Here is a 71609-nt window from a genome sequence, read left to right as displayed (position 1 = left end):
GTTTGTTGAGCTTTGGGCAGTGCTAGCTAGAGAATTCTCTTACAATGGCTGGAATATTGTTAAAATAATATTTTAGTCAGTGGCAAATCCTTGATTTTCCTTCCTTATATATCTGCCATCAGATATATCCCTCCATCTTTAACTGGCTTGCGGCAGTGCAATGTAAGCCATGCAAAGCAAGGGAAGAGTGCTACTTTCAGGAGCTGGAAGAAAAGATGCACAAAAGAGCTAAATACAAGAAAGTCTCTCAGGGCAAAAAAGGTCAAGAAGACAAAGGGATAGACTGGGGGGAATATTGACCACGTCACTCGTTAAATGAAGGGTAGATGGGTATCTCAAAGTCATCGCTGTTGAAGTTGGCCGGCTGGTCCAGCATAGACAGCACATCCTGAATCAGATTAAAGAGACAAAGAGATTTACTTTAAGTGACAGAGAGAGGGAGGAAAAAAATTGCTTGAGATAATGCTGGTTTTACTCACGGGAAACAAGTCCTGCTGGTTGCCCTGAGCATGAGGATGCTGCACTGCATTACCCTGCACGTGCTGCTGGCCTTGCCACTGGGGCCACACTGCCTCTGCTGCTCGAGAAGGGAACTGTGCCCCAGACTGAGAGCCATCTGGAGAAGAAGCACAGAAGGGTGAAAGGATGCAAAAGTATAATATAGAGACACGGATTGACACATATGTGAAGGCAACCTACCATAGCCATTGGTATTGAGGCTGGCTCGCGCATTAATGGGTGGGTAGTTTGCACCGCTGGTTGGGGTGGGAGCAGCACCTGTCGGCATCTGGCCAAAAGAGTTGGAGGAGCTACCTGCAAAACCTCCCATAGAAGCAAACTGCGGAGACATGGTCTTTGCTGCCTGGGGAGCCACCTGCTGGTTGGAATAAGAAGAGTATTTACTGACTAATAGATAGGTGGGGGTTAATGCTAAATAAGAAACATGAGATCAATAACTGGGCTTACCTGGTTATTAAACTGTTGTCTTACTCCAGGTCCAGCTCCAGGCCATCCTCCAGCTGGTCCTCTATGGAGGGGGCTGCCAGCGCTGGAGGGTGTAAGCGAGTGCGGGCCTCCGTTCTGACGAGAAATCTGAGCGAGCATCTGGCCCGCTGAGTGGGCTGGCTGTGCCATCTGTGGAGTCATATTCACTTGCCTGCGAACAAACGTGAAAGGACGGAGAGCTCTGTTACCTGGCTGTCTATATGCTGTGAGAAAATAACACTAAAAACGGATGCCCTTATGAACAATGGAAGAGTCACTTGAGATAAAGATGGAAACCACTTATTTTCAATTCAGCAGAAAATAAACCTGCTAAACATGCTCTGAGAGACTTTTTAAATTCTCATTACAAATAGGGCCAGCGTGGCCGTTCATATAACGTACCAATCAATTAGGGCCCGACCGATATATCGGCCGATTATAGCACACATTTAGTCTGAGATGCTGATGTTTGGAGGGAGGGAGTTCCAGATGGTTGGGTGCAGTTACATAAAATGCTTAATGTCTGAGTTTAAAAATGCGTCATGTCACTTTAGACGTATTTGTAACACTTTATTTTTTTTAGATAATGCATATTTCAATAAATAAAAAGTTCCTGTACACCTATTGACAGTAACAAGTATTTATATATATTTAATGGTTCAAAAAAGTAAATGTTTTCAATATATATTTATGGGATTAAAAAAAAAAGAAATATCGGCCGATTTAATCGTTATCGTAATTTTTCTCAGAAAATTATCGGCATCGGCACCCAAAAATCCATATCGGTCGGGCCCTACAATCAATAACACCTATTATCTTGAAATCTTAACTAAAGTACATTACTAATGATGGTAAGAACAACTTAATAGTAAAACCAAATTAAGTCAGATTGGTCAGTCAGACAAGACAGGACAAGAGATAAGCAATACAGGCATGCTTCTTGTTCTGTGCTGTGCCTTATAACATACATGACTACGGTGTTAGTCTCTGTTAACTGGCATTAACTCTCTGGCAGAGCTCTAACACATTGTTTGGATGAAGTGCTGCCTCCAGCTTCTTACCGGTAAGCATCATTGGGACGACTAGCAGTGAAGTTGTTGGCTGGAGGGTAGAGCTGTGTGGACGGAGCGGGGGTGGAGGGCAGGACCTTGGTCTGATCTGGGCCTTGAAAAAGGGAGGGGTAAAGCTCTGGCTTCTCAAGGCTCTTGCTGTGGTCTGGTCCAGCCACGGTCACTGGCTGCACCGGCATCTGAGGACCAGCAATAACAATCAATCATGGGTCACGCTCCACATCTTTAAGTGTTTCAGTGAAGAAGACTTGTGACTAGGGCTGCAACTAACGATTATTTTGATTATCGATTAATCTGTCGATTATTTTTTCGATTAATCGATTAGTGTTTTGGACCGTAAAATTTCAGAAAATGGTGAAAAATGTTGATACATTTTCCAAAGCCCATGTTGACTTCCTCAAATGTATTTTTATGTCCAAAACACACTGATATTTCAGTTTACTGTCATAATAGGATAAAAGAAACCAGAAAATATTCACATTTGAGAAGCTGAAATCAGAGAATTGAGATTTTTTATTAAAAAATTACTCAAAACGATTAATCAATTATCAAAATAGTTGGCGATTATTTTAATAATCGATTAATAATCGATTTGTCGATTAATCGTTGCAGCTCTACTTGTGACCATTTACCATTTCACCAAAAAGGTTAAATTGCCTGACATCAATCATTCTTTAATAATACTCCAGTACATTTGAATTTCCCCTAAAGGTTAAATTAAGAATTCTTCATTTACTGAGGTGGTCAAATAATAGCACCATATTAAAATGCTTGCATGTGCAAACAATAAACTTAACAAAGTTTTGCCTCACACAATGAGTTTTGTCTGATGTGAGAACAGTGGCACAGCGTTCACGGCACTGTGAATTGTTTTGGTTATTTTACATGAATTTGTTCCTGTGAGGAAGTACAGCTTTCCTTGCTTGGGTCTGCCCTTATTTATGATCTATCATTTGTTGTTATTTATCCATTTTTCAGATGTTAACAATCACTTCCTGTAAAAACAAAGAATTTAAGTCAAGATTGTGATCTAATATGGCACATTTGATGAATCAATCATAAATCAGTTAAACAAATCTAATTATGTTAGCAATACTCTCAGGCTGAAAACATCTTTAGAAACTAGTTCCACTTAATTCAGGCATGAAGAGAAGGTAGGCAAAAATGCGTGATCAGTCACTACTTATGACATCTATTGCAGTATGTCCGTCCTGGGAGAGGGATCCCCTAATTTGTCGACTCTCCCTAAGATTTCTTTAAAAATAAATTAATCCCGGTAAAGGGTTTTTTTTTTACTGGGAGTTTTGGGACGAGCTAAGGGTGTAAGGGCAGGGTGTCATATTGTATGGAATGTAAAGCCCACTGAGGCAAATGTCTATTTGTGATTTGGGGCTATACAAATAAAACTGATTTGATTTGACTATAGCAAGGGACCAAAGAGTATAAGGACACATTTAAATCAATCAATCCGGACATCACTTCTGTCTCTTCATGTGTGTGGTTTTACCTGTGAGAGGGTGATTGGTCCAGCTTCATACAGACCATCTCTGGTTCCCTCTAGCTCCGCCTGCTGCTGCTGCTGTAACTGCCTGAAAAGGGAAACAGAGAGACCGCAACTGTTTAGGTCTAAAATAGCCTAATTTTCATGTCCATGCCCACCAAAGTTGATTGACAAAATCCCAAACACCTGCTGAACATGTAGCTCTCAACCCACCACCAGTCACCATGGCAACACAAAAGAGATACAAGGACAGAAGAGGAAGACAGTCAGTGCGTTTCTATGGGACAGCTAGATAGGATTAAGCCATATACCCATTTTGCCACTCGAACGGACCGCGTCACTTGTCTGAGTATACACGGCCTTTCAGAGAATCGGATAAATGGCCGGAGCATGGCTGACTACGCTATGCTAGGTGGCGCTGTAGCCCTTTCAACAAGTGTTTATAGAGCCACGTCCGGTTCCTTTCCGGCAACAACACTACCATATATTAAGTTGTCTCCTTCCACTTCCTTGTGAAATCCCTGACAGGGATTCTCGAGCAAGCACAGAACGCAAACTCCGATATGCGATCCTGTATACATGCAGGTAGAATGCCGATTATGAACAAGTTATCCAGGTGTTCTTATCTGACTTCGCTTGTCCGTTAATGTGTCGATTTGTGCGCGAAGTAGATCATATAAAAAGGTGTTTACATGCATTTTACAAGTCCTGTTGAAGTCTTATTTGTTTATTTACCCGATTATGAGTCTGCATGTAAACGCACTGACTGACACACTTCAGCAGAGAAAGATCGGTTATAAAGTTAAATATCATGCTAAACTACCTGTGTTAAAAGTTGATCCCTTTAAACCATATTAAATACTTACTAAAAGAAAACCACTATAAGACATGCTTCATGGTGGGCAACAGCAATATTTTTCTGAACTCTACAGGAGAACATAGACAAATACAATGGAGAGAAGAATCCCAAAAAAGTGGGAAAGTAAAAAAGAAGTCATTGCCGAAAAAGCAATAGTCTCCCATGAAGAAGCAGCCCCTGTTCTCCCATGCGGGGGGAGGATATTCAGGCCAGGCCTGGTCTCACCTGGTGCCCACCTGCACAGGGCTGAGCACTACAGGAGGGCAGTTTGGGCTGCTCTGGCCCAGGGAGGGGGGCAGCGAGCCCCCTGGGGAGGAGATGGGAGTGAGGGGGTCCTGAGTCGAGGTTCTGCTGACCCACATTCAGTGATGGGTGCAGAGGAGAGGTGTAGGGAGAGAGTGATCAGTGTGTGGTTGATTAAAAGGGTTTGTGCTAAGGCTGTAAGAGGCACTGGGGATTGAGGGTGATAGGTAAACATTCAGACAGAGGGATCTTTCACAACAGTCAAATTTGAAGACGTCAATAGTTTCATTAGGGGCTGTATTTGATTGTGAAATCATGTTACCCAACCACCGGTATTGGTAGAATTAGTGTAGGGTGTGTGACTCACTTGACATTGACGTTGGTACAGATGATATATTCTATCTCCTCTGAAAACGGGTTCTGGAAGGTGAAGGAGCTGGTTCTCATCCAGATCCATTCTCTTGATTTAGATCGAAAGCGAAACATCACCGACAGGACCTGCCCCTTTAGCTTCACCACCTGTGGACAAAAGTCCAGCATGCAGTCTGGTCAATTTATAAAGTCAACTTTTCAGCTATGTTAATTGTTAGTTTGTGTCAGTTTTAGTCTAACTTTTATTTATTTTATTTAAAATGCAATGCATACATGTAGCCATATTTTCTTTTATCCTGCCACACTGCTGTCACAGCGATACTTTTATCCATTGCAAGTCTTTGTCTTCAGTGTAAAGAAGAAATCTTTTATCACCGGAAAGCTCTATTACTCTACACAGAGTACTAAAACACATATTCAGACAGTTCTACCTGTTGGAAGCTGTCTCTCAGTAAACCCTGGTCTTCAGCATGGGAGAGTTCGAGAATATTCTTGCCCAGTAATTCCTGCAACACACAGCAGATAATAAACCACTGTAAGCCCGAAAGACATCAACCCCAAAGTCTGGCCCAAAGGTTGAGGACACCTTTCAAAAACAGTCCACATCTCTTCTCTACAAGCTGTGAGTCTTACCTGGGGCTGGTAGCCAATAGCAGCCATGCAGCGGTGGTCTACAAAGGTGAAAACGCCCTGACAGTTATGCCGTGATATGAACTCCACTGGAACGCTGATACTGTTGATGTCTGTGTCACCTGGACAACAAGTGACCTAAAGGAGAAAAACATTTTTTATTTTATTTTTTTGTATAATTAGAAGGATACAATATTATTGTAGTTTGTGTGCAATTAATATGTTAATATCATCCATAATTTCACAACTTGTATCCTTGTATCAACTATAGACTTAATAATAATAAAATTACACCGCAGAATAAAAATTATTGTCGTAACCTGCTCCAGCACAAAAGACAAATGATCATATATCTACACATGAAGAATCACCATACCTGTAATCTGCCAATGGCAACTAGACAGTAGCGACTTCCCTGAGTGTTGTCTGCTTCATCGTCTGTTAATGATACTCCTAAATCACCAACATACAAAAAAAGCTGTTAATTTAGGCCGCACAGAATAAAATAATAAGATCCTTTACAGGCACTAGCCAAATTATGAAGCAAGCTGATGGCTTAACATGTCAACCCTTACAAAGTCAAAGTTTACCTGCAGGAGGCCAGGACTTGATGTATCCTGTACAGTGGACCACTACATACTGGGGCTCCCCTTCCTTAGGTGCACCCAAACCATTCCTGGAGGTGAAGATTTTAATTTTATTTCTACTGGAATAATTCAGGTGTGCTTATGCTCTGCACAATAATCAGAATTACAAAAAAAAAAAAAAGAAAAAGAAAAAGAGTTTGGCTTTTGTCACCTGTTTCTATTCCTGAGGAAGTTCAGTCTGTTCATGGACAACGGCTCCACCGGACAAGTGCCACACCTACAAACCACCACATGGAACATTTATGCATCCAGGCGCACATGGAAATATAAACAAAGAACTGAAAGATTAACTGTAGTATGAGTCATACCTCATTCTGCAGATGAACGACCGACGGGCTCCCATGCTCATTCTGGCTGTCGACTGCTGGCCTTCCTTCTTCACTGTGCCCGTCTTCAAGTCCAGCATCCTCCCTTTTAAAAAGGCAAGCAAGAGACAGAATGGACTCGATTGGTTTAATAAAGGGTCATGTGCAAACATTTTTTCATCAATTTTCCAAAGCACAAAGAAGAGAAATCAACCACTGTCTGCTTCTTTAGTATCTGTATGTGCATGGTACCTGTGCTGTTATTCTCTGCAGTAGAGAGCTGCTCCCTGAGCTTCTCTGTGTCATCTGGGTGGAGCTGATCATAAAGGGAGGAGCCCAGCCATTCAGGCTGCGACTGGTTGAGGACGGGTGTCAGAGAGTCAGAGACATAAACAATGCGGCCCGTCTCACATGACACGACGAACAGGAAGCCATCAGCTGCTTCTAGTATAAGGTGCTTCAGTTCCTATGGACAGATGACATCAGAGATTGTCATTGCTGTCTACACTGTTGACCTGGGGAGAATGTATACAAACAAATGCTACCGCCATCATAATAAAAGCAGTTACTTCTTTTCACCTATAAGCAAGGAGCCTAACTAGTATGATGGAAGGCAGAGGAGACTCACTTAATAGTCTGCATCTAAAGGGCTGGTGAAATGTGGGTTGGAATCAATATCAGTTTAGAAATTTCAAATGTAGCTTATACCAGCAACCTTGAAGGTAGTTGTTGAAAATAGGAACTCCCCTTCAGCTTATATGTGAGAAAGTTATCTTACGGCTTTTCGAGGTGTTACTTTCACTCCTCCTTCACTCTATTTCCATTGAACTCAGAGAAAATTAGTGCGAACTATATTAAGGCTGTGATATCAGCATCTTAAATTCTAAGAATTTCACACTTTAACCATTTAATGGAAAAATGTATATTTCACATCTGACGACCCTTTGCCAAATACCTGGTCAGTAAGAAAGGAAGGTTTGTATGACCCATCCGCGTTGGTGTTGCCACTTCCTCTCAGAGACTTCATATGGGACACAGCCATTCGTAGGATGGTTAATTTGTCAGGTTTCCGTGCTAGTGCACTGCAGGTGGGCACCATGTCTGATAATTCAGTGATGTAGGCAGTCATTTTGTTACGCCTCCGACGCTCGATCTCACTGTGGTTCTCCCTGGAGCCAGGAAACGAGGGAAGGAGGCAAAGGTAGAGAGGATAGGAGGGATTGAGATGGGGGAAACAGACGGGTAGGTGGACAACATGGAGTAGAGTTTAGAGTTAATGCTGCAATGTAAGTATCCCATTGGGTAGAAGAGAACGGAATGAGAGGCGAGTGAAATAATGGACGCACAAAAGAAAAATGAAGACGGTGAGAAAGCAAGAGTATCTGGTCTTTCAAAGCCAATAAGTGTGACAAAAGAGAGCAAGAGCAGAGAGAGAAAGACGCTTCAGATGTCCTGAGAGGGGGGAGAGAAAAGAGACGGAACATTGCTCAAGAGGAAGGGATTACCAAAGTCATAAGAGTCTCTGGGTCATACACAGCAGCATAGGGGGTTAGTGACACATAACTCAATGGCGGGTTCAGAGTCAGAAAGACAACAGCTGCCCTGGGAAAAAGAAGCATAACATTCTAACAAGCATCAAATTGGATGCATATCATGGCAGCGAAATATACCGCTAATTGTATGCTGGACAGGTTAGTATTTGATCAGTGCATTCACTTTTGATGAGGATACAAGCAGGAGAGGTAGCCTTCCACAGTGGTACAGGCCATACCTGGCAAGCGTTTCCTTGTCTGCAAAACACTTTTTCCAAAAACCTGCAAAATGAAACCAACTAAACCGAAACCCACTAAAACACAGACCCCCCCAAAAAAGTCACTACCAAAATAAAAAGTGTAAAAAAAATATATATATAAATATATAAAAAGAGTGAGAGAAGAAGTAGAAGAGCAGCAGCACAGAGGTAACTTCCCTACAAGCCCTCTCTGCACACTTTTATTTTGCCTAATTCATCCTCTTACCTGGCAAAGCGCTCTTTGTCATTGCCAGAGCCTCCTGTATCATCGTCACACCTGAGGAAAAACAGAGAGAAAACATCACTTGTCATCTCAGCAGCCAGGTTGATATCCCACATCAATGTGCTTTATGACTGAACTAACTGAGATCTTTTTTTTTTACCTGAACAACTTGCTGCCATCATCATCATCGTCATCATCAAAGTCTGGCCTGTTAAATAAAGGAGTAGACAGCCACGTGAGAGACTTCACACAATTTCTCATGAGTTTTCACCACAACTGTCAAACAAAAGCAAGCCAGTCAGCAAATACGCACGATTGACACAGGCAAATCAAAACGAAAAGTACCACTAAAAACACACTTACGCAGCTCTTCTTTTATTGGTCCCTTTTGGTACAACTGCCCCGGCGCCTGATTGGGCCCCACTTGCCCCCATACCCAGATTGGGGTCTGGTAACTCTATTAATAACACAGAGACAGGTGATTTCCTATTGTACCTCAAAGCACTGAAAATAAACTGAAGCACACACTTGAGCCCACATTCAGAGACAAATAAGCATTAAAACACACACACTTGACATTGGTTTTATATCACATTCTGTGTATTTAGCAGTAAATCAGCATCAGCTCCACATCAACTGTTTTAAATCGGTGTGTGTGTGTGTGTGTGTGTGTGTGGTTGTAGAGAGCCAACACAACCACGACACTGGCTAGCGTTAAAACTACATATAGCATCCAAATATCAATCATGTGAGCAACATTGCCTCAAAACGGAAACATGTGAAGAACCGAGCTAGACAACCGCAGCTTGTCAGTCAGCTAACTTGGATTTGGTTTCTCACCTGGCCTCAATTTAGCCTCGCCAAAATAACACAACAGAGCTATCTTTACAGCTAGCTAGGTCGCTAATCTATCCACTATAAGCAGGCTAGCATGCCAGCGAGCCACCACTTATGCAATAGCTTGCTGTGGCATTAGCTCTGCTACTGAGCTAACATAGCTTCGCTGCTGTCACGCTATCTTTGGGAAGGTGTCCGCTTCAGTTGTGAGCGAGAAAACGCCCAGAAACCGACTAACAGCTGCACAATATTACGTGACTAAACTGTCGCTTTGACTTTTAGTGAACTTTACCTGGGTTTGAAGAGGACATGTCCGTGTGGAATAACATAAACAAACAACTTCGGCTACAGGGTAGAAAAAAACCCTTAAACCCCCCCCTCGCCCCTCCTCCTTGCTAGCAGGCTACAGGCTCACAAGCGTCCTGCAGATTTCCTCACGTACGCGCCTTTATTTTTTGGAATAACCGCCGTAAGCCATTTCTAGTACTGCTCCAGGGTCAGCCGAGGATTTCAGGCGAAGGAGAAAATACTGTTGTAATTCCTTTAGTACCACCTTTAGCTGTTTTATCCCGGTTTAAAGTCCCTTTCTGTTTAAGATGGCGTTTCGGGCTAGCGGCGCTCAACTGTCTACTTTTTTTCTCTCCTCTTTCTATTGGACGAAGCACGAGCCAGATACAAATGACGTGAAATGTTGGGAAATCCGTGAATTGCTCCGCCCCGCTGCCATTGCAGGGACCATGGACATAAAAAGGTTAGGCTGGGACCCTATCATGACTGGGACAAAATAAAACACATACACAGGTCTGCGAAGCTCAAACGTCGGAAAATATACTCCTCAAAACACAAACACACGGGACTGTTTACTATTGAACCATTTAGAGACAGGTAGAGGCAAACTGTTGTCTAGCTATGTAGGGCCGCCTAGGGGCCTGTATAGCTCGGCAACACATTAGCTCCACTGGAAGGGCACCCCATGGGAACCTGCACCAAATATTTCCTCCTCGAAATGCACCCCAGAAAGACCTGCATCCTGTTTTCTCCATTAGAATGGCACATCAGGGGGCACTATATCAGTCATCATTAAGGGCACCCCATAGAGGGCACTTTTAGATATCATAGATTTAGGGCCGGTTTCACAGACATGGATTAAGCCTAGTCTAAGCCTAGGACTAAATGGAATTTTGAATGGAGATTGTCCATTGAAAGTACAATTTAGTCCAGAACTAGGCTTAATCCATGTCTGTGAAACCGGCCCATAATTTATTGCTGTATTGTAGATTAAAGTTAAATATATAAAGTGGTTAAATCATTGCAGGGAACCCTAGCCAAGTACAGCTGTAAAAATACAACACACTGTATAGTTATATTAATGCAAAAAACATCATATAGTTATGGACAAAAGTGTTGGATCCGAGAATTAAGTCAGATAATGCACTGCTTCTCCCAGAAAATGTTTGCAAGTACAAATGTTTTGGCATTAATATGTTTATGTAATTTGTTTGAAATGAAAAAACAAAACAAAAGCGAATAGACAAAAAGCCAAATTGGATATAATTTATTTGGTAAAAGACATCAATGTGTTTACAGAAAATGAAATGAGGCCTTCAAAGAGAAGAACCCTACAGTTGAACATGGTCGAGGTTCAAAGATGTTTTGGGGTTGCTTTGCTGCCTCTGGCACAGGAGTCCTTGACTGTGTGCATGAAATTGGAGGACTATCAAGGAATTTTGGAGCACAATGTACGGCCCAGTGTCAGAAAGATGGGTCTCCGTTAGAGGTCATGGGTCTCCCAGCAGGACAATGACCCAAAGCATACTTAAAAAGCACTCAGAAATGGTTTGAGAGAAAGTGCTGGAGAGTTCTGAAGTGGCCACCGATGAGTCCAGATCTGAATCCCATAGAACACCTGTGGGGAGATCTGAAAACAGCTGTTCGGAGAAGGCACCCTTCAAACCTGAGCAACCTCGAGCAGATGGCAAAGTATGAATGGTCCAAAATTCCAGTGGAGAGGTTTAGAAAACGTATTGATGGATACAGGAAGCCATTGTTTTCACTTATTTTTTCTAAAGGTTGTGCAACCAAGTATTAAGTTCAGGGTGTCAACACTTTTGTCCGGCACATTTCTTGAGTTTTCTGTAAAATTGTATCCGATTTGGCATTTTCTTATTGGTGTTTTTCAGTTGGAAACAAATGTAATAAAAAAATATTAATGCCAAAGCAGTCGTTATTGCAATCATTTTCTGGGTGAGACAGTACATTATCTGACAGAGTTCTAGGGGTCCCAACACTTTTGTCCATGACTGGATAATTTAATTAAACCAACAGGGATTAATTTTACTTTTTAATTGCCGATTATAGGCTACATACTGTAAATAAGGTTTTGAATGCTGTGGTGTGTGTTATTAATACTTTTATGCAAGTAAAACGTTCTGATGTCAGATTGCATTTCAAGGCATAATTATGTTTAGTGATCTAATATTTACAGACGCATGGCATATATAAATAAAAACAACTTCAAAGTACTTTTATTGTGATTCATGATCTTTGCTTTTATTATTAATAACAATACTTCGTTCTCATTCAACACATAAAAAATAAAAATAACACTGTTATTAGGACACGGCTGTTTCTTCTGTATTATCGGTGAAGAGGATGTTGCTGGTTGCTCTGTGTTAGTAAAACTTGAAAGTTTGGTGGAATGAGGGTGAATTTGGTAGGAAGGTTTACAGAGAAGACGAGAGGAGGCAGTGATGGATGAGACAGTGGAGTGAGGAGACACTTAGATAGTCTTAAGAGCTGGAATCTGTGAAGTGAGGTGGAGACAGAAAAGAAAAGGAGGACATGAAGACAGGACACAGAGAGCTTCCCAGACGTTACGGATAAGGCACTTGGCATATAGAAAAACTTTAAAGCAAGAGGACAAAAAACTGAAACACTCATTAACTCCTCATTGGCCTAAAACCTCAAACACTAGAATGCTAAAAAAAAAGGGGGAAAATATAATTTACCTCCTTAACATCAAATAGCAAAACCTGTAAACCCGTTTCATACACAGAATCATATCTAAAATCATTCATTTAAATCAAAAATGTCATTCTAACCTGAGTTAACAAACATAACCCAGGCTACTAGGCAGTGAAGTGGAGAAATCTGGTTCATGTTTGTAAAATCTGGAAATAGTTCACCTTCCCCATTTTATTAAATTTAGCAAAGCTCACATATTTCAACACAGCAACCACCTTCACAATGATTGTATAGAGTCATCAGGATTGCAGTGGGTGGCATCAGTGTGATCAAACAGCTTTGGCCAGACCAGAGAGGAACAACATTCAGCTCAGTCAACGCGAGGAGGATGCTGTGATTTCTATTGCTAATTTCTGGGAATTCCTGACTTCTCAAACAGCAAGGCTTAACCCTTTGCAGGTCAGACATCTCTTTTGGAGGCAGAAAGTGTACATAATGAGCCATGCTGGATTTAGAATTGGAACTGAAATTAAAATATGTGTATTTACAAAACTGATACCAAATTTACTCCATAAACCGTTCCAAGGCAGACTACTTCAAGAATGGCACAGGCCGCATTGGAGAACAGAGGCACGCATGCCCTACTGCAAGTTATTACAGTATGTAAGAGACACTGTATGTTTGTGCAAAGACTTTGCAATAGCCGGACTTTTATGTAATTGCATAGATAAAAAAAATCAGGGAAATAAATGCCCTATCGTCACACTTTCACTTTTGTTCTTTTTGTAGAAAACAAAAAAGATGCAACGAAATCAAGCAACCCAAGATTAAAGCAGAAAGGTTTAAAATGGCATTTCAACGGCCATCAGCTGGCTCTCTAAGGCACACAGAACAAGGAAAGCTAAAGAAGAAGTAGCATCACCCCCCCCCCCCCCCACTCCTCCTGTGTCCTCTCCGTACTTTGCTCCTCTCCATTTTCTACCCTGTCTCTTTTAAATTTGGGGGAAAGACATCACACACTGAAGACAATACATTTTGTTCTGATGACAAAGCAAGAAAGCCATGCCACTTCATGTAGTGTACATATCCTCTGTGCCCTCTAAAGGTACGAATTAATGTGTGTGTGAGTGTGTGTATTTGTGCTGTGCAAAAGCAACAGTGTCAAATTTCCTCAAGAAACCTGTGCTGGTCTTGGTTTTTCTGGGAATGAATCATCCCACCCCCTCCCTCCCTAACCCAAGTCCCCTCTTATTTCTCTCTCTTTCATCCCTTCCTCCTGATATCCTACAGAGGGATATGAGTCCACATTCTTTCGTCTTGACACTTGTTTGCTTTCACTCTGTCTTGCTGTGGTTGTTGTTGTGGACAGTGTGACCGTTCAGCACTGGTCCATTTTTCTTTATGTCCTTCTTATCCCCCTCTGCTTCCCCCTCCTCTTCTGATTCATCTGGTTCCTCTTTGTCACTCCTTTCATCGTCCACTTTTTCCTGGGGAAAAAAATAGATATTTTTTTTAAAGTTTAGAAACACTTCATCAATCAATGTGAACTTCCGCTCAAACTATACCAGAGCTCTGGCCAGTGTCAGAACAAACTCAAACTGTCCAGCTGCATATATGAAAAAAATGTAATATGTTCCCCTGTCATATGTATTTATAGTTCCTTATGTGTTATATTTTATCTCATGGGTATTTATACTTTCCTTGTAATCAAGCGCCATGATTTCATGGATGAATAAAAAATGACGATTCAGCTGCTTTCAGTATTTAAACATCAGCTGACCATTGCTTTCATTTCTCATTCTTTCAAGGGGAACTCCACACATTTTACACATTCAAATCTGTTTACGGGTCTTGGGGAGTATGCTACCAAATATGTGAAAAAGATTGATAGAGGTTAATAAATGGCTAGGTTACCAGACCTATGTAGCCCGCTCCTCACATCTGCTTGAGGGTTGCAGCTTGCGCCTAATTTAGCTGCTACTTGCAAATTTAACAAATCTCAAGATTGAACTGTGAGCAATCGAGTTACATTGTGGATATTGCAAGCACAAGGTTTTGGTTCTAATCATTTTAATAAACTGTTCGATGTGAGTCTGATAATCTTAGAAGGGAAATGCTTAATCTGTGGAATATTCTAGCATTTTAGACGTCATTTCTATTGACACGGTTTTTCAGTTTAAACAATTTGCACCAGGCACTACTTTATCTCAAGAACGCCACTTCAACTGAATCTCCCAACTCAATTTTAGACTTTTCAACACCTGTCAGCAAATTTTTTTAATTAAACAGATTCTTGCACATCATTCAATGCTTACATTGAAACTTTCAATTGTATCTTCTTAAGGTATTTGAAATGTACATTTTATTCAAAATAATGTTGTATTTTATTCTATCTTGTGGAGGATATTTACTATATATTTGTCTTTTAATCAGTGCTCAATGATAATGTGAATGTAAACGTAATCTTGAAATTTGCGTTACATTTCTTTGTTTGCTTACATTGTTGGTGAGGAAGCGGACTGCCATGCGTATGATGAGGCCAGCCCAGAAGATATGTAGACACTGAAGAATCATTAAAAGGCTATTCAAAAAATAGTAGCCAAAGAAGGGTTCGTACATGGTCAACGGGTAAACCCATGTACAGTAAATAATCCTGTAAGAGAGATAGTGAAGATTAGGGACAAAGTAACTGTATTACGATCAATGAATTGTTAAAAACTTGTGTGTACGTGTGTGTTTACCGGAAGGGAAAGATAACCAGGCGGGTGACAATGAAGACTGCAGCAAATACAATGAAGATGTAGTTACAGGCATTTCTCCACCCAGCATAGTTGAACATCTTCGCAGACTGTTACAGAGAGATAGATAGAGAGAGAAAAAACTGAGTTGGAGAAGAAATTAGCAAAAAAAAAAAGATAAAACATGGTTGCGTTCCGAATCGCATACTTTCTACTATATAGTATGTAGAAAAAAGATTTAGGATGTCCCGATTCTTGTGGCCAGATTTAGAATGGATAGAAGTACCCGGATGTCCTACTTCATGCGGCCAAGATTGTTAGTGTTGAAAAGTGCATCCTATTTGGGCGATTCTGACCCACAATCCAGTGCGCACGTGAAGTGACGTAACATCGACGAAGCCTCCATATGAAAACAAACGGGGATGCGACGGATATAAAAGCAAGAGGCAAGATCAAGGCGCAATGTTATGATGAAATAAGAGAGAAAAGTATGTCCCAATAGAATGCCTACTGCATCCTAACTAGATTCTTTTTATCGTCGGATGTAGTATGTAGAATAGAAAAAAGAAAGAGTATGCGATTCGGAACGCAACCCATATCATCTTGAAAAAATTTAAAAAATTGTCGTTTTGCCTTTATCCTGCTTATTTAAAAAAAAAAAAATTCTCCACAAGGTGGCAGAGTTTCATCAGTAAGTTGCTTTCAGAATTTATCTATGTTGAAAGTTCCTAGCACTCATTGAATCAGTGAAAACAAATGTAATAGTAGCAAAGCAGCGTATATACAAGTATTTTTGTTTCATGTCTTAGATTCTCTTTTTCTAACTGCTGAGAGAGCCTGAAAGGTAAGAATTTAGTTTCCAACGATTGCTTCAGTAATTGTTGTGCACATGCCAAATTAAGTGTCCTTGAACTTTGGTTTGGATTACAGACACATGTTTGCTAGATAAAGCATGCCGATCCAAATATTATGAGTGTTTATCGCAATGACCCTTTGTAAACCTTTACCTCAAGAAAGTAATCAGAGGAGTCGTGCACCAGCATGATGAGAGTTCCAGCACGGATGTAGTTAACACACCAGGAGAAGCTGATAAGGAGGATGGTCGCTAGGTGGTGAACAATCTGCTCCTTAAAGTCCTACAGAGAAGGATGAATGGGAAATAAGAGACTTGATAGCTGTGCTGACAAGAAGACAATGTTTGGAACATGTATGTGTGTGCTAAACATTTTTTAGTGGGTCTGTGCGTGAGGTGCTTTAGCCTCCTTAAGAACCATAGGGGTTAAAATATTGTGCTGGAGGAATTTGCTGTGCCAAGATTTCCCCCATAGCTCTCAGCTGACCCAGGTCGAGCAAGGTCCAGAAACACTAACACACACGTGTATCAACAGTCTAATATCCAACAACAGTCCACACCAGGTGTCGAAATCATCAGATAGTGACAACAGACTTTGTCTTCCTCTTGTGTAAAGTTGATTAGGAAGTACTAACTAAGTGAAAAACAACTGTCTATATAAACACTACATGTTTTCCACATACAGTATTACTGTGTGTCTTTTCCTTCTGTTCCCTTGCAAGTCTTTTGTTTGACACCACCTGAACTGAGGAGAAGAGATACATTTACTCACTTTGCGTTTGACATCAGAAGCCACACTGAAGAGCAGAGAGCCGTAGAAACCCAGCTCAATCATGTAGTACCAATACTGAGATGGAAGGAGAGTCTGAAAGAGAGGGAAAAGATCTTTCATTTCAATTATGTTTCTTTAAAATGTATGTAGTGCTTTTTAGTTAGGGTCAATTTGACCCGAACAGCACCAGTGGGTCTCAAAAGTGAACATAACACAAGTGTTAATTGATTATTATTCAAGACAAAGAAGAAACAAATACTGACATTTTAGAGGCCGAAACCAGACTAGTTTTTGTCATTTTTGCTGAAGAAATAATAGAATACAATTTCACCAAATCGACTATTTTAATGAAATCTAAATTATTTTTACCGGTCATATCGGTCAAAGATTGACAGAACAGGGACAATAAAGCGGACAGTTATGTTACTTTCCAGCTGTATGTCACAATAATTCGTCCTAATAAAATTAATCAGTTAACACGACCTGGATGCAAATAAGTGACAATTGATGGATAAATAAGCCTACTACAAAAATATGAGTACATTTTTACCTAAAATTGACATTTGCTTATTAGGGTAAAACTTTGTAGCTACTGTTGCTAGCAAAAGTAGTATTACTGTGCTACTGAATGAAGTAACACAAGTAAAGCTTTTTAAGAGCAAACTGATTGTATGCTTTTTTTAAAACTGTTGAAAACCCTGTGGATATTCTGGTGCATTCAATGAGACGTACCAGCACAGGAAAGCCTTCCCACATCGCCTTCATGTCGTACAGCCAAGGTTTCTAGTTAGAGAGAAGGGATGTGAATGAGACAGAGGAACCGGATGTGGTAATTCATATCAACTGACTCGGCATGGCAATGAGTCAATGTCGCCCCTCTGACACTGCAAGAGGTGAGGTTAACGGAGCAAAATAAAGACAAGCTACCATGGAAACCGGCAAGTTACGCTGGCACGGCAGGTGACGAAAGAGGATGGCCACATAATGAGATGAGAGGAAGAGGAGGAGGAGTCGAAGGTTAACATGGCAGTACTCACATCGATGAGGGAGGCCAGGCCAGCAATGAAAGCAAGAAGGTAAAAGGTAAATCTCCAACTGCAAGAGAACACACACACATACAAAGACACTTTCTACTCAGTCAATGGGGAAAAGACAGTAGATACATTTTACTACCAGCAGAAACATAAACACATCACGCACACACACACACACACACACACACACACACACACACACACACACAAATTCTCACTCAAACACACAATGTTGGAAAGAAATGCCAGGCTGAATGAACAGCCTGGGAAGCTCTGGTGAACTGCGCTGAGAATGTCAAATAAGGACACACACACACGCGCGCGCACTGATAGAATGAAAGCTCTCGGATACTGTCCTCCCTGCTAATATCCTGCAACAGAAACAGTGAGGTGTAGAATGGGCATTTCACACACAAAAACACAGTAGCAGAGAGAGACAGACAGCTACAAAAAACAGAGGAATAGAAATGTGAGAGAGAAAGAAGACACAGCAAGAGCGTGAGTGATACACCAGTGGGGAAAAAATTAGGGAGAGAGAGACAGAAAGCCTGCTGTCGGCATGCACACAATAGATGGATTCAGAAGAGAAATTTTGTAACAAGCAGAGCGAAAGACACACCAAGCATGACCGGGGGGGGTTACAAGCGTGCGGTCACATGCACAATCGAACACACCCACACATTAGCAGCATCATATGCAAAACAAAAATCAGCAGCAAGTTTTACACACACACACAGACAGACAGACAGACAGACAGACAGACAGACAGACAGACAGACAGACAGACAGACACCTATCTGATTCACCTGTTCTCTTAAAAGGTTCACTTCACCAAAATCACAAAAACATTTACTTTAGTGTTTTGATGTGACAACTATGTTAACAAAATGCACCAGTAACACTATAATCATTACCACAGAACACACTGTCCACGATTATTATAGGTGACAGAAACAATCTCAGCAGATGGAGTTACCCGGTTGTTGAATTGATTTTAAGCATCTTCAGGACTTGTTACAGTAAAAGGTAGATTCCCATATTTTCAGGTCTTAAAACAATAGCCGTGACCTTATGTAAACTGAAACAGGTGCTGCTCACTGTAATCATCCCTCCTTGTCCTACTGGCCATTAAATGATGAAATGGAAGGTAAGGGGGCAAAGCCCAAAGTTTAACACAAGCACCAGCAGGCTGACATAGACACAAATATGATTTTAATCTTCCAGTTTTAGGGCGAAAAAATCCCACATGGTGTGAATATTCTACACTGGTAGCTCAGCGCTGAAAACATTGATTTTGTTCCCCATCATTTTCTTCAGATTCCTATAGGGACTATTTCTTCTGTACAAAGCACTTTTAATGAAAACTGCTCACAATGACATCTGTGTGTATTTGTAATGTGGGTGAACTGACCCTTTGAATCACACAAAAAGCCACTACCATAGACCATGATAATCAAGCAAATGATAATGACATTCACAACACCAAAGAGAAGTGATACATATGGGGTGGAATCTGGTGCATTAACAGACCACCTATGAATGTGTGTGTGAGCGTGAATATCTCTGAATAGCTGCCTGCCTATCAAATCCTAGCGATGCTAACAGTATTATCTAAGCTGCTGCTGATTATGGCACTCATATAGATATGTATCTGTAGAAGCGTACATGTGTGTCATCTGTTACCACAGTCTCAATCCTACCAGCTGCCACTAGCTTGTGTCAGCAGCATTGTATTATGAAGCGATCATCCTGTTGGTTTAGCTTCTGTTACTCTTAAAAATAACCAACAGTGGTGACGGAGCCCCTGTTGACAACCAAGGCCTGTGCTAATGCGAATGTGGATGTTAGGATTTGTGTGTGTCTGTGTGTGAGAGAGAGAGAGAGAGAGAGAGAGAGAGAGAGAGAGAGAGAGAGAGAGAGAGAGAGAGAGAGAGAGAGAGAGAGAGAGAGAGAGAGAGAGAGAGAGAGAGAGAGAGTAAGGGTAGGGGCCACATGCATGGTAGCATTGTAATGAGTGCAAGTTAAAAATAGAGGGCTACATTTGCCCTTTGAAATGTGCTCATATAGCCGGAGGAATGCAGCTGTTTCAACCTGATCCATAGCCTTATAGAAGTGTGTGAACATATGTTTAAAAGGGTGTGTGGTTTTATTTGTGTATGTGCGTGCGGTGTGTGTGTGTGTTTGTGTGTGTGTGTGTGTGTGTTTACCTGGCCTCTCTGAACTTTTTGTGCAAGCTCGGCCTGTCCTGGTTCCTTCGTCTCCTGAACCATCGCTGCACTTGTCTTTCTGAATGGCCAGTCTGCTTGCAAAGGCTTGATATCGAATTCTGTAAACAGCACAGAATGGTTTGATTAAAATGAGTCATTTCCTGACAAACAGTGCGACACGCTTCTCAGTTTTTTTGTACCTGTGTGGGGTTTTTGGTAATGTTACAGTAGTATGACTCCAGTGTGGGGTTGTGTGGGGCTTTGAGCCGCACCGTCTCTTTAACCCCAAACAGAGAGGCCAGAGATGTAGCCACCGTCCTGCAATCACAAAGAGATTGAAAGGAAATCAAGTGTAGAGAAGTTAGAGACATTGAGGAAGCAGAGATGCAGTGCAATCATGGAAACTCTGTAGATTTGAATTAACCCAAATTTTAGGCAAATTCAGTTAATAGACAAACATGGCAATGCAATTAGAGGTTACGATAAAGATTGACTGGATGACAATAAAAACAGTGTTAAATACTGGTTCATTATCTATTTGAAATGTTTTTAACTAGTGACCTTGAATGAACTTTTTAAATTTGCTGTGCCTTTATTATGTTTTGTAAAGTGTCCTTGGGTGTCTAAAATATATAATTATAATTATTATTAACAAGCAACAAGTATCATTCTTGATTATGTACAAATAATAAAGCTGTTATTTGCACTGTTTGTTTTTTCTCTACAAATCTCTGACTTTAAAGATGAAGACAACTTCTTAGCAATTAAACAGAGGTAGGCTCTGTAATCTGTATGGGATCACCAAAATATAAGCTAGTGGAAACAAGATAATGTGAGTAACAGCATAGGATAAATTAAATAACTTGAGAAATAAATGTAAGAGATTTTAAAAAAATTATAATAATAATATAATCAGAGGTCAGAGGATGAGATAACCGTTGATGCACTTAATGAGATGGAAAAGATAAAGACGCGAATTACACTGGACGGAAGAAAGGATAATAATGTGTAAGTGTAAAGAGGAAGACGCTTTTTGAGGATAGATGGGCACTGCAGAACCATTACAGAGTAAGACACAGAGTGAAACATTGACTGACCGTTCAAAGATTTGACGGACAATGAGGAATGCAAGGGCGATGGGCAGCGCCGCCCACAGGTCCTGGGCTTTGGCGTAGACTCGTCCATCCCGATCCTCCAGGTCCGCCCAGCCCAGGCCCTTTGGAAACCACAGCCGGTCCTGCCAGAACCACGCGCTCAGCTCCGACAGCATCCTGCAACACAGGACGCCCAAGGAGTCAGCTCCCAATCTATGGCTTTATTAGGCTCTTAAGTCTTTAAAACCCAAGATAGACAAGTTCTAGAGGCAGAATCCATCCAGACCCCTAAAGAAAAACAAAAATGGTGGTTCCAGAACTAAAATGTGAACGCACCAGCAGACAATAAGAAGCTTGATTTAAAGGCAGCAGCAACACAGGCCTGGTGGGTATGTATACGGGAATAAGACATCTGTGATAAAGAACGTTTGCTACCTTGTAATTAAAGAGGATTAGATGGTTCAAATGTTTCCATCTCACTTGATGCCTGGCTGTAGGTTTAACTTAATGCATATAACAGGGCACAAGCAGCATGCAAGGAGGAGGCCCACACGAGGGAGGAGATGTCAGACCCACAACTGAGCTTCGAGATTTTCAACACCGGTGCTATGCTAAACCGTCAACAGCAGCTGCAAAAAAAATGTATTCAGCGAGTTCAGAGTTGAGTATTTCTGCTGCTAAGTTCAGGGAGTGGCGGAGAAAGAGAGTAAAAGGGTTGGCTGTGAGGGAGAAGTAACATCGGAGAGATATGAGTCATTATTCATCTCAATGTGCAGAGCAATGGGGGGCGTCCCCACATGCCCCATCTCTGGAGAAGTCCTCTTGCAGATCTACAGTAACTCTCCACCCACGACTGCAGCTGTGAATGTCAAAGCCCTGTAACCACTTCACTTCCACACTCCCATTCCCGCCCTGCTGCTCCCCTCCCAGCCAGTAATGAAGGAGTCCCTCTCCAACCCAGAGAGCCAAAGCCATGTGTAATGCTCTCCCCACTCTCTGGCTATCTTTGAAATGTGCAGCTGAGATTAGAACTTGGATACAAAGAACTTAGCATCATGCATGCGGGATACTCAAAACCTTCAGAGAATTAAAGAATTTTTTTTCCCTTTTAGCCAAGTATTTTGTTTACTATCATAGAAGACTAAGAAAAACAGATATTCACATTTATTAAGCTACAACCAGAGTATCCTTGGCATTTTTCGCTTAAAAAAGTTAGATAAAAATTGAACAATCTGATTAAAGAACACGTCATTTCAAAATCAGAAATCTGCAAACCATAGTCCGGTGAGCACCAAAAAAAGTACTGAAGTGTGATACCTGGACCTTCAGTGAATGCCCATATCTTTGTCCTAGTCCCTGATCAGTTATTTACATACAACTCATTTAATAGTAACCCCCTAGTTGTAGCTCCCGACAAGGTCCATAAGACAGTGTCATGGTTGAGTGTGTTGGTTGTTTTCCACATCATGTCATGTTAGTCAGCTTTCCCCCCCCCCCCCCCCCCCCTCCCGTTTCCTGTTGCAACAGCACTGGGCTTATTCTTCTCTTTCTCTCTCCACTCTCAGCACAGGTTGTGGTGGTGGATGGGATGGGTGACATACTTTTCCCAGTCCATTTGCCAACTCTTCCACTTTGGTAGAAAATACATCCCAATTCTCCTGGAGTGACCAGTCACATCTTGTGCAACGTGTGTGTGTGCATTTGCTGTCCATAAGAAGCGGCGTAATCTAACTAAGATAACTAGATAACTAATAAAGATGGATCAAAGGGCAGAAGTGCTCAGGAATGCAGGCCAGTGGATGTGTAATAAATGATTTACCATAATAACAACTTTAAAACTGTTACTGAATGTATCTGCTGTAATTAGGCTCAAAATACATATGCACAAACTATCAAAAACAAACACATGAAATACATTTAACTAAACAAGGATACATTATTTATACTGTGCAACGCTGTTGTGTGAGGGCAACGTAGAATATTTTTAGGGTTCCTAGATGACCTCATCCAGATAGTTCAGCATGTTAAAGCATGTTTCCCCACACAGCTTTCCTAACACCACTTTCCATTGGCCCGCACGATCACATGACCAGACTCTGACCATTTTAAAGGTCCAATGAAAATAAAGGGATGACTCTGGCAGGGGGGGAGAAAGGAAATTCTCTGTCTGACTCCTCTGTCACTTCTTCACTGTGTAATATACATTACAGGGATGCAGTGATGCTGGTAAACAGAGATTCAGCTTCGGGGTAACTCCAGATGTTGTAACTGATATGTTTCCTTTGATTATTATGTTTGCGAAGACATAACACAGGTTCTCAAGAATGAATTAAATCAAGGGAACACGCCCAAGAAGAGAAGTGAAACAGATCAGATTGGATCCTGGCACCGAGTCCAGGAATATTGTGGAGAATGTAAACATACTGCCACCGTACAGAGGGAGCGATGCAGCTCTTCCATTCACTCTCCATGCATGAAAAACTTCTTACAAGTGTTTGACAGTCACCCCCATACTTTGTTTATCATAATGATGGGTGACTGAGCGCACAGGGAAATAAGTCATGAGACATTAGCAATACATGCTGACTGTGACTCACTCCCAAAGACATACCTTGTATGTGTGTAACTATCATATCCATCCATGCTTAAATTGTTTCCTTGACAGCTGAATTATCCAACCCACAAATATGAAAGGGACTGGGAGACAGACTGCTTAGAGAGACCAAACACTGGTTTGATAAATCAGAGACAGAACGGCAAATCGACTACATTCTGATATCATAAAAGGTCACAAGACTGGAGTCAAAATCTGAGGTTGAGTCAGTCAGCAGCCCTAAATTATTTCCTGGCCTTTAACATTGCTGTAGGTCATATTAGGTTTCACATACAGTCCAGTCACTTTATTACAACTATCGAGTTCAATACTGATTTAAATATGTCCCCGGCCTTCATTAAAGAACTGGGAAGTACTGAGAGTCTGTATTCTTTGATTAGATATTTCTCTAATTATAAAGGTAAATTGAGAATGTATTTTATCATTTAGCCAAAGCTAAGGTATCAAGCCAGCATCAATTGTCCCAATCCCAATCATCTGCATATTGAACTGATATTATCTCTCAGTCATGCCATCCAATGCTGGAGATATGATGGACTACTTCTATTAACAGAATATAAACTTATTATGACATACGAACATTTCACTGATGAATGTAAACTAATTCAATTGAAAGGATGTAGAGATACACCTTACCTAACAGAGCTTACAGCTTCTAAAGCATTTAATCAGTCATATTTAGAGCATTTAAGTTAAGATAAGCGATAAAATCGATTAGTTAACTATTTTGATAATCGATTCATTTGGCATTGCAAAAATGCCAAACATTCACTGGTTCCAGCTTCTAAAACAAAACATGAATATTTTATGATTACTCTGCAATATTTGATAGTGCCTGAATATATTTGGGTATGGACTATGGTCAGCTACATCTACCTACTGTATTTGAATAAGTGAACTAAAGCATGACCTGTAGAAGATGTACTATGGGTATCTCTACACCATTTACTGGCATTTGATTGAGCAAGCAATAGAGAAATGCCAAAACTGTGTTAAAGATAATCAATTGGTGCAGGCAGTCAAAGTCTAAAATGCCGATATACTGTTATTTCAACACTGATGAGAGTAAAATGTTTGATGGACACACAGGATAGACGTGCAATGTGCTAGTGAGGCTATATGCAAAGCAGTCAGGTTGTAGAATACAGTGGGTGCTTTCTTTGAGCACGTCAACCTTCTGTACTGCCATCCTTAATTTCTTGTGTTCCAAACATGCCACAACATTTTGCAGATAACAGCAAAAACCATGAAATCCTACTAGGCACATCTTGTGGGATGAAGTGGCAGTTGAGGAGGCCGACATGTCCATTGCAAAATTGTCCATTAGCTGCAACTCAGGTCATGCCTTAGTCATTTAGAGCCAGAAGGCACTGAGGGTGACTCATACACATCCTTCACATTTTATACGGTCCTCTGGATCTTGGTTTGACTGAAAATAGTTCAGTGTAATTGTGGCAAAGGACAAGATTCGGCAGTTAGGCAAACACAGAGATTGAACAAAATGATATACTGCAAGTGGGAGAAAATGTTAAATCATACCCAGGGCAGACAGCTAGTCTGTGGTGATATGTTTCATCAGTAATCCAATAATTTGTGTTTCATATGAAGATCACAAGAAAGTCAACACCAATACCTTTGTCACTGATCTGCGACCCCAATGAATTATTGATGGGGAGATTCAATCAGTCAGCAGACAGATTTGAATAGGCCTGTTCGGGAGGTGTGAAGGTAATATTGTTATGCTGATTTTCTTCTGACTGGTTGCAGGCCAATACAACCTTTGTCCAAGTAGTTACCTTGCCCACAGCCATTTGATTGTCCCCCCTGAATATATGTGAGGCTATTCTTTCTGTTGCGTAAGCTCTTAAATGGTAATTGTCATCAAAACAATAGCAACTCTGAGGTACTGCTGTGCAAAGATAGTCAGGGTAACCGCTCAAAGTTGAAGAAAAAGATGTAATCATTGACAAATGATGGTGATGTTATTCTATGTCCAAGTTAGGGAGAGATAAACCACAAACTAAAGCATACAATATGTTTGTTTATTCGTATGATGTTTGGCCTGGATTCAAAGCTTACAATAATACGAGGGAAGATATAGCTAGTCTTATAAATGGACCTTGCAGTCTGGGGCAGAAAAAAACATTCTTAAAGCTCCCATATTATGCACTTTGCTGTCAATTTTATATGGTCTAAGTAGTCCCTAATACTTATTTTTTTAGATGTTTGCTCAAAAACCCGTTCAGATCATTTATTGTAGCAAGCCTCTATACCCTGATTGTCCTCTGGTCTCAGGATGACCTATATTTGTGTCTGCAGCCTGCATCTGGCTGGCCCCTCCCACCTCTCTGCCGGGCTTTCTTTATATGTCCATGGGGCTCTCCCACCGTCTCTGCGTGCTCTCACGATACTAGAGAGACACTGCGTGACTGCGAACACAGTGTTTACCCAGAGCTAAGCCATACTTTGAACAGTTTGACATGACCTGACATGATTAAAACCAGTGAAAACAGTAGCTTCAAAGTTTGATTTCTACAGGAATATCTTCCCATCCTTTGTCATGTTAAAAACGAGTCATTATTAGACTGCAAGGGGAAAGCTAAGTTAGTGTATTAGGAGCAAAACTTGGTGCTACAACCGAAGCTACATGGGCGCTAACGCTAAAAATAAGACTCAGACGATTTAAAACCAGTGAAAACAGTAGCTTCAAAGTTTGATTTCTACAGGAATATCTTCCCATCCTTTGTCATGTTAAAAACTAGTCATTTTCAGACTGCTGTGGGGAATATAAACAGCGTGTTATGAGCAAAAGCTGGTTGCTTGTCCCAAAGCTAATAGCTATACACCAGTCAGGCAAAACTACCAATAAAAACTATTATTTTAGTTTCACCGTTTAAAAAAAAGCACAGGTAGCTTCCTATCCGTTGTGTTATTAAAAACGAGGCATTAATAGACTGCTGTGGTTAAGATAAATTAGTGGAGTATGAGCAAAAGCATTCTGTGTTGGTGTATGTAACATTCAGGCTGTACTACGGGCATCTTGTCGCTTAGCGGGGAAAACAACATGGTTGTCGCTCGGAAAATTTTCCATCGTATCTCGGGACCGTGGACCAATAAGAAATGGGGGGGGGGGGGTTATCATAGACTACTGCACGGTGGACGTTTCTGGTTACTAATGTGGGGGGGAAGCATGGACATATAAAGAAAATATGGGGATGTGGCTGTGCCGACTATTACGTAATAGTCGGCGAGAATTCTGACTGGAGTATATTGGGGGGGAGGGGTGGGGGTTTCAGAAAGGGGGAGAGTGAGAAAAGGAGAGATTGTTATTTTTTTTATATTTTGGCAGTCTCTAGGCACACCGTAGACCCATGGATATGTTCGAACACATTTAAAAAGTGCAATTAGCATAATATGTGACCTTTAACAGAAATACTTAATAAGTCCCCAGAGGGAAATTAATGGGTAAGCGTTGATTATTTGACTGTTATCCATTGGATTAAGTGGTATGTTAATTAAATTGTGGAACATGTTAAAAACGGTGATGGAATAGCTTGAATACGAATAGCTTGCTTATTTCGTCCCAACACAAAATAATATACACTGTATTACAGAGGCCAGCAGCAAATACTCACATTTGAGGAGCTGGAACCATCAAATTCTTGGAAATCTCACTAAATAAATAATTTAAATAATTAATTCATTCATTCATTATCTTGCTGGTTTGACTCTTTAAGCACTACTGTTGGGCTTTCCTGGGACTTCACCCAGTGAGTGACCCAGTGTTGACATGTCATGGGTACAACACTCAACAATACATGCACACCTATTTGCATATTGCCATTAACAAGATTTACATACATTTGAGTATACATGACTGCTCCAGGTCATATACTGTACATACAATCTGAACTTGTTACAAACAAAACAATTTTCCCGAATATTCCTAAGGACTTTCACTGGCCGTCCTATCAATGAGCTTCCTAATTTTAAGAGATTACTATTTCCTAAATCCTGTAAATGAGTTGTTTACATAAATGTGATGTTCACATAAGCTTTATGGAGCTACTCTAAAAATAAGACAGCAGAAAAGCTCAGTGAATACAGCAATGGAGCTGCTAGGAGGAAGTGTCCCAAACAAAAATATATTGCAATGTCTACAGCCAATTAAAGTTAAATGAGGTAGAGAGTCACATTTTTAAACAGAGCTTAAAGACCTCTAAAGCCTGAATATATCTGGCTATGGACTGTGGTCGGATCCATCTACATCTAGCCTACTTATTTGAATAAGTGATGTTTGGCCCATGGGAGATTTTATGGCTCCCAGTGGTGTCTCACCATCTTATTTACAGCTACTTTATCTCTATTTGAGACATTACTGATCCCTATATCTTGTACATTAGTCTGTTTGTATGTCACTGTGGTGTTTCCCATATACTGTACATAAGCTTGTATGTAGCTGCACTCAAAGGTAACAGCAGAAAAGCTAAGGGAAAACAGCAAAGGGGTGTCCAAAACAAAAACAAACCAATGTAATTTAAAAAAAAAACAGACATCATGGAAAGGGTTTTACACGTGGCACCAGACGGAATATTCCTGTGTGTGACTCAGGGTGTTGTGTCCATGGCCTGTAGTTGTACTTAAAGTGATAATGTGCCATAATCTGCTACTTGTTAGCAAACTTTAAAAATCGACCCACCATTGGGCCACGCGCCAGGCTGCCCTTGTGTATTCACATTAGACAACAAAGGTTAACGGTTATTTACTATATATGTTATGTACTTTCATATAGTTAAAAGCATACGCCGCCATATATGCATTTTTGATTTGTTTGCCATTAAACCCTCCCACAGGGGCCTGTTATATTTAATTCCGGCATAAATGCGTAATGACGTCTGCGCAAAGTGAGGCTGCGAGGCGTGCGTCGTCCGCTAACTCACTCACGCGCACACACCCTTAACGCATAATGTCTACTTATCGACATGAAGACAAAACTGTACTTACTTTGGTGTTATGTCCCCGTAGTGAAGAGTAAAAACACGACCTGGAAAACAGATGAAGAAATGTTTCCCGCAAAGTCGTCCTGATCCCACGAAGCTAGCTAGCTAAAAACCTAACGGTCCAGTTGCTCAGTTTGTTCCGAAGTTTAGTATCTGGACTGATTTTTACACCTCTCCATAGCGACCAAAGTTTGTTTTTCTAACAAACAACAATAATGGACAGATAAAACAAAAAAAGTGGGTACAGATGAGAGAGTATGTGAGATGCTGCAATGCGACCGGTAAATATTTCTCCTAAAAACGCTCAGGCTTTTCTCTCTCTCGTCGTGTCGCAGATCATTTGTCTCCCACTTGTGTGTCCCGGGAGTCTGCGGGTCTGTCCAGGTTGTGTGGCCGGGCAGAGGCGGAGGTCGGGCCGGCACGAGAGCGTACTGAGGGGAGCAGACAGAGGGAGGAGTGAGGGGATAACGGAGAGGGAGGGACGCAGATGACGTCCAAGCACATGAGAGCATTTGGCTGACACTCTCACAAAAAAAAAAGACACACGTCCACATCCGCATTTTGTTTCCGCTCAAAAAAGCCCCCCCCCCCCCCGCCCCCCTATCTTTGTCTGAATGGAAAGTGGGTTAATTTGTGGCAGACCCCTGTTGTGTGGTTTGTCTCGTTGTATTCATATAGCCCTTAATTTTACGCTATATTCTGTTATCATGTAACATAAGTAATTCATAGGCCTATCATATCTTATGCAGCAGTCATATATTTACCCTAGCTAGCTTTACTGTGGCCGACCTTTGACCTCTATGTTATAAGGAAACCTACCATAAACCACTCATATAGCCAGCTGTTAATTTTTTAGCTGAATATAGAATTCATTTTATAGAATCGTTCTACAACTGTAGACATATCATTCTTTATAAGGGCTGTTTGTCAATCTCTTTGTTTGAATCAAAAATGTATTTCAAGCTCTGTTAAATATCTGCTCATTGAATAATCTGTTGGCCTATATTTTCTAAGGTATTTAGCTGCCCTTCAGAGCCACCAACCACCAGCTGTATTTGTGATGAAACACTTCACATTACATTAAATTATCTCCTGCATGAAGAACAGTTTATGTAAGCAAATGACCAGCGGTCACCATATAGAACGTGTGACCTTTGACCTTTTTAAATATAAATAGCTATTACAAATATTTGCCTTTGCAAGGTAGGGTAGTTTCTATTTGATATTTGTTTTGCAGTTGCCCTTTTTTTCCAGCCCTTTTCATATGTTCCAATCATTATGACCCATGAACTATATACAGGCTGACATGCAGATGTTTGACTAACTGTTTGCACACGAGACAGGTTCAATGGACGAGTTCGCTCAGGTTGCCACAGCTTCTCAAATAAAAACAAGTATTGTGTCTATTGTGAATCCTGTTACTGATAAACATTTTGTGTTTTTGGTCAATCCTGTAATTGAAATACCATTATGTGGTCATTAAGCTCTGTTATAAATAGGCATGACTCATACCTGGGCCCGAGCACTTGCACAATTATAGTGGTCTTTCTGTTTGGGTCAATTGAACCAAACCATCAGCTCATCAAGGGGCCAAAACATGTAGAATTATTGTCCCAAAGGGAGGAACCATGGTCTCAAAGATAAAACAAACACAGCATTAATGCTGCTGATAAATAAGAAACCAACTCCCACACTCAAATTCAGGAGATAACAAGCCTGGCACATCAAATAAAAATGGGTGATTTTTGGTTGTACTTGCTCACCTACGCCCCCTTTTGGTTTGAAGGTGGATGTGCACTTTCCTTTTGGCATTTTTGTGTTGAATCATTCAAAATCAAGATTTTTTTAGTAATGCAAGTAATCATAAAAAAAGACACGCTCTTTCTTTTCCTCACACAAATACAACACAAACTCATTCAATAAATCACATGAGGAAATTTAGTATTATACTTTTTTATTTTAAATTAAAAAGAGAGTGGATCAAAAACAGGATTCAATAAATAAGAAATAAATATAATTGCTGTAATAATTAATACATACATTATAGTTACTCGATTGCAAGAGTCTGACAGAAACAGGCCCTCAAAAGGTTTTCTCTAGAAAATTCTAAAATCAAAATATTGCAACCCACTCAAACCCCTTCTCCCAAAAAACAAAATAATTGATAAATTAGTAAATAAATAAAAAGTAGCTCAAATATTAAAACCTCCCGAATAAAAGTGCAATCCCCCCCTCCCCCAAGTTTCACCTAAAATCTAAGTAGAAATTTTAAATAGGTTAGTGATTTCCCATTTTACAATTTGGAATGTAATACCCTTTATGAGGATGATGATGTTACTAGTGGCAATAATAATAGTAATAATAATAATGATAATAATAATAATAATAATAATGTTGCTGTGTCATGTTCAGTGTTTATCTAAAGTAGTATTCTTTTTGCTTTTTTTCTTGTTTTTTTAAATGCTCCTCTTTGTAAACTAAATTATTTACAGGTCGTTAGGATTTTCTCCAAAGTCTCTCTAACCTACTAATTTAGTTGTCTTTTTTGTATTTTATTTTATTTATTTTTTTAAGAAACATCGGCCCCTTTATATTTGTCATGTACTAGACATTGTATAGACATGTTGCAGTCTATTGAAGTGATATATCAGCGTTTCTCATCAGGACCTTCCATATCTGCTTTGTTGTCTTAACTGTACTTAACACCCTGTTGGTAGACTCCACGCAGGCATGATCAAACCAAGCTCTTGTCTATATGGGTAAGATTACTGACTCATGTGAACCGTGTGTATTTGTGTGAGTGTCAGCAGGCGCGTGTGTGTATGTTTGTGTGCTTTATGTACATTTGTATATCAGCCTTGTACTGTTTGAGGTTCAGTGCTGAGAGTGCATGTGTACTATGTTACCATTTGTGTATATGTGTGTGTGTGTGTGTGTGTGTGTGTGTGTGTGTGTGTGTGTGTGTGTGTGTGTGTGGCTGCACTCCCCGGACGCTCAAAGGTAGCAGGCAGTCTGAAAGCACTAAGAACCCTGGGATTCCACCTCAGCTGGACTCTGAAAGGTCACCTGTGAAGGAAGGAGAGTTGAGAGGTAGAGGGAGTGATATGTGGACAAGGAGAGAGGGACAGAGAAGGACAAAGTATATTAGTTAGAGAGCAAAGTTATTAATACAACAGAGCTCCATGTTTCCTGTATGATCTTTACATCTTGTCAAACATGCCCCTCCCATCAAACAAAACTCCTGTAGGCATGACCTGAAATGCTATCATATGTCTTGCAGCAAACTGCCCATTAGGATGTTCCTAGCTTGTTTTTTTGGTTCAGTCTCATCTTGGAGAGTTAAATCAAAAAGGCATCATTCACAGTTGTAAAGCTTTTGTCGTTCAACAGCAATAGAATCATGGTGCTTTAACACATACACACACAGTATCTGGACCATGCAACTCCATACAGTGAAACTCCATTATCCGTGTTCCTTGTGTGGTTTGAAGCGTGTGTCTGGATGAATGCATGTGTGCGTCTAAAGCTCCTGTATTTTGGCATTTTTATGTGTTTATGTGTGTGTGACCTTATGAGCATGTGCTGCACTGGTGAGCCTTGGATCATGGCAAGCAAACACTACTACCGACATGCATCACTCTCTGGCATTTGCAGTATAGAAATTCTGGGTGATACATTTTAATCTGGCTGATGTAGGGGGGAAGTAGGTTCAAGGGTAGTCACATAGTGGTAGTTATTAGATAGGTCCATTAGACTTTATTGTCCAGGAGGATTTGTTGTGTAAACGTTTGTCTAAGAATAGAAACAATATCCTTTATTTATAATGTTTGCTGCCCTGTGACGGCGCTTCCACACACTGGCCCGACAGCAGCTTCACATTTTCTGCTCTTTGGCAAAGAGTAGAGTTTGTGAAGGGGTTGCATATACCTCAAACTGAAGAGATTCCTATTCTCTGTGTTAGATTTCTCCCAGAATTCCTATAGTTGAAGACTGTTCTCCAATAAGCAAGAGGCACATGTTTTTCCACCATAACAACCACGTACCCTTTACCTCAAAACACGAGCTAGAGGGATAGAAAAGAGGAGGTTGGGATGAAGAGAAGCAAATAAATATTTTGACAGAGAAAAGGGGAACAAGGAGATAGGAGGAGCAGCAGGAGGAGAGGAGTAGTGTAGTGAAGCGGAGAGGGAGGAAACACCACAATAGCAGAGACCAAAAAAGAGAAACAAAGGAGCAAAAAACTGAAGTGTCACATGAAACAGTGTAACAAATCAGAATCCAGGATTATGAAACTTAGCCTATCAGGGTACAGCTCAAGAAAATGCATGCTCACCCAACAATAATGTAGTACTGTCATTAAACTAACATGCGTTCTATGCTAAGCTAACCTCTATGGTCCATGGACCAGTTTGTGGCCATATTTAAACTGCGATGTACTTTACTGCATAATCATTTCATGGCCTCTTGTCCAACATGGCCTGCCATTGTTGTATGTCGCAAAAAATCCTAATAGCATTTTAGTCTAAGTAACTTCATATTTTGCAGTAAGCTGTGGTCTACATTTCTCCACCAGTCCACTATGGAAACCTTTGGAAAACCTCTCTTTACAGACACCTGTACAACAAGGAGTATGAAAGCCTGTATTACACATCAACAGTGTAACACAGACACATATGTACACATAGATGCCCACGCTCACTACTTTAATCAAACAATTTGTTCAAATAATAATGACACCAAACAGAACACTACAGAAACTGATCAAAAACAGAGCGCTGCATAAAAATAACGAGCGTTGCTACAGAATTGATCAAATGACTATGCAATGATTAAGTGTATCAAATATCCAATTGAATCAATTGACTCTGAGTACAGTCCTGGCTATTGACAGTTATTGATCAGTATGTGCACAGGTCAATACAAAATAAAGTCACAATGCACCAAACACAGTCTGTGGTCACTACAGCAACAGGACATGCAGGTCAACGCATGGATGGTTGCTTGAGGTAACAGAACAAAAATTGCCAAGGGCAACCAACACAGGCAATCAATCGCCACAGCAACCCAAACACAGGCCAACCAATCAACTTACAACAATGCGAGAGGTAGGGGGTCAGGGCTTTATCGGTCACTAGGCAACCATTGCCATAGCGATGGGGTCCTCGTGAATTATGATTGGACGGAAGGATCTTGGGTGAGGTAAGTTGCAGTTTCAGGAAAAGATCAAAACAGCAAGAAAGGAAATAAATAAGATTGTGAAAAAAATAAAAAGGAAAACAATATTTTAGTATTTTTACTTTTCCTGAGTGAAGTTGTTTTCATATGAGTAACCCAATGCATATTCACTGATATGTCATCTTAAGCTTTTTGTTCTTAACCTAGCACCAAATGAATTAGCATTGCAGTGTCAAAGCTAACGCTACCTTCCCCATGTTCTTCTTTTTCTCACTAACCTTATTTCATCCCCCTGCTCTCCCAGCCTACAACACATCACATCTATTCATGTCGGGTCACTCATCTGCTTCTCATCACCACCTCACCTCTCTTCAATTCTTTTTCCTCCTTTCTGTTGTATCTCAGTACGGGCGGTTGGCATCTTTGGGCCTTTTGAGCTGAACTTTCAGCCTTTTCATGCCGATCTGGAAGCCATTCATGGCCTGGATGGCGGCCTGAGCACTAGATGGATTGTCAAAACTCACGAATCCTGGAAAAAAGAGACAAAGAAGAGATGTCACTTTAATTGATCCTTTCTTCCACATCGTCCCTTTGTCTCACCTTGACAGGGATACAACATTGTTAATTGCTCCACTAAGTCACCCCCCTGTCCTTTTTCTATTGCCTTTTTCTTTCTCCGATACATCTGCTCTCCCTTTTCCCTCCCTCTTTCTCCCCCGCCCTTGTTTCTCACCGAAGCATTTGCTTTGGTTGGTCGCTCGGTCAACAAACACCTTCGCAGAGATGACATTGCCAAAGGGCAGGAACATCTGTAGCATCTCAGAGTCACTGAACTCCTGAGGCAGGTGGTATATGAAGATGTTACAGCCCTCTGGACCTGAGAGAGAGACACACACACACGCGCGCGCACACACACACACACACACACACACACACACACACACACACACACACACACACACACACACACACACACACACACACACACACACACACACACACACATTAGGCAGGCTGTGAATACTTTGTGATAAACAACTTTGAATAGGACAGAGTGGGTGTGGCCCCAGACAGACAGGAAGTCACATCACCTTCTCTCTGCTGCTGTTGCTGGGGCTGCTGGTGTTGCTGGGCAACCATTGTTGGCTGCTGGGGGAACGGCTGTCCGACCAATCCGTAGGCAGCAGGATACGCCGCTATTGGGAGAGACAGTACCAAAATCTGATTGGGCAAAAACAACAGGTGGCAACATAGCAGTGTCCAATATATTCCTTTTGTTTTAACTGAGATGTCTACCGCTGAAGGTGAAAACCATTAACTGGAAAGGAGTAAGTCTGCTAGACAATGACAATGTTGATGTGAGTCAGGTATGCACACATTACTGTTCCCCTTTACTCCATATGTATGAATCATTTATACAGATGGTGTAAAACTATGATATTCCATCATAACCAACCATTAATGTATGTTGTGGGTCACAGTGAAATCAAATAAATCGTAATAAAAGTAATTAAATCAGTTGCCCTTGAAACATTTCCACCCTTGAAACGATGGCGGTCAAACTGAAGGCAGACACTTGGGTTTCCATGTTCCCCATTTTGAAGGAATCCTGATTAAATCTACTGCACGAGCTGCATGCTCTGAATGTATATTAGAGATGTGATGACATTGACATTCATAAATAACATGGCCAATGTGTCTCCTTCCTGAACCTGAGGAGATTTTCAAAACAACACAAGGGCATTTACGCTGAGATGTTTTATATCAATCCTTACACCATCCCAACACTCAGTGAGAAGGTGCCACTGGGCAAGCTTCATCTGACCATTCTTTTGATGTGTCAGTACACTTGTGGTATACGCATTTGAGCTGTCTGTCGATTTTGTTTGTATGCCTCAAGAGTCTGCCTCTTACAAGTTAAGTGCCATTTAACCCTATCGGCTGTGTCCACTGAGTGCTTTTGTATCAGATAGAGTATACTATACACTGTGTGTGTAAACTAGAGCTTAATATATTTGATAAGAATCCAGACTAGAATGACATCTGACCATACACCAACCTGTGTAGTGTTGCATGCCTGCATATGCTTGCTGCAGGGGATCCAGGCCTGCTGGACTCTGAGCTGTAGTGTGAGAAAATAGAAAAACAATGAGAATAAAAAAGACCGTTAGAAAAATGTATCAATCGTTATAGTCTATACATCTGTATAGTTCTTATATTTTATTAAATTACCTTGATATGCGTGAATGCCATTGGTGTATAGTGCTTCTGTTGCTTGTTGTCCATTGGTGGGGGCTGGCAAACTGCTGTAACCATTCACTCCCATTGGAGGGAGAGCTGACACAGGCGTTGCTGCCATGGTTGGTGGAGTGTTTGTACCTACCGACCCAGATCGCACAACAGAGAAGACTAAATAGCCCTTCAAAATCATTAAGGTGTTCAACATTTTTGCTTTTATTTTGTTGTATCTATGCAATATAATATAATAAAAAAAATTAAAACATTAATAACTAACTGCTTTAAATATCTACAAGGAAAAACTTTTATTTTGAGGAAGCAAACATGTAAGGGTAAAGATTGCTGATCAAAATGAAAATATTTTGATGTATTTTATTATAATATACAGCTGATAACTGCACAAATGGAGTACAATCTATAATACACAATACATCTCCACTTTGTACAAATATACAAATTCAAGAGTGTTTTTGAGAATGCATGTTGTGTGAGCCTACCCGAGGACGGTGCGATGGATGAAATGGGTGTGGCAATGATTCCGTTGGCATTGAGGGCCGCCATCTGCTGCATCTGTACGGCAGCAACTGTTGCCACAGGAGACAAGTACGCTGACTGGGCAACCATGGCCTGCTGTTGGACAAGCTGTAGACAAGGAATGAAACAGACAGAGAGAGAGAGAGAGAGAGAGGGGGGGAGGGTGGGAGAGGGGGGGTGGAAAGGGAGAGAGAAAAAGAGGGGGAGAAAAAGACAAAGAAGCAAAGGAGAGAAAGAAGACAGAGAGACAGTTGAGTGGAGATGGGAAAAAGAGAGAGCGAGAGACAAAGAAGGGAAAAAAATTAGGGAAAGGGACATGGAGAGGGAATGATGAAGGAACAGATGAATAGAGATCTAATTACAAGGCCATTATGTCCTGAGTCAGTGGGTTAATGGTTGTGTGTTGCGGGAAAGCTAATGCCAGATGACGTATGTTCTGTTGTCTGTGTAATGACATTAGCCCCAATTAGACCACTGATAGCCTCTTCAAACTTATTACATCCTTTCATAAGCACAGCACTCCCCTTACAAACTTAGTGTGTATATACATGTGCAGCACAGTGAGTGTTTGTGTGTGCGTGGCGTGCACGGCTTGCCTGTGCGTTGACCGCCTGCGTGTAGGCATTGTAGGCGGGGAAATTGAGGGTCATGGGGCTGAAGATGCCGAGCTGGGAGGCCACCTGCTGCATCCTCCTCAGCCCACGCTCCTTCTCTGTGTCGGCAAACTTCACCACCAGACTGGACGACGCTCCCTGCATGGCGTAACATAGATACAGATGTTATAGATTTAACTGCAATGACAAGCCATGTTATAGTTTAGTTTCTTCATGTGTAAATGGGAGGACTGCGTTGTCTTTGGGGAACCATACGAACAGCAGCCTTATGTGCTTCTCTTGAGTGTTTTGGTGATTTAAATGATATATAATCTCACGCAGCTTACAGGCATTGTGCGGCTACCATGCAAGCCGTTGATGGCAGCTTGGGCTTCAGTGTGTCCTTGGTATTTCACAAAAGCACACCCTGCAACAAAACAAAGTCAGTTACAGCACGCAGACTGTAATAAATTATAACACTACGAAATAAAAAAAAAGGTACTTTATGGTTGTGCATGAGCATACAAACTGTATGTGTTTACCTTTGCTGGTGCCATCAGGTCCTCTCAACACAGTGCACTCGTCTATGCTGCCAAAGGCCTCAAACATCATTCTGACATCCTCGTCACTCTGTTGCTTCCCCAGCATGCCGACAAACAACTTCCGGTCCTCTGAAACACATGTGGAAGAAAACAAAAAAAAGTATAAGAAACTGATTTTTTGTCCCCTTAACTGCTCACATTTCTGTTTATAAGAGACTACAGAATTTGTGTTAATAGAGATCTATCGATTACTGGAGGTTACCATTATCGTCCACCAGGGAGCAGTATTGACTATAGAGAATGGTAATACAGCAAGTGAGAGAAGAGGAAAGAGTGGGATTTAAATGTGAATGTGTGTTCATGTGTATTTATCTAAAACACCCTGTTTACTATTTTCCGTCTCTTGCTGACAACCACCTTTCTCTCTGTTTCACTGGTGTGTGTGTGTGTGTGTGTGTGTGTGTGTGTGTGTGTGTGTGTGTGCGCGCGTTTGAGTTACTATAGCTAAGTGTATTACCTCCTCTGCCCTCGCTGTCAGCTGGCTTCACCTGGATTGGCCGATTCATCTGAGGACCAAACAAGAAGGGACAACAAGACAGATGGTCAAAATAAAGTCTTTCTCCATTTGTCTTAGCACAGGATATAGCTTTAGGAATTACTTTACTTAAAGTTAACAGCTTCAATACATGTGTTCCAATGTTATAGATACATTTTATTTATCTATTAATAAGACAAATGTATTTTTTAAATATTAAACTTTAATTAAATAGTTTATAAAACAGTTGAATAGTTTCCATGGGAGTCGTTATCTGTATTGACGAAAATTGTATTCCAAAGTGTTGTAGTGATGGTGTGTTTGTGTGTGTGTGTGTGTGTGTGTGTGTGTGTATGTGTGTGTGTATGTGTGTGTGTGTGTGTGTGTGTGTGTGTGTGTGTCTGTGTGTATGTGTGTGTGTGTGTGTGTGCGTGCGTATGTGCGAGTGTGTGTGTGTGTGTTTGGGTGGGTGTGTCTAGGTGTCCTTAAATCACTGATAAATCAAGGTTAGCATGTGACAGGTGCGTCTAAACTGCTTGCTCTCTCTCTCGGTGTCAAAACACACAACCTTACTACGGTATCTCGGATTTCTCTCTCTCTCTCTCTGATACACATACACACACACACACACACATGCACGCACTCACGCACACACACACACACACACACACACACACACACACACACACACACACACACACACACACAACAAGGGAGGGATTGAGAAGTGACGAGATTAAGAATGCAGGCCATCTGATCTGGATTACAGAAGAACTCTGCTGGATTAGATGAGGGACAAGAGTAGATTGAGATAGAGAGAAATGAGGGGGGGGGGGGGCAGATATTGTAGTGGGATGATATGACACTTGTGTGAAGGGAACAGGCACAGTCAGCTAAAAATAAAAGAATGGAGAATGAGACAAGAGAGATAGAGAGAGCGAGAGTGAGAGAGAGAGGGCTGGAAGAGCCTGACTGACTTCGAACAACTGAAAGGGCAGGTGGAAGGCCAAAAGGAACCCAGGGAGTGAAACCTCACATGAGGAGTGAGAGAGAGGGACGGAGAGATGTAGGATGTAAGGAAAGCTGCCCGAGAGGATGATTTGAAAAGAATAGAGAGAGAGAGAGAGAGAGAGAGAGAGAGAGAAGGGGAGGGGGAGGAGTGGGGCGTGAATCAGTCGTGACTCTGACTGTCTAAAAAATGTCACGACTTCAGAGATCCATCGCCTTGAGTGCCAATGCATGCATGCACACACGTGTTCTGAATGGTTCTTTCAATGCATGCACTATCTATAGACCCACAGTTTTGTCACAGACACTCAGAAAAGGCACAGAAACATACTACACACACACACACACACACACACACACACACACACACACACACACACACACACACACACACACACACACACACACACACACACACACACACACACACTGCTTAGTCATAGCACTGAGGCAATGAGACAGTGTGTTAGTGCCAGAGGGATGGGGTGGGGGAGGAGAAGCTCTGCAGAATGATGGCGATGAAAAGAGGGAAAGAGTGCAAGGAGAGGACAGAAGAAAAATGGATGGATCAAGGAGAGGAAGGTAAACGAGAAAAGAGGGACAGATTATAGAAGGGAGTGACATTGATACACAAAGCAAAGCCAGAGAAAAAGGGGAAGAAAAAAACGGCGCTAGGGTAGACACTCCTTTTTCCCAATCCAAGCTTTGAAATGCAAATACACATAAAACAACCATTTTACATTCATTCTAATAAACATCGTTATCAGCAAGACTCAGATTTAAGTTCCACTCTGATGCAACAAAGAGAAAAAATCACTAATTAATGCTTTGTCTCGCTGCCAGTCAAAACTTGATTTGCAGCTATGGTGGTTAAATTAGATGTATTTCGCTAGAGTTATTCAAAGACAGGGAGGAGGAAAACTCAAGAGGGAAGAACATCGGATGAAAAAAGGGACAGGAAGAAAGGGACAGAGAAGAGGAGCTGGGTGAGGGAGGGAGGCAGGGAGGAGATGAGAAGGAAGAATGGAGAAAGGTCCCAGTGGGGTGTTAAGGCAATGTAATGAAGCTGGTAATTGAGGAGAGGGCAGAGCAGAGATACACTGGTCCATACATTTGATTAATCTGCTCTTAGCTGTCACCACAGAGCTATTGATCTAAGGCAAGGCCATCACACACAGTCAGAGACACAAACCCACACATACACAATCTGCACGCATCACATGAAACACACATTTTGACACACACACACACACACACACACAAACACAGGTCTGCACGAGAGGGAGTGATGTACATTTCTAACCACACACTTTTATTGACTCGAGCTGTCGAAATAAACATAAACATATGAAAAATACACACACACACACACACAAACTCCGCCCTCACATTTCCACACAGTCCATCCGTCCTGCCATCTATCCATCCATCCATCTATCCATCTATCCATCTATCCATCTATCCATCTATCCATCCATCCATCATATACCAGTCCTGGTGCTATTGCTGCCCATCCACTCTGCCATCCATCTTGCGCTATCAACTCATCGATCAGTCCCCTCTTGTTCATTGATTTTGGTCTGTGTTGTACAGCAGCCTGATTGTAGCACGATTTGTGTCCACTAACCCTTCCTCTATCCTTCCATCCATCCATCCATCAACTCTTCCATTTCTTCCCTCATTAGGCCTATTCAAGCTCATCCTTGTGACCGTATAAGAGTGAACCTAATGATTCCAAACTACAGCTTATCAATCAAGGCTTATCAATTGGTTTCTGAGTATGTGTGTGTATGGTTTAACTGACCAGTGTTACCAACACAGACATTTCACATAATTCATTGAGAGGAAGAACCCGAGAGGATGGAGAAAAAGCAGAGAAAAAACGGAACACAAAAAGCAGGTGAGAGGTGCTCACTGATGCTACAAAGACGACACAATGGCATCAGAAAATTGGCATGGCAACTAGCTTGTTGTCATGGCAATCATATGACGGCACACTGGGTAGGTAAACACAAGGATGCTGGTTGCCAAGGGCGACTGCTGTGTTGTTCGGGTAAACAAATAATTTGTTCCGGATAGCACTTTACTGGCTTCACACCATCCTCCTTAACATATTATTTTCCCAACCTATTTATCTCGAGGAAGAAAATGTTCATTGAGTTAAAGTTAAATTGTATTAGAAGAAGGAAATGAACATGACAGAAGATTTATGAGAATATTGTCGAGACGGGAGCATTATCCAGAGGAGGAAGTAAGTAGTGTGGTTTGGCTCCGAGCGATAGATAGAGTGTAAGAAGGTTAGGGAACTGAATCTATATCGTAGGAGAGTGATTACAATTCCCTGGAGCCTGAGAGAAAAATGCAAATACAATAAAATCCCTGCTACTCAGTCACACTGTACTACTCCACTCTGTATTCCCTCTTCCTTTCCTCCAACACACATGAACAGCCACACGCTCCTTTCAAGTCAAATTATCCTCTAATTACTCACGTTCCAATTAAGACCTAATCAACAGTAACCATCTGCAAACGCGTGCATGTACAAGGTGCTGGCTTCATACTGTAGCATGGGTTGGTTCCTCCTGCTGAATACTAAGAAGCCCTCACCCAAAGACAGAGTTTTTTTGTATCTCTGAGGACAGTGAATTGTGAGCGGCAGTGAGTGTGGCGATGCATGAGCAAGAAATGTATGTGATATATGATCGTGTGTGAGCTTGCATGACCGCTCACAGGATAGAGGCACGTCCACTCGTACTCGTGACCAAACCCAGCATGCAAACACAGCTCCATTTGCATGCTGTGGTGCCAACACAAATACACACACAGCACATGCCAGTCACATATGCTTGTACACACACACACACACACACACACACACACACACACAATACCCCATCCATCCACCCACCCATCCCCCCCCCCACACACACACACACAAAGTATAAACTAACTACACTTTTCCCGACTCCCAGAGCACCCATCCTTTTGCACACACTGTAACAAACACATACTACACACATACAGTTAATCTAACTCCCTGCAGTAATGCAGAGAGGATTGTACCAGGATTAGGGGATATTAAATCCTTGGATTATCCAATCAAATCGTATACTACTCCCCCCCCCCCACCTTCGAAAATCAGTGGAACAAACCATCTTTTTATCATTTTGGTCTTTTGATCCCTATTTGCCATCAAAACACTGGAGAGCAATATTCCACAAATGTTCCCGTAAACAGAAATCTGATTACAGTGCACATCAGAACAACAATGGTGTGTGTGTGTGTGTGTGTGTGTGTTTTACAGACACACAAACAGACTCTTCATATCTCTCTTCCCCACAGACACAAACACTCTTACCCCTTCAACCTCTCTCTAGACACACCATCCACACAAATTCAGATGTCCATTTTCCAGAGTGCACAAGAAAACTATTTTTATCCCTTCTCCACGTTCCTGCATTAGTTCTCCCTCTTCCTCTCCCCCATCCCCGACTCCCCCCATCTACTCTCAACTCCATACCCTGCCCGATGACACTGGCTCTGCTTTTTTATTTTTTCACATCCGTTCCCTCTCTCTCTCTCTCTCTCTCTCTCTCTCTCTCTCTCTCTCTCTCTCTTGATTTCTCTCTCTTTTTTTCCTTCATCATTGCTGCACCATGCCTTGCAGGCATATAAACTCATTATTTTCAGTGTAGTTAACCCTAATATTGAATTTACAAAACCAAAATTGAGCTGAATAGCAGAGCTGTTCACTCCGTATTTGTATCTTTTAAAAATATATTTTTAATATGATTCTGTACTTCTCTTGTTTACTACTTTCCATTCGAAAAGGTCTATTTCCATTATATCAATGGAATTGGTTACAGTGGCAGGGCTGTGCGATACTTTCAAAATAAAATGATCATCAAATTCTGGTTTGATTCTGGTTTGATTTGACTGATGATAATTAACCAATATTTTTATATCCCATTCAATGTTATGTTTACATTATCTGTTCTCTGGATATATTTAATTTTATTCATCTGGAATGTTATCATAAATGTAACACTTTAGCTTAATAAAAATCAATATTGGGGACAGAAAATTAATCGGAAACTGTTTGACGACGCATTACTCAATAATCCCAAAAGTGAATATTTCTAAAAACAGTAGAATTAATATAATTAGGCTTTTTAGATTTTTAGCTGTCATAATGGGCACATTTTTTTTAATAAACTAGGTAATCGGTTCATTAAAGATAATAAAAAGAATCATAATAAATACGTTATACTGTAATCCAGTAAACTGAGAAAAATAAAAGACTGTATAGTGTAAATCACATAATCAATGTGACATTTATATATCAGCTTTATTGTGTGTATCATCTGGGTAAGAATAGTCTGTAAAGGTTGTGCTTTTATATACTTTTTTTCAGTGTGTTTACTGTTAGTAAAACTGGAATGATATTGAAGCTTGCAGCACCCTGGCTCTGTGAAGAAAGTTTTCAGCTCTCAGTCACAGCTGGATGAAGACATAGATGAGCAGGAAGGTGAAGCAGCCCCCCTCTCTCCTGTCTCTCCATCACACCACCTCTCTCCTGTCTCTCTATCACACCACCTCTCTCCTGTCTCTCTATCACACCACGCTAGGCTTTGCATCCCCCAGGTTACCTAGCAACCTGGCATCTCGTTCAGCCTCCGTTGCCTGGCAACTGAGGCCTGCAACCACAATACAAGCTCCTGAGTGGCCCATCCCCCTGCTTTCATCCCTCCTTCCTCTGTCTCCCTCTTTCCACGGTTCACACCTGAGAAGTCTGTCCTCCTTCTCCTCCACTCAATGCTTTATCTGGCAGTTAACCCTTCATCAGCCTCTCTATTGGAGCATGGATTACCATCATATTCCCTTCTCTCTCTCCCAATCTTTCTGTCTTCATCACTCTCCCTTGTAATGCTATCAAACCATGCATAATGCAGAACTAACTAACTACCCTGATGATTTCTACAATAGTATGCTGTTTGTGTCAAATCACAAATGAGAACAGTCTGCATGCAGCAGTAAAGCACTCACTGAAAATTGATGCTTTGGATTTAGTCCAATATAATCCAACAGCACTATAGAGGATAACAGTTAGACCCATGCACTTGGACCTTCTTTCTATTTAGGGAGTGAAAGTCCTTTCGGAAATGAGCAGCTGAATTAAAAAAGCTGCTCAAATCTCATATTTGCTGCCTGAGACTAAATTCAATACAGAGCCACGTGACACATTTTGGGATGATCAGACACAGCCTTAATCAAAAGTAAAAGTAGCCTAATATTGCATCTTACAATGTTATGCACACCATAGGAAAATACAATGTGTAGTGATGTGTTTTTTTTATCTTAAATAATTTGCTTCTATTTCATTGTGGATTACATTACAAGCTTATCAATTGAAAGTCATACACAACCCAAATCTTATGTTAAATGTGTCTGACCTCCTCTGTAAACCTTAAACTGTAATAAACCATACTTCAGACTGCGAGAGAAGTATAAAAATAATTTAATTCATCAAACTGAACCGCTCAACGATTATTCAAACAAAGCTTAAAAGTGTATTATTAAAACAAGACTTAGCTCACACTTATTAACAAACCAAAGACAACAGAGCTTTACAAGCCAGGAAGTCATATGTTCTGTTGAAGGACAGAGTATTGTGAAGAGTTGTGGTCTTAAGTTGTGTAATTTGGAGGTATAATGCTCAAGCTTTGCTCTGTGGTCAGTGTAGAAAAGGCCATTATATAGCCAGCAGGTTGAAGTGTGGTCCAGAGAAGACCTCAGAGCGGGGGTAAAGTCCTGTCATCCCCTTGGTCCTAAATCACACAAACACACACTCACACACACACGCCACACATACGCACGCGCGCGCACACACACACACACACACACACACTCACCAGTGGCCCCCTCTGACAGATGTCTGTGTTTAAACTGACAGAAGTGCGCCCTGACTCCCTCCCACTCCTCCACCACCCAGAAAAAAGCTTTTCTTCCACACACCACCCGCCTGCCCTTTCTTCCACGCTCATTATGGCAAACTTTTGTCTTGTTTCCTCCTTCTCTCTAACCCGACGTCCTCTGCTCCTCCCTGTCTCACCCTGCCCCCCCGTCTATACAGCCCTATTCATGCTAAAGCTCTTCATTGCCCTGCCGCTCCACCACTCTTAACTCCCCTTTTCATTCAGATGCATTCACATACTCATTCAGCCCCCTCGTATAAACCCAGCTCTATACGTCCATCTCAGTGCAGACACATACATTTACATGTTGTGACAAGGTGTCTGGATTGTAGGCTGTAGATTTTTAATCCAACAGTCTCCAATGGACAGTATGTATATGAAACATGCCAATTCATACCAATGTCATCCATGGCTGTTCATAATAAATACTGCAGAGGATTATAAACACAGGGACAGAAAATACATTTGTGTAAATGTGCAAAAAATAAATGTTGATCTAGAAAATGCTCGATACAGTCTTAAAGTTGAATGTTGTACTTTTTGTAAATTCCTGAGACAGCACAAGAATATAAAATGAGAAGTCAGTAAATTTGGTAGCACCCCCAGTGTAGAGAAAGCAGCACAATGAGATCTATTCTTGGGAATGGAAATGAAAGGCTGAATGTTAGAGTAACCAATGTAAAAAGTGCAATGTATGCTACTGTATATCATCTGGCAACAGAAATCGGTAACACTACTCAATGATCAAAGGGCATCTGTTAAGGTCATTATATTTAAGTGATTTTTTGGCACACTCTGCTTATTGGCACTTGCAAAAAAAAAATCCTTAGAAAGCCCAATACCTAAATTAAGGACCCCCACCTTGTGTGCATACAATAATCAGTTAAATTAAAATATTTGCATCAGTTAATGTGTAATTTCTTTCTTAAATGCCTATTTTAGATTTACATTTTACCACTAAGCATGCCTTGATTTCACAATTCATCACCTTAAGTGTGCAGCTTGCAGTAAGCCATGTGTGAATCCAGGATTTAAATGGACACACTAAAGCTGCCCATGTGCTTTAGTCCAAGTTTGAAGCCAGCTTTAAGTTGCGAGGACAAGGCACACGCATCAGATGCAATAATGATGGTTTTAAAAAACAGATGGTGTGCGATATGGACTCAATTCAACTTTGGGCTATTAGAGCTCAGCATCTGAGAGACACCGGTTTGGCAGTTAACAATCACATGGTAACCTGATAATCACACAAACTGGCAGGAATACAAATTTGTGTGTGTGTGTGTGTGTGTGTGTGTGTGTGTGTGTGTGTGTGTGTGTGTGTGTGTGTGTGCGCGCGCGCGTGTGTGTTTGAGGCCTTAAGGAGGCTGGTGCTCTCCAGGGTCAGGCTTTTATGAGGCTATGATTAGATTCTGCCTCAATTTTGTGGTGAATTATGAGGCAGGCACTCTTTCTCTGTCCATGTTGCATGTGCAAATGCACTCACATGTGCACACACATGGATGCACACACACACACACACACACACACACACACACACACACACAAACACACACACACACACACACACACAGCAACAACTTTATTTAAAACAAACAAGCTAAATCCCCCTTGGTCTTGGCTTTACACAACCCCACACTAACACCCCCTTTACTCTTCCCTTTGTAAAACTGTCTCTGGCTCCTCGTCTTTCTCTGTGAATTAAGCGTGCACACACACACACACACACACACACACACACAGACAAACACACTTGATTCTACACCTGTCCCTCTACACTCTTCCCATCCCACACACAGTGAGGAGGATAAAAATAGAGAAAAGGCCCCAGGGAGGGGGGGGGGGGGTGTTCACATCACAAACCCCATCAGGCGGGGAGAGATAGAGGCAGAGGCATGGCAAAGAAGTAAGAGACGGAGAGAAAATGGAAGAGAGAGAGTGTGAAAGAGAGGGAGATGGAGTCTGTTCTAAATTGAAAGTGCAGCAGTAAGCAGTGAAGGGGAATAGTAAACAGTGCTGCTGACCACATAAATATGCTAAATTAGCCTACAAAGTCGCCCTAGTGGATAATTGCTCATCATAGCTTTGCCCCATAGGGATTCTGCCTGCCAGGCATCTTAGATTCCACATGGAAACACACAGAGAACATACACAACATACACACATTACATGTCCTGTGTGGATCTGATAAATATCAACTACAGGCGCTGGATGATGGATGATGGACACATTACAAGATAGTTTCTAATTTTCCAGTTACTCCAGACATTCTCAGTACAACCACAGGTTGATGTTGGCGATGCTTATTCCTAAAACTTATTTTACAAGAATTATTCTATATAACACTACATAAAAAAATGAGCACTGGCATCACTACCAAGCTGCTGCACCTTGTAAGTAACCCAGCTGAGTCCATAAGTCATTACTGTGCATGCAAATGAATATAGCTGGGCCACATAAATAACAATTTCATTCTTGCTCCCTTCCCACTCAATAAAATACATAACAGCTCCCATCATGTTTGCATGATCCAGCAGTTACCCTGGAACTATTCCAATGTATCGGCCCTGTCATTCCATATGCATTTAATCAATATCACTTCAACACATTTTTATTATATTTTTTACTATTTATACTACTAAACTATTTGTCTTGCAGCGCCTCTTCTGCCTTTTTAATAATTCATTAGGTATCAAGTGTGTCATGGGGACTACAATATTATGTGTATGCCACAGTGTGTGTGTGTGTGTGTGTGTGTGTGTGTGTGTGTATGCTTCAGTTTGGCTCTAATCAAAGAACAAGGACCAGAGTGCTGCCTGGAGAGCAGTGAAGCATGACAACACACACCTGGTAAGCTGCTTATCACACTTTAATTTCACCCATACAGAGATCAGCATGACCAAATAGATGTGCTTGAGTGTGTTTGTGTGTGATTGCTCACGTACATGTGTGTTCGTACCAATAGCGGTGTTTAAAGTAGAACCAAGATGAAGCCAGTGATAAGCGCGGAGAGACAAGGGAGAAGATTAAATGGAGAGAGAGATACCAATGGCAAAGAACAAAAGCAGAAGATAAGGGGAAAGATAAGAGAGGAAATACGGTGCAGTTGCCTTGGGAGAGATACAGAGATAGATGGAGAGGGGGGAGGGAGATATAAAGTTAAAATCTAAACAGGCTGGGAGTTAAGTGTGGCCCGAGAGAGATAGAGGAAGGAAGTATGGATTTGGGGATTAGGATAAAGCAAAGTCAGTTTTGTATAAATGATTACTGTAAATCCTGTGTGCACGTGAGCACGAGTGTGCATTTGACTTTTCACACATTTGACCTGACAAGTCTATGCGAGTATGCAAAATATTTCTGTGTCACATGCCTGAAGGCTTCCGTACTGGAAAGAAATGAAGTAAATTGTCTAGTGTACAAATGCACGAATGTTACTTACCTAAATATCGGGGATCAGTGTTTCTCAATTTACATTAATGTCAATTCATCGAAAAACTATTTATTCTGTAGTAATGTTTAATCCAAAGGCATAATAAGTACCAGAGAACAATGAAGGAATACTAGGGGTGGGAAAAATTATCGATTCTCCGATGCATCGCGATTCTCCCTCGAACAATTCCTAATCGAAGTACAAGTTAATAACCGGAATTATTATTATTATTATTATTTTTTTTTAAATTTGATTAGTAAATACTAGTACTTCCTGCGCCACTGCGCATGCACACCACACACGTGCGAGTTGTTCACAAAAGTGGCGACAAAAGGGCTAAGAGCAGCAAACCCATATGACCTGCACCGGCTTTATTTCTGTTTACGTTTTTGTATGAGAGCTGAATTCTAAGCCATACTTTTGCACAATATGTTCAAATGACATAGAAAATAATAGAATAGAAATCCTACAGAAACATGATTTACAAGATTAGAAAGAAAATAAAACTGAATCGCTTTAGTTTTTAAATACTTCCAAATTGTGTTGAAATGCAAGCTGCATTGATTATAGCACTGTTCATAGAAAGTCATATTTGTGACAAGAAAAGCTTAATTCATCTGTTGATTGTCTTTAATGATAATCACAAAAGTAGGAAGAGATTAGCAAACTCTGAGTAGCAAACTCAGATATGTACATAAGAAGCATTGAGAATCGATTTTGAATTGAATCGTTGACCTCTGAATCGGAATTGAATCGTATGGTGAGGTGCCAAGAGATTCCCACCCCTAGAAAACACTATCTCCCTGTCCCCATTCAGTCAAATGCATTGTGCTAAATAATGGTGTGTGTCATGTCCTTCCGAAAGTTTTACAGCTCTGTGACCAGCCATTCTGATTTGTTGACTAAAGGATGATCCCCGACCCCTGACCTTGAACACATGCTGTTGGCCCACCACCAGCCCTCTGTGTTAACAACAGACAATAGCCAATGGTACAACATATATTCCTATATGACTCTCCCTGCCCTCTCTCTCTCTCTCTATCCCTATGTCCTTTTTTCTCATTTTCCAACCTGACAGTCCACTGCCCCTGCTGAAGTTAGAGGAGGGGGGGGGGGGGTACAGACATTTGAGGTGTTAGTTTCTCCGCATCTCTCTGTGTTTGTTTCCTTCCTTTCATTCCGCCACTGGCTGGATGGAACTGTGAAATCTAGCGTTAAATCCCATCAGTGAGTGACTGACAGATGGAAGCAGCAAGAACTCTCTCTGTAGCACTGGATTCAGCTTCAGCACCAAACCGTTCATTTGGCCGTGGTGTAAGAGAAACACATCTGTATGAGGTGCCTGACGCTCCACCGGTACCCGCAATTAAGAGCGACCCACAGATTCAAGATTAACGCACACACACACACACACACACACACACACACACACACACACACACACACACACACACACACACACACACACACACCTCATCCCCTTTGGCCCACAGCGAGCCCGGGATCCGACGATGAAAATGAGTTTGTGAGAAACTAATCATGCAGCTTAACAAGTGGAGCCCGGGAAGAGGGGGAGGAGACGGGGGTGTGAAGCGGTCAAAAGGGTCGACTAATCAAGAGGAGGGGAAATGAGATGAGGGGTAGAGAAACTGAGAGGGGTGGGGTGGAGGAGGGAGATGGACAGAGAGAGAGAGAGGCAGAGGGACTGATGTTGAGAGGAGGACTAAGAAGAAGGGTTACCATAAATGACTGTGAAATGAGAATCCGAGGAGGAAGCGTGAGTGTGCAGCAGGGGGTGGGGGGGGGAGGGGAAAACGGGGGGATGAAAGGGGGAAAAACCATGAAGAGATTTGAGAGAGGAATGGGAGAGGAGAACGATTTGAGGCTAGTGAAGAGAACATTTGGTAATATTCTACTGGTGCAGAGAAACAGGGGATGTGAGGGGATGAGGGGATGGACAGAGGACAGAGGGGATTTGTGGGGGAAAAAAAGAGATAAAATGGATTGGGTGGAAAGCATGGAGGGTTGGGGGGGGGGTGTAAAAGGTGGAATAATGGAAGGATGAAAAAGCAATTCTTAGTGAGAGAAAAAAAAGAATGGGAGATGCGTGAAATAGAGAGAGTGAATTCGTCTGAAGTCATTTCTGAATCCTGTCAAGGAAAGTAATAGGCAGGCGGGACGGGAGGAAGGTGAATGAAGACACACACACACACTAGAGAAAGGAATATTGGCAGTAATGGCAGAGCTGAACCTAGAGGGAGGTGATGTGCTGTGGCATTAGTGCTCAAGTATATACATTGAATATAAATCAGACCATCAAACTCAAGCAGCCAACACGCCAGAGCGATTACCCCCTGCTTCATAACTGGAATGAGTGTGAAACATTCAAAGTGTTTTGATAACGGGAAACTGCTGGTGAAAAACTGGGTTCATAGCTTCCATATACCATGGATATTCATGGACCATCATTTTTCATATTTTTTTCCAGTACTTTCCTCAAAAGACTTTTGTCTCAAACTAAACAGAATGAGGAACGATAGCTTTTTCATATAAACCTCAAATGGGATGGCGAGACACACTCCAAAACCAGGAAAGCCACGTGCGCAAACATTATTGTTGCTCATTAACGGTCCACTCCTATTTGAAAAACCCAGCAAAACGAAAGAAGCCACACCCTCCATTCAGCACTATTCTTCCTCGGGGGAGTTGTGCTTCTGATTGTTTGTGTGCTGGCTCTTTAGTACATCTGTGTGCCGCTAATGAGTATCCCTCCCTGCAAATGTTTCCTCTCTATGTCCAGGAGATTTATCACAATTTAACTGGGGATTCACTGCTTCTATCCTATCACTGATGTTCTTAACAGGAACGGATAAAATAAACACCCAGTGGAGAGAGGTTAGGGGAATGAGTCAAAGGACAAAGGGCAGCGAGTGAGGGAGAGAGAGAGAGAGAGAGAGAGAGAGAGAGGAAGGCCACACAGCAGAAAGTGGCAAGGGGATTTCTGCGAAAAGGTCAGACACCTTAGAAGGCTCTAATTGGATTAATGTCATCACTAACATGCTGTGTTTGAACAGTACATGTGAGTGTGTGTGCAGGTGTAAATGCGGTGGCATTCCCCAGCTGCATGGAAAAGCATGCACCATTGCAATATGTATGTATTTATGCAGGGATTTGTGTTTGTGAGCGTCTGAACATTTCCCCTCCCCCCAAAGCCTTTTTCGTCAGCCTCTTTTCCAACCATTTTCTCACAGAGATCTTATCAACACCTCAGCCGTGCGAGGAAGGTGCAGGGACCCAAACTCTGATCAGTGGCAGGGCAGGAGGGGAGGGGGGGGTGAGATAGAGAAAGGGCTTGGAGTTGTACGGAGAGTTACATTCACCATTCTGTTATAACTGCTGTCAATCAGCGTTATAGATAAGGCTAGGAAAATGTCCTATCTACCAAACATCCTGTACTTTCAAAGCACTCTATCTTGGCTTGGTAGTAGTGCACATGACGAAAGGTAACACAAAAAATGTGGTAAAAATAATACAAAATGTTCCAAAACAAATACTAAATAGATCAGTTTTTAACTGCAGTCAAAAAAAACAGGTCAGAGAGAGAGAGAGAGAGACAAAAATAGAGGGAGTGACAGAGAGGTACAGCCTAAGAGACAGACACGGAAGATCTCGCAGGGTGCCACATCCATAATGAACAGTGTCCCTACCCAGCCCAGCCACAGCACACAATCCCTCACAAGAGAGACTGAGGGAGACTGGGATGAGACAAAGGGGAATGGCCACATTAATTACACACACTCTCTAGACGGCAGCTATCAGCAGAGGGCAACGGCGGGACCCACGGAGAGATGGAGAGACAGAGAAAGACAGAGAAATGGAGATAATTATGCTCACAGAGTACAACCGGTGTCGCCGGTGAGAGGGGAGTGTTTGTCCTTAGCAGCAAGACGCCTGCTGGCTACTGAGTTATGTCACAGTGTTACTAATGGAAGTAGTAGCACAGAAACACACTGATCCGCGGCCACTGTGTGTGTGTGTTTGTGTGCGTGTACTGTGGATGGCAGCCTTTGTGTATACAACACGGAGGAGGGGGATCTTGGTATATCTGGCAAGGTTGTGTGTATTGATGCAAAAGTGTGAAGTGTGTTCTGTCTGGGGATGTGTGTGTGTGTGTGTGTGTGTGTGTTTGTGATGTGTACTCACCCCTGGTAGTGTTTTCTGCTCGTGTAGAGCGCTCTGGGCTTTCAGTGCCGACTCTCTCGCACAGTACGTCAGAAACGCACAACCTGTCAGATGGAGAGAGACGGAGAAAGAAAGAAGAAGAAGAAGAAGGGGAAAGTAGCAAAGGTAGAAAAGGTCAGTTTGCAGCTCAAATATTTGTCACTCTCTACCGCTGAATCCTCCCCTACTAAACACACACACAGTCACACACCATTTAAGTCATTTTAACGTCTTCTTCGCTGGTGCCTTCGCTGATTACTCATCATCTATTCTGAATTATGACTAGGCTAACTGTGCGGGAGGATTATAAATATATATATTCATGCACTGTAACTAAACTTGACAACACCATGGTGATGCACTCTAGAGCAACGGAAGGACACTCCACGGCACGGCACATTTCAGAACGGCACGGCACGAGTCAGCACACATCACAGCACCACAGACGTGTGCGCGGGGCTAACAAGGTCTGGTGGGCTGGGCACAGTCAGGTTCCTGCCTTATACCAACCACTATGCATGCCTCACGATCACTCCAAATACACGCCCTCTGTTTTCCTATGTGCTGTACCTGTGTCTGTGTGTGTGAGGGAGGGGTAGGTAGCAGAGCTGGCTGGCCAGAGCCGTTTACTACACCTGTCACCACCACTAAGACAACAAGATTAGCAGCAGGTTAGCATCCAGACAGACTAAATGTAGATTCAGTGTAAATAAGAGAAGATTTTGACGTTTAGGGGGGAACAAAATTCACACAGTGAGTGAACGTCTGAAGGTTTGAGAATGACTCAACATAAAGACATGACATAGCCTACATAAGCACACACAGGAAAGTATAGGACACACAAAAACAAACACACACGTATACACACATACACACACACACACGCACATGCACACATACACACTACACACTCACACCGGACACACATGCATCTTAAAGTCCATCTCATTGCTTTTAAGAGGGGCTTACTGTGGCCGTGGGGATTCTCAAAACAACAGATTCTTTCCCCTGTGTCACCCAGGCTTACAGGCCCATTACACTGATTGGAGCATACAGCCTAATCTGGTTCATAACACACAGGACCTCATGTCAGTGTGTGTGTGTGTGTGTGTGTGTATGTGTATTAGACAGAGAGAGAGAGAGAGAGAGATAAAGAGAGAAAGAGAGAAAGAGAGAGAGAGAGAGACTTTTCTACAGTTTATTACCAATCTATTGATAGACAAGGTCATTATTTAAAGCCACCTCATCATTAACACAATTAGGAGGCTCTCAACTCTATACCATATATTATAGGCCTATTCATCCCGTCTTTATATATTAGTCTCTTTATCAAATTTGGCACCATCATACTCAAGCATTAGAACGTTTTTTGATTCACAGTGTATTTGTAGTAACTGTGACTGTTTGCCTGTCTCCAGGATCTCACGTTGCAGCGTTAACAAGAGATGGAGATGAAAGGAGGTGTGACCGTTTCCATGGTGACATGTGACACTCAGCACAAGAAAATCCACCCATCTATCTGCCTTACTGTCACAGCTCTATCTAGTATCTGGCTTTCTGTCTATCCATTCTGTCATTCTATCTTTCTGTTTTTGACATGTTTTAGGCTGTTTTAAAATGGCGAGACCTACCTTTATGCATGCCAGTGTATTTGTCCTTAATCACAGTTAGCTCATAGATCTTGCCAAACTGCTCGAAGATTGGCTTAAGGTCCTTCTCTTCCAGATTCCGGGGAATCTGCCCCACAAACAGCTTGATGGCGTCGGCCTCCTTCATTGGGACAGTGTGGAGAGGACGACTGGGTAGTGCACGGGCTGTGGGGCAAACAGATCAGGAGCAGGGAGAAACCAATGTTGGATGAGTCTTTAGGTCACAGCCAGTAAAGTGGACAATAATTAGCAGAAAAATTATCCAGAAAATATTAATGTAGTCTTTGTAAAGTAAGCTACAAAGTAAAGAGCTCATAATTAGGCTACTTACGTTACACTTAATAGATTTTTAAAACTCCTATGGTGTCACAATCATTTTAGTAGTATCTTCAGGGGCTTATGTTTATGATATGACATGTATTGAACGTATTGTTATATTTAAACACATTTTTGTTATATGGTTATAAAAAATTGGAATAAAAAATAGTGTCAAAATAAATTATTGATAAAATGTCTTATCTGAATATATAGATAATAAAATGTGTGGCCCAAAAATGAAAATAAATTTTAATATTATTGTGTGATTATTTGGAGTATTTACTGCCTAGCCTAATCACAAAGGACTACAGTTGCTTCTGGTAAAACAATTATGCAAATGTTAATTAGTCAATCAAAAACCACTAAGGGGACTTTTTTTGCCCCCAATTAAATATATTTAAATCGAAAATATCTGTAAGCATGCATTAGCCTACCTTTTGGTGTATAAAGAGCGTTCAGGATCCCTACACACAAAGAAAGAGAAGAAACAGCAGTGATTGGGGGTAAATCATTGCAATAGAGCGGTTTCTTTGTTTAGCCAGCTGTAGGTTAGGCTACAGCATACACACGGATGTCATGGGGCTCCCTTGCTCTTTGTCCGATCCCCCCTCAATGTACACATACACATATACACACGCACATACACGCGCCAGAACAAAACAACACAGGGAAATGGGAAATATACGGGCTTCACACTTTAAAGATATTACCGTTTTCAGATTATGCTTGTGGGCAGAGTATTGCCTTGAGCGGGTCAGAAATTGAACGAGGGATGCTCTCTGCTGGGTCCCCGTTGTTGTCCTCACGGCGCTCACTCCGTCCCGTCCTCCTTTCCTCCCCTCTCTGGATGCTCTCCGCTCTTTGTGCCTGTCGTATACTCTCCTCTCGCCTCCTCCTCCTTCTCGGCGCACAGACCAAACAAAACAAAACAAAATCCAAACCAGAAAGAACCCAGGGGAAAAAATCCACCGTGTTCCCAGTTCCTGGAGGGGGTTCCTGTGGCAGGTGAGTCCAAATCACAGTTTAGTCAACTGAGTTTCCAATGAAATGCAACAGACCTGTCGGACTCTCAGAACCCCACAGTTGACCGAGCTAGCTTAGTTTTCACTTTCGCAAAAGCCCTCTCTTAAATTCACAATTTAATTAGGCTACAAAGTGTGATAACAGGCTAACCGACTGCTTTTAAATTCGCGTAACGTCCAACTGTTTAAACTTGCTCGGTCTCTTTTAAACTGCCTTCTTTGAGCCTTGCCGTAGTTTTTCCAACCGTTTTGGACGCAAATAATCTTTCTTATTCCTGCTATTTCCTATTAGCCTATCTGTTGGTGTCTCACCCGTTCAACGGCTGGATGGCTTTTCACGTTCTGTGCCGGTGTCGTCCCTACTCTCTTTCTCTCCCTCCCCCTCCTCCCATCAAAGCGGTTGCTAGCCCGTGACGTAACTCCCGGGGGTCGTCCATAACTGTGTTCGCCTCACTCAAACGAAAAAAAGACAATTCTGTTCCTTAGGCTACTCACTCAATCGCCGTTAGCCTACATCTCCACTTTTTAAACTCGGTGTTGTACGGACAACATTATTAGAAATGTCTGGATCTTTATTACCATCTGGTGGGTTCTACACTTCTCCTGAGCGACGGGTTGCGTGTGAAACTTTGTACACGGTCCCTCAGAGACACCGTGCGCGGAGCCGCCTATTGTTCTAGCCGGGAGCCCTGGCCTTGGTGCTGAAACCATAGATAGTGGCTGAAACGATGCCTCTTGACGTGAAGCCGAAGCGCGCCGCCGGTGACGGGCACGCAGTCACGACTACTACAGCTGTTAACTCCCGAGCCCGAAATCACGCTCACACCCACTCGGAGTAAAATGTGTGAAAGAGAGAAGGAGATAGCTCGGGGTTGTATTTGGCCTACTTTACAGCGTGTAGGCTACTTTGTAAAACCGGCCTACATTGGGCTATTTTACAGATATGCATTCTAATGTTATTGCTAAACAAACTAAAAGCCAGATGACACAAAAGGCCTAGGCCTATATGTATCGTCTTATTTCTGAGGTATTATTGAGAGAGCGATTGATTGAAAAGAGAGTCGTAGGGTTCATGGTAATTTACTCCTAAAGGTCACCATCTGCCTGCCTTGCCTCGTGCCCTCTGTGAGATTGCATCCCCCGCTACATTAATACAACATAGGCCTATAGCCTACACCGCGCGCACACACACACACACACACACACACACACACACACACACACACACACACACACACACACACACACACACATACGCACGTGCACGTATACCGCCACACATGGGACTTTAATACAAACCCTGAACCGGCAGGAGAGGCACGCGAGGCCCGCAGCTTCTTGAGGGAGTGAACGGTGTGCAGGCAGCAGCCAGCACGCCACCAGAGCTGTAAAGCCTCCCTGCACGATAAAGAAGAATCCACGCCACTGTAACGCACGCAAGTACAAAAGAGCAGGGATGCTTTAGGTGGGAAAGCGTGAGATAGCCTATTCATCTTTTCTTGCTTACTTTTTATAGCCTATATTAAGGCTTAAGTTTTGGAGTGATCTTGTCCTTGTTTGGAAGCAGCAGCAATCTAATCAGATATAGGCTACAGCAGTAAGTGTATTGTAAAACTTCAGCCTACTCCTGCATCCGACCACACCACTATTGTGTCTGCACAGGCCTTCGTAGAGTTAAACTACAGAGTTATTCTGTTAAACTACAACACCCTTTTAACCCTTCTACCTGCTTTCACTGTGTTGTACTGTTGGCCCTAAACTTAACATCTTGTACTCCTCCAGCCACTCATACATTTACACCTTAAAAGAAAAACAGATGATTTCAAGAGGCTTCCTGGGTCTATAAACAAACACCTCATTTCAGTAAAATATATTTAGGATCACCAACTCATGCTTTTAAGCAATGTCTCATTCAGTATGAACCCAAAACACATATTTAGTTAATTGAACAACTAAGTAAAGTGCCTTTCATTCATGACTGAGACTCAATAGCGCCATCGTTTGGAGAAGAATGGCCATTTCGTCCCTATTCACTGAACAAAAGCATGACACTTCATTTCTTGGTTTCAGTTTTATTTTAATGAGAGATAATAATTTTTCCACACCGTTTATTGTTTTGTTCTTGCAAGATAAAAAAAAAATTGTTCGCATATATACAGTATACATGTAATCTCATAAACTCTGGTGGTAACAATGACAATTTGCTACAGCTTCTTAAAACAGAAAATAAATTACATGTTCTTTAGATAATAGATAAATTACTATCCTTTTTTGTTTTGTATATAAAAACTTTTTTTTTATCTACGAGGGATTAGAGACAAGAATGACATCCAAAGCCACAAACCCATACTCTCTCTCGCACACACACACACGCACACGCGCACACACACACACAGACACACACACACACACACACACACACACACACACACACACACACACACACACACACACACACACACAACAATTACATATTCTCTTGCAAACTACAACAATAATAATACAACAGTTAAATGGGTATAAATGCAGTCTACAATACCACTTCTGATCACTCTATTCAGTTATAAAACACAAGCGCCTTCTATGTCCAAAGAAAGTATAGACATTAAAACATATCTGACAAATATACAGACTCCACACCTTTGACTGGGCAGGGTGTATTGTGTTTGTATTTCTTCTCAGGGAGGTGTGGGAAGAGAAAGAAGAGCAAAGTAAAAACAGTTGTAAGAGGAAAAGAGACAGAGAAGCATAAAGAGTAGTACTTACACACATATACAGAGGTTTGCCGCTTCAGTATGCAAAATATTTACTTTAATTCATCACGCTGAGAAAACAGAGAGGACATGAAGCTGTTCTCCTTGGCGCAGTCGTGGTGGTGAAATGATCGCTAAAACACAGAATTAGGACAGCCAGGAGTGAATAATTTTTCTCCGCCATATTTTTGGCTGTCTAATCAGCGAACAGAGGGAGGGCCTCAGAAGCCGGCGCATGACCTACGTCACGACCAAACGTTATGCAATTGGTTGGCAGATCCAGAGTGGCACTGGGCAGATCCAATAGTTTACAACTTCAACAGAACACCCGCCTTCAAGTGAGTTAATGTTGGTCAATTGAGCGATTCCAGACCTTCTGTACAAATTAAATGAAGTACGATGGTCTGGTAGGACCAGGCTATATGCACTGTACTGCTATGTGCGCTATTTTCTCTTGTTTAAGTAACATCTGATTAAAAACTACAGTGCCCAGCTTTTTTTTAGAAAATGGAGCATTCAAAATTAGGAAACTATATATTAGTGAGCCTTTTTCTAACATTTACATCATCTGTAGAAACAAATAGGCTTGGGCTGAGTTTTGTTGAATAGTAGCATCTTGGTCTTTTCATGTGATTTTTCTAACAAGAGGAAAATTATAGAACAACCCATCTGACAGTTAATGGTTTTACTTTATGTCTGTTTTTTTAGTGATCAGCATTGGCCAATATAAAATACATACAGTAACTGCAGGTAAAGCTGTGGAATTCAACACAGCTCCTACAGCTATCTTTAAAAGACCAATGTGTGTCATTGACATGAATACATCTAAGGACTTCAAAGACTTGTGGCTGCTTGTTAGTTTTGTTGTCTAATGTCCATCTTGTTGGGGTAAAAAATCTCAAGTCTTCTCGCTTTAATATATTTGGTCACTTACTATCATGCTCACCCCAATCCTTTGGTTCATCTTTCCAAGTACTGAGCTGAACAATAAGAGGACATTTCTTGACAAACAGAAAGAAATACATATACCATTAAGGAAATCCTTCTAGCTTATTTGTGGGGAAGCCGCAGTACATCTGCAGCGTACAAAAAACACAGTAAATCTATTCCAGTAGATCTTCAGCACTTCATTACTTAAGTCTACACAGTTTATCTAGCACACAGGGTAATTCTTTGTTCAGCACATTTCTTTTAATTAGTGGTATGTATGTTGAATAGGTTTTAAGATCCTGTAGAGTAGGGTGGGTCTCAAAATAAGGCTAAATGTGCTGTTGAGACACAGCTGTGTCCTCAGGGAGCCTCTTGCATTACAATCTCTCAATCACAGCAAATGCATATCTCAGCACTGTGTGACACATTATGAACCTGTTGAAGCTGAAGCTAAAGGAAACAGATGCAAGCTATCAGTGGAAGTTGTGGTTCTCAAAGACAATATAAAATAGAATATAGAGAACTGGAATAAGGGAACCGGCTACTTTCACAGTGTGTTTGCCTGAAAAATCAGGAGAAAATGGATATACTGTGTGTAATCTGACTGCCATCACATGGATTATGTTTATGACAGGCTGTCCTTTTTCTACTGACTTGTTTCTTCAGCAGTGTTCAGCCCTTTTGACCTAAACCCTTTGACTTCTCTCACACCTCTGCTCCTGTGACTGGCTGGTCAGTGCCTCTTGGCACGCTGAGCACTCTGGGTACACGAGGCACAGCAGGCAGTTTTATAGTAGGGGTAGACGCACAGCCTGGCTTGAACCACCATCACGCAATTTTGACGCCTATCCCGGCAGTTGTGATCTGTGAACAGAGCAGAGGAGAGACACATCGATAGGAGAAAAGGCCAACAACAAAAAAGCACAAATACTCTGTCTCATCTTGGCGCACACCAACCTGAGACTTGTGGACTGCAGGGTATCGTGTTGCAGATTTGCTCCTTGTCAGGTTTGGTGCCCAAATCACATTCTTTGCTGTGCTTTTTGTCTTGCGTTAGACACCGCACTTCCCTCATTTGTAAGCCTTTTCCACAAGAACGTGAGCACTGGTAACAAAGACAGAGATGGTTTGAATAACAAAAAATTGTTGAAAAAAAAATTGTTCTTAAACGTTTTATTTACAGATCCCCAATCATTTTCATTCACGTTTCTTCTCACCGTGCTCCACTCTGTTGTGAACCACTGGGGCTGACACTCTCCCATCTCGCACTCTTGGACTGCAGCAGGTTTGTCCAGATGAGCGCATTCACTGGCTGCAGCCACAGTAAAATCGTTGCCAGTCTTTTGGATGCAGATGATGTCTCGTCGCTGGGTTCCATTTCCACATTGGACATTGCACTGGCAAAAGAGAGAAAACATATCGATACCAGGAGAACAGTAGCTGTTTTGATTCATATTGCAGTGATGTCTAGGGCTAGGTTATTGGCAACTCCACGATAAGATAAGTATCACGACACATGGGCGATACATGGGTCACGATATCATATATCACAATACATTGCAATACGATGCAAATTGTGATCTTTGGCTTTGCATTTGGAAGGGCCGCTATCATTTTGTCATCCGTGTCGGCCACGCTGCTTCCAGCTTTCACTCTGCCATAACACCCCGACTAGCCCTACTGTGACATCTACAAGAGCTGAGGTTGTAGTTCACATCCCATTTTAAATGCAATTTTTTTTCTTAGATTAATAATTCATTTTTGGAGCTGGAAATCGATACAGAAAATACAAAAACAAATATAACGATGTATTTCCGTAACGATTTGTTAGCACAGTCCCAGCGATATCAGTTAGGGCCCACTCACACTAGTGCCACGGCCCCGTGCCAAAGCTCATTAGCATACTAAAGTCTAGAACGTTTGGCTAGTGTGACCACGCCAACTGTATTCCAGCACGGAACAGCCCCTTGGCCACGGCACACCTGGGAGAGGTGTGCCGTGGCCAAAGTACAGATGCTAATGAGATGACACGCGCACAAGCAAGCGCACAGGCGGCGTTCCTGACGTGAATTTATTAAGGATGCATTGTCCGTTAACGTCCGCTGCCTTACTAGTCGGCACCAGAATTGCCCACCACTTGGACTTGTAGCTATAATGTGTGAGAATTAACGTGTGTGTAGGCCTAGGTGTGGGCTAATAAAAGAGGGAGAGAGCTAATTAGGTCGGCTCAGAAAGCAAAGCAAAAATGTTTTCGTGTTTACTCACGTTCGTCAGATGATTTTTTTTCTTTTTCCTCCCGTCAGCTGTCATAACTGCATTTACGCATGGCGGTGGAGACGCACCCAAAACAACACACCGCGGCCCGGTGATAAGGAAACAGTAGCCTACGCTAAGGTTTAACAAGAAACTTTATAAAGACACTTAAAAAAACGATCTCTGCCCATACAAAAAGTTCTGACTTGGATTTGATGGAGCGATCGATGTGTACAAAACCATCCGGATACATAGCCTATGGTCTGATGACGGGCCGTTATATTAATAATAAACAGCGTGCTGCACAAATATGAGACTGTCCACCGCGACCTATTACGTCAAGGCTACATTTAAAAAAACAATAGCTTAAGGATTCTCGTTGCTCTAATGTGGAAGTGGAATATTTGATGCAAATTTGGCCGGATGAAAATATTCACAAACAGTCGTATAGCCTACAAGTAGACTACGCTCCAAATCCTAAACGCGCACGGTGCAAGTATGCCCAGGCCACGAGCAGTGTGAGCACGGGCCTGCGGGGGGAGTGGGGAGGGGGGGGAATCGTGCTGAATCGTGCTGAGCACGGAACAGGCAAACGGCACTAGTGTGAGTGCGCCCTTAAACGCACCAAACATAAAATCACCTTTCCATACAATAGATTTCCCCTTATCCTTTATCCCCTCCATCCTACCTGTGTCCAGGGACTGCTGTACCACATGGTTGTGGACACACAGGGACCCCCGTTGCAGGCCTTCATCTCTGCCGGTTTATCCCCAACACAGTCCCCTGCTCCTCCGCCCTCTCTATCCCCTCCTTGGCTCAAACACACCACCTCCCTCCTCTGCACCCCGGGGCCACACTGCGCCGAACACTGAGGGACAAAGTGGAAGATCATGTTGAGGATTAGTGCCATCGTAAGTGCCCAGAATGTTTTTTTTTTGCTTTTTCACTGCTGTGTATGTGTGTTACTCACAGTGTTGGGCCAGTTGGTGAAGTACCAGTTGGTTACACAGGGCCCCATGTTGCACTCCTCGCTCCCCTGTGGGCGACCCCTGGAGTGACACTCCTTGTCGTTCACCATGTTGCCCTGATCGCTGACACAGTGCACGCTCCTTGTCCTCCTCCCTACTCCACAGTCCACTGAGCACTGCGGCCAATGGAGAGGAGAAAAAAAACAAGAATGAGTGTACAGGCAAAAGGCATAATACTAGTTGACAGAAAAACTTGATTAACAGTCATTTAATCAGTTTTTTCTTCCCAAAGGGCATTTTGTTGTGTAGCAGTACAACAGAAAACACTAGATGAATTATGAATGGAAGTATAAAATCATATATATGATCATACATCATTTAAAACTTTAAACTGTTGTTGGTTTGTTGGAACTGTGAGCTTTGCTTATGATTAATAGCTGTTATAATTTTTCAATTGAACCAAAACATTGACTCAATTCAATGATTTGTTGCAACACATTTCATGGCACAGTGTCTGCAGCAAACTCTGACTTGAAAAGTACTTAAATAATTGTGTGCCAACCTAATAAAAGGATAAAAAAATTTATTAGTGACACAGTACCATAATTCCCAAGTCCCAACACGCTAATATATAAAGGAACTCCACCCACTCTCCCCTCTTTGGTTTGTGATACATTACATGGCCTCTTTTTCTCATAAGGGTGTTGTTGACCTACCGAGCTCCAGTCCGAGTTGACCTCCCAGTGGGAGCAGAGGGCGAGCTGACAGGCCTGTGTGGACTCCGGTGGGGTGAGGTTGACGCAGCGTTGTGGGTGGACCATGGTGGAGCGGTTTCCAAAGCTTTGCCTGCACTGGAGCTGACGCTGCTGCACCCCAGGGCCACAGGATACGCTGCACTCTGACCATGAACTGGCCTCCCAGCTGAGAGAAACAATGAGGGAGAGAGAGAGAGACATGTTGAATCTACATTTGACTGGAAAATAACATATACTCACATGCCTTCAGATGTGCAACTATTACAAAACACTGTGTGGCCGAATTAGATGCACACATTAGATGTGTCATCTCACTTCAAATTATATGTCAATTTTTTTTAAAGATTTCTTAAAGCATGTTTTGGTACCTTACTTGGACTTTTCATTAACTCAACAATGTAAAAAAAAATTTTCTGACAAAATATTTGTCAGTGCAACATGACATAATGTCAACAGTAGAAATCAACTTGTCTCAACAATTTCCCTGAAATAAGCGTCTTGAAAAGAGAAATAATAAAGCACGTAACTACGCTTGAATCAAGCAGAAACTAAAACTAAAATACCTGAAAACAAGGTGAATTGGAAACAATTCAAAACATTCATACCTCATTGGCAGATTTACTCACTGTAATAAATATTTACTTAAGGACAGTATAATGTATGGACAAAAATGCCTTGTTAAGGTTTGTTTGCGGTGTTCCGTGCAGTGAATTATCATTTACATAAAAAACTGGCCCAAGAAGGAACAAATATTTGGAATACTGAAAAAACTGAATATAAGAAAAAATATTTATGTATAATGTACATTTCATTGAGCTAGCTAACTAGCTATGTTTTTTCCTCACAATGGTGGGCAGGGATGTGCGTTACAAGGCTCCTCCTCGGGGACAGGTTTTGCTGCAGAGTCACATTTCCTCTCTGGGACCTCCTGGTCTGTATGGCGGTCTATGCACACAACAACCCTGTACTGAAAACCTACAGAGAAAGGAAGATGGACAGAAACACAGAATGAGCCACAAACGTCAGTTGAAAAACTGCACTTGCACTTGCCAACCAGAGGAGGGAGGTGTCACAACACCCAAGGTAAGTCAGCATGATTTTTTTTCCATAAGGCAGTTCATTTCTAAGATGACACACATTCAGGTTAATCTGACTGAATCTAACCTTTGCCACAGGAAGCAGAGCACTCGGTGAGTCCGCCTCTTCTCCACACGAAGGGGGGCTGAGTGTCCAATGGTAGGTCAGTGCGAGGGGGGATTCGGGCATTCCTATTGGGTGCAGATCCCCGAGGGCGTGACCTCTCAGGTGTCCACCGGTCCGCGGAGGACGAAGGAGAAAACACAGAGGAGGAAGAGGGGAAAGAAGGGACCGAAACAGGAGGGGCAGCAAGAGCAGGGTCTTCTATTGACACAGTGAGAGGACCTGGGGGAAAAAAAGAGAAAAAGACAAATCATAAATCATCAGGGAAAGTGGGAGGGGAGAGAGAGAGAGAGGCGAAGAATGGGAAACCAACATGAGGAAAACAAGAAAAAGAGCGATAAAGAGGGTAGAAAGAGGCGACAACGTGAATGTTAAAATTTTGAGAGCAATGAGTCAGGGGCCAATGATGTCATGATGAGGTCAGGGTCTCATGAAAGTGAACATATGGATCAAAAAGCCTCCCAACTAGGTCATGCACAAACACACAAACACACGTTCACTATAATCCCTCCCATTTGGCCCACGACCGCACCCATCCTGATCCACAAACACGTCAATCATTCTCCAGAGACATGGGTTGCAGAGTCATTAGGAAAGAATGATTCTTCCGTTTGATTCAGGCGTTCAATTTCTGACGTTGACAAGATCCTACAATGTGCTGAACATGACGGTCAAGGACACTGTATGTCTACGCTACTGTGTGGAACATGCAGAAAACAGAGCTGACATACATTAGGAGGGAAATCAGAAAACGTAGGTGCGATGGACGTACTGCGAAGGGGTGACCTCCCTTGCTCCCGCACCCTCGGCCGCTCCCTGGGTGCCTCTCTGGGTGCCTCCCTCTCTCTCTCCACTGGCCTCTCCCTTTCAACCTCCTTCTTTTCCACGGGGACGTAAAACTCATATTCGATGCCAGGGTTTTCTTTGTGGAAAATGATCTGGAGAGAAAACGGGGAAAGAACCGATAAGACTAAAAGTGAGAAGACAATTAACAGCCTTAGAATAGCTTTACAAATCCCCATAGGGGGAGGTCAGAGGAGGACCAGCTGCAAAATCAGTGTTGTGCTCAAGGGATTTCCATCACCAGGGTGTTGGCATTTCACTATGCCCTCTTAAAATAAATCAACTTTTTCAGCTAGAGGCTCATGGCAACAACATTTTGATCTGCAATCTTTCAGCAGATATGGTAATGTAATTCAATCAGTAGTTTAATGTGTTGTTGCGACACTTAACTACCTCAAAAACTAAAAGATGAGTTGAGGTGAAATTTCTTTATTTTATTTTATTTATAAACAAACATGTTATAACATATTTACAGTTTTAGAATTGCTGGCAGATTTAAGAGACTCTGGAGACAGACTAGCTGTTTCCAGTCTTTATACTGTTAAGCTAACTGGCAGATAAGATGCTGACCATGAAACGCAACAATCCTGATTCAAGTTTAAGTTTGTTTCCCTTTCATTCTCTCTGTAATATTGGCATACAAATGTTCGAAAAAAAAACTATGTTGAAATAATGTTCACAAGCGAACATTTTTTCATAATTATTTATTTCTGGCACCACCTACAGGCCACTTTATATGATTGTGTCCCACCAATGACCTCTACAGACAGGCACAAGTCTGCTTACTATTACTTTTCCAGTGTGCAATTATTATGACAGCATCTACTCTGTACTACTGGCTTGATTATAAACTTTTACTCCTTGTATGACTCATTTCAACATCCGATTAAGCTTTAAAACTGCACGTGATTCCAAAGGAGATCAAACTCTGGTTTTGGTGTGGATGCTTTGTTATTTTTACCCCCTCTTTCCCTGTAGCTACTGGATGCAAAACTGCAGATGACTCCTGTTCTTTAATAAGATCTTAGCCTGAGGTTAGCGCTGTTATTATTAAGCCCTGAATGTGGCTCAGTGTAGGTTTTAGTACAGCTGTTTTTATCCCACACGAATACTAACATAATGCTGCCTATCTTGAACATCTTGATTTAGAGCAGGAGATCACAGCCTCAGGCTTACGACAATGTCACTTATATGTTAAATATTCTGTGTATGCTCATTTGTCTATTTGTATGTGTGCGATTCTTATCAGTTAATTTAGCGATTTTGAATCTGTGCCCTGAGATCATGTTTGCTTAGAGGGTTATTTTGAAAGCCTGTATGTGCTCCAGTTCTTACATATAGCTGTAGCTGTGTGGTGGTGGGTCCTGGAGCACTGAGGGACTCTCCTTTCTCTTCCTCTCCCTCTGCCTGTGCTCTAGGTCTGGTGTATGTGAAGGTGGTCCCCCCTGCCTGGTAGTCCCCCGGAGGGTCCACAGCCCATCGCCCGTTCACCACAGAGGCTCCGGTGCCACTTCTCATGGCTGTAAAAAAATAAGGGTAGGGGAAGGTCAGGAGGTCAGACGGAAGGAATGAAGCAAGATTTGATTCAATTTTTTTTTTTGGACTCTGTTCAGTCTAAATAGTGTTGAATTCTTGGGAAACCCCGCACACAAGCTCAAAGACACTCAGACACACAGACAAACACAGGCTGTGGAGTGCTGTCTCGTTAGCAAACAGGGGTCTGGCAAGACAAACACTCACACGTACACGCACACACTTCACTGGTTCCTTATGAGCTCTAACAATTGTGCCATTATCTGCTTGGGAGTCTGTGAGAATTTACAGTCTTAAGTCCAAGCCAGCACACACATGCTTATGGGCCAAAACACATTCCCAAATACTGCAATTCCCTTCCCAACCTCTCACTTTTACCAAAGCTGGAACCAGTATTATTTAGGAAACAATGTGTGCTCGACTTTGTGTGCGTCGATCAGATCTTACCCAAGTAATTAGGACTGGCTCGTCTCTCCGTGATGTTAATGAATGTGGCTCCAAGCGGGATGTCCAGGATCTTTTGGTAACCAAGGGGAACCGTGACATTTTGGAAGCTGCCTGTCACCTTTCGACAGGAGGATTCCCGCCCACCACACTCTCCGCACTTGTCAATCACAGAACCAGAGCCCAGTACCCCATTGCAACCCTCGGTCTGGCAGGAAAAGAAGGTGAAAAGATGTGATTGATGGGTCAGACAATGAAGGGGGGGAAAGAAGGTTAGGGGAACCAGAGATATGCGGGCAGAGGGTGGAGACAGAGCAAAATAAAGCTATTCCAACCCCTTTGGCATTTCACATGCTTTGCCAGTGTTTATTTCACATCTGTTTGTGTGTAAATTGGTTACTGTTACTGGCCAGATTCCTGCCAGAAACTGAAGGGCAAAATCAGAAAGTGCAAATGGGAAAAAGAGGGAAAGAGGCCGAGAGCAGGACATTAAAAAAAATGACAGTCTGAATCTGCATGCCAGGCTTAAATCAGCCTCCAGTCGTGAGACTAAAGAGAGCCAGTTGTTTTCAATTCCAGCTAGACAGTAGGGACTCGGTTCCAGTGACTTGAAATTAAAATCACACACTCATAGTTAATGCACTCACCAGACACAGTCCTTCTACACACACGTCGTTTGAGCTGACGTTGAGGCAGGGCGTCCCGTCTCTGGCACGCTCGGCCAGGCGGACGTAGAAACGATAGCCGGCGGGTCTGCAGGTCAGCTCACACTGCTTGTCCGCCCCAACTGCAACACATGAGCATAGGAGAGGGGGATAATTAGACAACATTCATGTTGGTCTTAAGTGTCTATGGCTTTGTGAGATATTATGTAAGCGTGCGGCTTCTTTGTTTGGTGCCTGGCGTGGAGAAGTCCCAGTTGGGCGATAACTGTCTTTCCATGTGCTCAGGAAACCAGGAGGCAAGACCAAATAACCCATGACTGTCAGACAGCACCAGAGTGATTAGCTATTTGCCCTGCTGCTCAAAGTTAAGAATGCACTCCCTGCTGCACCTTCCAAAGAGCTACATACCCATAAGGGAGGTTTAAACATAAGCCTGAGGCCCATCTGATTTATGAGAGGAACCCAATGGGCGCACACAGCAGGGAGACTAGTCCTTGGAAAGAGAGAACAGAAGGGAAGAATCATAGAAGGAGAAAAACTGCTTCAAGGTAAAAGGGGAAATTGAAGACCTTCTGTCCTTCGGCAGACAAATAGACAAGTCGGGGAATACAGAGGATCTCACAGGGGAATGGGGGGAGTATACAAGCAAAATATGTGGAGAAAGTAAGCGTGTGTCTGTGTTTAAATCATCTATCAATCTGATGTCTGTGACATTTTTATATATTTTCTTATGTAAGTAATAAACATACTAAAAATATTATTTAGTATGCTTTAAGGTGTAGGTGTATTTTTGAAGCCAAGCTAGCTCGTTCCCCCTGTTTCCAGAGTCTATGCTGAACTAAGCTTACAACGCCCAACCTTTGCTGATGCATTCAAAGCATGCCAAATCTAAAATTTATATCACAGCAGTCTGACGCTACATTAGCAGCTACAAGCATAACAAACCTCTGAATCTCCATCCAAAATGCCTGTGATAGCTGCATTATAGGTAATGTAGACCCCAAGTTTTGACAGGTGTATTTAGAATGAAAAAGATGATTTAGTTACGATTTCGCTGCACCAACTTTGATACTTGACAATGATATATAAGTGCATTGCTTAAGCACTGGAGGACAGGCAGTAAATGATCTTTTTGAGACAGCCTTGAAAAGGATAAGAAAATATGTGCATTTCCTGAATGTTGAACTATTCCTTTGAAGAAGAGGAAAAAGAGATAGAAGGAATGTGTGGTAAAAACAGGGAGACAGTGAGTTGCTCCACTGTTCCTCTTTCTCTTTGAGGTTAGAGATGGAGGATGTAACAGGGGTTAATGGCCTTGGGCAGAGTTGGTGTGCGAGTGTGTGAGTAATAGAGCGATAGACATTAGATCATAGCATGAGGAAGGAGACATAGATTTAGTTGCAGATGGGAGGGGGTGGTTTCGGTTACCCAAACCTCAGAGCATCTTCAAAGTCAGGAGGTTCACAAAAGATAGCGAAGAGAAAAAAGACCTAAGGTCAAATAACGGACCCCTGGTGTAACCTTGTGTGTGAACAGAAAGTTCAAAAAGTGTGTAGTGTGTAGTGAACGCAAAGGAGCTCCATATGCTTTAAAGGAGTCTCCTAGGTTCCTCGAATCTCTACAGTGAAGGTCAACAATGTTTCACCTGGTATAATAAACTCCCACACAAAAGCACACAAGTCATCATAAATAAAAACAGCAAACTTCCAAACAGAAGAGAATGATAGATAAGATTGGACTGTTGACGAACCATTTCATTGTTTTGTTGGTTTCCATTTAAGCAGAACCCCATCTCTAGCTTCTGGAGGGAAAAGTGGACAAAAGTATCTAAATGACAAAGAAGTTTCCAATTGAAAGGAAAAACACTTCTGTTAAGACCCAGTCACTGTGTACAGGTTTTTACTTTTTGTGAATAGAAAATCCAGATCCATGATGTTTGCTTTTACCAAATACGTCAAGGGCATTGAGGAGTGTATTTTATCTCACTAAGTGGCTAGAAGTGGTCAGGAAGTCATACACGTGAAGCACTTGACCCACGCTGGATGTTTACCTTTCACCAACTTTGTATGGAAATAAAGGTAAGGCAAGGCATAACAAGGGTACATGCATTCTGTTATAAATATACTCCGGAAATGTAGTGGTGGTCCTTTAGCACAGGTTAACATCTGCTCCACGATACTGTTCGTCAGAGTTAAGGGCGCAGAGACCAGTCTCATGAGACCGCTTATTAGAGTTTGAGAGAGACAGCATACATTTAAAAAAAAATACATCAACTGGTCATCGCATACGTGAAAACTTTCCGGTAAAAGGACAAAGATGAGAAATTAAGGGGTCTTCTTGAATCTGATTTAAACAGTGTGGTGACAAAACTGCTATTCCTATTTCTCCTCTTAAGATGGCTCCGACCCTCAGAGGCTTTCAGTTATCTGTTTTCTCAGATGGTATTTTATCAGGAATACATGCTATAATAATAATAATAATAATAATAATAATAATAATAATAATAATAATAATAATAATAATAATAATAATAATAATAATAATAATAATAATAATAATAACAACAAAATTCACAAATCTATGAAACAACCATTATCATTGATTTTATGAATTGATTTCAATGACTTAAAACATGCATGTCAATAGTATGAAAGTATGAGACACTGTCCATGACTGCAATCCAAGCTTTTATTTTAACATATTTTCCTCCTGTCTGATTATTGCAGAGAGACAGATGTACGGTACATATTTAGAAAGAAAGAGAAGGGGAGGTTGTGTTCCCACCCCCCCCCCCCCCCTCTCTCTCTCCACCATGGTTCTCTTTTTCCCTCTTTCATAGTTATCTTTGAGAGATTACACTACTGGAGACAGTGACAGAAAAGAGAGGGGGAGCGTCTTTACTTGCTTCCTCCTCATCACCCTCATCCTCCCATCTTTTCTTTCTTCTATCTGTCCTGAAGTCACATTCGAGTGCTCTCCTACTTCTAATCGCATTGAATTGTTTGTTCTGGTTTGATTTGTTTTTATTTTATTTTATTTTATTTAACCTTTATTCATAAAGGTAAGGTAATCTAATTCAGAGACTAGTTCTCATTCTCAAGAGAGATTTGTATCTAGCTACTTAGCTCAGCTTCTCTGTTTCTCTTTTCGCCCCCTTTTCTCTTTCACTGTCCCTCGCTCCCTCTCTCCCTCTCTGAGCTTAGTGTTCAGACAGTGGAATATATGTTGTCTAAATATACTTCCCCACTATCTCTCTGTCTAAACAAACTCCAACACGGACAGAGAA

The 71609-nt window shown here is 41.9% G+C and overlaps 4 protein-coding genes across 8 annotated transcripts in view; all 4 read right to left on the bottom strand.

Annotated features, from left to right (window-relative positions):
* The window catches only part of arnt (aryl hydrocarbon receptor nuclear translocator), an 11617-nt gene extending 1523 nt beyond the window's left edge, over positions 1-10094 (bottom strand). Inside the window, exons 1-20 of one of the 5 annotated variants that reach the window (XM_080039865.1) lie at positions 9756-10094; positions 8990-9083; positions 8787-8834; positions 8630-8680; positions 7567-7780; positions 6864-7077; positions 6615-6717; positions 6458-6523; positions 6250-6335; positions 6036-6112; positions 5663-5797; positions 5461-5535; positions 5025-5176; positions 4640-4765; positions 3562-3643; positions 2046-2233; positions 967-1156; positions 700-877; positions 480-616; positions 1-388 (exon numbers count right to left, since the gene is read on the bottom strand). The exon at positions 1-388 is cut by the window's left edge and continues 1523 nt beyond it. In XM_080039865.1, the coding sequence (XP_079895991.1) occupies positions 305-388; positions 480-616; positions 700-877; positions 967-1156; positions 2046-2233; positions 3562-3643; positions 4640-4765; positions 5025-5176; positions 5461-5535; positions 5663-5797; positions 6036-6112; positions 6250-6335; positions 6458-6523; positions 6615-6717; positions 6864-7077; positions 7567-7780; positions 8630-8680; positions 8787-8834; positions 8990-9083; positions 9756-9792 (2337 nt within the window). In that variant the 5' untranslated portion in view covers positions 9793-10094 and the 3' untranslated portion in view covers positions 1-304. The remainder of the gene's footprint in view (positions 389-479; positions 617-699; positions 878-966; positions 1157-2045; positions 2234-3561; positions 3644-4639; positions 4766-5024; positions 5177-5460; positions 5536-5662; positions 5798-6035; positions 6113-6249; positions 6336-6457; positions 6524-6614; positions 6718-6863; positions 7078-7566; positions 7781-8629; positions 8681-8786; positions 8835-8989; positions 9084-9755) is intronic. The other 4 variants (XM_080039867.1, XM_080039866.1, XM_080039868.1 and 1 more) reach the window with 4 other exon arrangements.
* Positions 10095-11999: 1905 nt separating this feature from the next.
* Positions 12000-29153, bottom strand: cers2b (ceramide synthase 2b). Its single transcript, XM_080040289.1, has 11 exons — positions 28744-29153; positions 21129-21302; positions 20232-20349; positions 20032-20150; positions 17828-17885; positions 17523-17573; positions 16791-16883; positions 16173-16301; positions 15169-15275; positions 14927-15080; positions 12000-13914 (listed from the first exon to the last, which is right to left on the bottom strand). Exons 2-11 carry the CDS (start codon positions 21299-21301, stop codon positions 13762-13764), a joined length of 1155 nt encoding a protein of 384 aa, XP_079896415.1. The 5' UTR covers position 21302; positions 28744-29153; the 3' UTR covers positions 12000-13761.
* A 2532-nt stretch (positions 29154-31685) lies between these two features.
* On the bottom strand, positions 31686-38387 carry LOC307259046 (CUGBP Elav-like family member 3; the record flags this gene model as incomplete). Its single annotated transcript, XM_080038767.1, has 11 exons — positions 31686-31805; positions 34280-34443; positions 34648-34791; positions 35006-35110; positions 35974-36036; positions 36147-36293; positions 36650-36794; positions 37295-37438; positions 37627-37706; positions 37822-37950; positions 38339-38387. The coding sequence occupies 10 exons, from the start codon at positions 38385-38387 to the stop codon at positions 34316-34318; spliced, it is 1134 nt and encodes a 377-aa protein (XP_079894893.1). The 3' UTR covers positions 31686-31805; positions 34280-34315.
* A 19658-nt stretch (positions 38388-58045) lies between these two features.
* Positions 58046-71609, bottom strand: part of adamtsl4 (ADAMTS-like 4) — a 41088-nt gene continuing 27524 nt past the window's right edge. The window contains exons 6-17 of the mRNA XM_080038953.1: positions 68306-68445; positions 67662-67866; positions 67017-67201; positions 65611-65776; positions 64803-65060; positions 64484-64613; positions 63600-63804; positions 62886-63059; positions 62604-62783; positions 60880-61059; positions 60620-60767; positions 58046-60526 (exon numbers count right to left, since the gene is read on the bottom strand). Of these exons, the coding sequence (XP_079895079.1) occupies positions 60396-60526; positions 60620-60767; positions 60880-61059; positions 62604-62783; positions 62886-63059; positions 63600-63804; positions 64484-64613; positions 64803-65060; positions 65611-65776; positions 67017-67201; positions 67662-67866; positions 68306-68445 (2102 nt within the window). The 3' untranslated portion in view covers positions 58046-60395. The remainder of the gene's footprint in view (positions 60527-60619; positions 60768-60879; positions 61060-62603; positions 62784-62885; positions 63060-63599; positions 63805-64483; positions 64614-64802; positions 65061-65610; positions 65777-67016; positions 67202-67661; positions 67867-68305; positions 68446-71609) is intronic.

The sequence above is a fragment of the Ammodytes marinus genome, assembly GCF_949987685.1.
Source record: "Ammodytes marinus genome assembly, chromosome: 13".
Classification (NCBI taxonomy): domain Eukaryota; kingdom Metazoa; phylum Chordata; class Actinopteri; order Uranoscopiformes; family Ammodytidae; genus Ammodytes; species Ammodytes marinus.
The sequence above is the reverse complement of the archived record's forward strand: the minus strand, read 5'-3'. Positions and strand labels throughout refer to the sequence as shown.

Coding starts and splice junctions, on each gene's coding strand:
- cers2b (XM_080040289.1), bottom strand. CDS start 21,301: ATGCTGTCGGAGCTGAGCGCGTGGTTCTGGCAGGACCGGCTGTGGTTT. Junction 16,884..17,522: donor GGGAAGGCTTTCCTGTGCTG/GTACGTCTCATT, acceptor CCTCTCTTTCAG/ACTCTCCTTCCATCTCAGTA. Junction 13,915..14,926: donor TCCGCTTCCTCACCAACAAT/GTAAGCAAACAA, acceptor TTTTTTCCCCAG/GAAAAAGTGGACGATGAAAG.